The 72,089-nt window shown below is 37.5% G+C and overlaps 1 protein-coding gene and 1 pseudogene across 1 annotated transcript; one reads left to right on the top strand and one right to left on the bottom strand.

Moving 5' to 3' along the window:
- Positions 1–24,380: 24,380 nt before the first annotated feature.
- Positions 24,381–56,652, bottom strand: LOC127186954 (prolactin-2C5-like). Its single transcript, XM_051143226.1, has 6 exons — positions 56,544–56,652; positions 32,242–32,419; positions 29,815–29,990; positions 26,610–26,717; positions 25,405–25,584; positions 24,381–24,569 (listed from the first exon to the last, which is right to left on the bottom strand). Exons 2-6 carry the CDS (start codon positions 32,270–32,272, stop codon positions 24,381–24,383), a joined length of 684 nt encoding a protein of 227 aa, XP_050999183.1. The 5' UTR covers positions 32,273–32,419; positions 56,544–56,652.
- Positions 49,163–50,854, top strand: LOC127186953 (histone-lysine N-methyltransferase SETD5-like; annotated as a pseudogene).
- Positions 56,653–72,089: the final 15,437 nt, after the last annotated feature.

Below are 72,089 nucleotides of genomic sequence, written 5' to 3'. Positions count from 1 at the left end.
ACATATGGATATAATAAGCATTTAGAAGGCAGTTGGATAAGACAACAATTTAACAACAACATGCTAGCAGTGGATAAGGCACCAGTTTAACAACATGCTAGCAGTGGATAAGACACCAGTTTAACAACATGCTAGCAGTGGATAAGGCACCAATTTAACAACATGCTAGCAGTGGATAAGGCACCAGTTTAACAACATGCTAGCAGTGGATAAGACACCAGTTTAACAACATGCTAGCAGTGGATAAGGCACCAATTTAACAACATGCTAGCAGTGGATAAGACACCAGTTTAACAACATGCTAGCAGTGGATAAGGCACCAGTTTAACAACATGCTAGCAGTGGATAAGGCACCAGTTTAACAACATGCTAGCAGTGGATAAGGCACCAGTTTAACAACATGCTAGCAGTGGATAAGACACCAGTTTAACAACATGCTAGCAGTGGATAAGGCACCAGTTTAACAACATGCTAGCAGTGGATTCTCCTCACCATCCCTGGCTTCTTGTCTAGGCTTACAATACTAGGCAAGAGTTCTCTGCTATTAAGAGGTCTTATGTCTGTTCAGGCAGTTACTTGGCACTCCTAAGATATTAGAACCACTATTGTACAGTTGGTAATATTTTGCTAGCCTGGTCATTGTTTGGGAAAGAAATTTTGGTAACATTTTTCCTTTGCAATTATGCATAGGACCTTGTGATAGGATTAGAGCTATTCTGTAGAGTGGGGTTTCCAGTTTAGTACTAATTTGATTCTTCCAAGACTTACGATTAAATTATGTGAAATCTTCACAGGAAGATATTACCTGGAATTATGGCAGGTAACAAAGAGAAATTTAAAAAGATGTTTCGTTCTAGACAAGGGTCTGTCATTCCTCCTGACAAACCAACTGTATTTGAGCTTGGTAGAGTAATGGATATCTTCCACTGGAAAATATCATCTCCCAAATGCTTAGAGGTGACAACACCTCCAGAGCCTTTAACATTAAAAGCAATATTTGGAAATCTTTCATTATATTTTGTTAACATTTTCTATCTCACTGATGCAAACAATCAAAAGAGAAATGCAGAAGATGGGAATTTGAAGAACATTATCATATATGAGTGATGAAAGGTACACTCAATGCATGAAGCTTTTGAAAGTATCCTGTTTTTCAATGAGGTTACCTTTCTTCTAATACTAGACTCACAGGTGATAATAAGTGAAGAAGCACAGTCTATGCAGGACAGCAAGATGAATATGGCATGTGTGGTGAAACAATTTTTTTCAAAATATTGTTGTATAATAGACTAAGAAATGGAGTTTTCAATGTATGGTTATAAATAATAGAAAGACTACAAACCCATTCATTATCTTTTATAGAATAATTTTATAATGTAAGTATTTTATGTATTCTACATTTCTATTCTCTAGTAATAACAAGTTCCAAAGTAATTGACTTCCTTAACATTTCAAAGAAATAATAAAATTCTGGAATAGGAGAGTACTGCCCGACTCATTTATCTGAACTAATATTACACTGATACTAAAAATAGACACAATAAAAAAGAACATTGTAGAAAAATTACCCATGAATAATAGACTCTAATATTTTAAACCAAATACTGGCAAAGTCACTTTAACAACAGAGTTGAGAGATCATTTACGATGGTCAGCTCAGTATCATTCAAGTATCAAAAGTTTGTTTTATGTACTCAAATCAAGATATCTGTTCCTGTAAATGATGAGCAATGAATCATGTGATGGTATATCTGTAGATAAAGAAATGGTTTGATATAGCCTTCACGAATTTGCGTGTCATTCAGAGGAAGGATAGCAGGCTACCAAGAAGAGACTTGATGCCCTATGAGCATATACAGGGGGAGGAAATCCCCCTGAGGAACAGTCATAGGGGAGGGGAATTAGGGGAAAATGGGAGGGAGGGAAGAATGGGAGGATTCAAGGGATGGGATAACCATTGAGATGTAACAAGAATAAATTAATAAAAAATTAAAAAAAAGGAAATGGTTTGAAAAAGTTGAAGATTCTTTATGAAAATTATGGTGAAAAAACTAGGAGTATAAAGGAACCAAATCAACATTAATAGCTACAAGAAGCAACTCTATTATAATAGATATAAAACTAACACAAAACTTTCCTTTAAAATTGAAAATAGAAAAGCATTGACTCTAATTTTATTCTACTTATTCATTGGAATCTGAATTTGATTAATAAGGAGGAGGGAAAAAAAGAGACACAAATATGTAATGCAAAGTCAACTTATCCTAATTTCAGATGACATTATTCTATATTGAAAAGACATTATGGACTCAAAAACATACCCTCACAGCTGATAAACACATTCAGAAATGAGCAAAATGCAAAGTCTGCCCAGAAAATTGGTAGCTTTCCCACATACAAATATTGAACTTTCTGGTAAAGTAATCAGAAAAATTCCATGTATTATGTCTAGAAATAAGAATTAAAGAACTAAGAATGAGCATAAACAAATTGTGAAATGTGCCTCAGCTTGACTATAACAAAATAAAAATGAAATAGTTGAAAAAGATACTTGATGAAGGAAACTCCTTCATGCTCATAGAATGGCAGAATTGATATTTTGCAAATGGCTATACTACACAAATTTTCTACGAAATCTATGTAATCTTTAACATGAACATATCACTTTTTTTCAGAAGTAAAAAGAGCAAATGTGTCCTTCATTCCCCAATAAGATATAAACAGAAAAGACAGATGAAAATCAGAAAAGCCAGCTACAAAGATCTTTCAGACAAGTATCTTTGAAGAAGCAGAGACCAGACAATCAGCCTAATATAAGGAGAGGCCAGTTAAAATGCCTGAAAATATCACTGAATGAATGAATTAGAACAGGCAATGAGATCTTTACATGCTTCATTGGAACCTGCTAAAACTTGTTCTTTCTTCCATTGTTTCTTCTTCTTCTTCTTCTTCTTCTTCTTCTTCTTCTTCTTCTTCTTCTTCTTCTTCTTCTTCTTCTTTCTTCCCTTAGAGGCTGAAAAAAAAAAAAGACACAACATATACATGTTTTGAGGCAGCAACAGTAGGCTCTCCAAATTCTCAAGTACTCTGTTTAGAGTTCAGAGTTCACTTATGATGCTAACATTTACTGTCTTGCGTGCTTGGAAAAGCACATAAAGGAATTGTAATTATACCAGTTATAAACTTGAAAGTAGGTAGTTAGAACAGGCAACACTAAAACCTGCAAAATTACTGAAGAGTTCTTAGGGTAGGTTGATTAGATATTGGCACAAACTATAGGCCTATATCATTGCTGTTGATGTATTCTATATATAAAATGTAAGAGTTTCTTTAGAAAATATATCATGTTCATTTTGTATGATATGGAAAATTCATTCTGGAACTAATTGACGTTTTCTATGGTGATAACTAGTAAATGACATGAAGTATCAGCATAGACATTCTTAGCCAAATTCAATTCAATATTGAGACAGGCAAGGTGTAATCACTAATTCAATTGTGGCACAAATCTTATGGAGACAGAAAAGCACCATACTATTCTGTTGAAGCCTATTTCTATAAATAAACATCTATTTACTACTCTACATTAATCTGAGCATTTGTGGTGGGAGAATTTCATAGTTTCCAATAGGAAGTCCATCTATCTTTTTCAATGGATATAACACCATTAAAATTGCCTTATAAGCATGTGTTTTGCACCAATATATTCCTTCTCTTATCTGGCCACTGTGGACAAACCCTTTACAGTGTTCCATGGATATTTTCAAAGAATATTAGCATTACACTGCTAAGGATACGTTTCTGTTGCTGTGGAATGTTAGTTGAATATTCAAAAAAATGAAGTACACATATCAATCAATACACCAAGCTCTTAAAGAATATTGCAGAATAGTTTTGCTGATTACTTATATGTTAACTTGGCATAAGCTAAAGTCATCTGAGAGGAGACAAGTTAACTCATTGCTATACCCAGCCTACCTTAAAGAAGATGATGAGTGTCAAAGAACTTACTTATGGAGATGGCCTCAAATGTGGTCTACCAGCCACTGAGCAAAATGTCCTCATTTCTGCCACAGACAGAATTCTGCCTAAAAATGGGCAAGCTTAGATGCAAGCAGAGCCAACAGCAAAAATCTGTCAAGACAGGGTAAGCAAGTCTTCAGTAGTTCCTGCCTCACAAATATGTCTGTCAGATACATTTGCTAGAAGGCTGAACATGATGCTCCAATGTTATAGTGAGTGTTGGGTGACTGTTCAGGCAGTAAACTGTCTCAGCCATTTCTTGATTTTGGAAGCTGCTAACCTGCACTTCGAGTTCACTCAGGTAATTAAGTTTCATTCTTCCTCAGGTCTCTGAATTGGTTGAAGAACAGATAGTTTAGTCTTACAATTAAGCTTAGTTGGTTAGGGATTAAGATGTTTTTAGATCAAGATAGATGTTTTAAGTTAATAGAGATGAAATATGATAGATACTGATTTCATTCAGAAATTTTGACTCACTGAGATAGGAAAGATGTTCACTTCAAGTTTGCAAAATACAAATAGCCAAATCATAATAAATGTAACATTTATATAACTCCTGATTGTCCCATGGTTCTTTCTGATATGTGTAGTTTTATTGATTTGTAATAATATAAGTCTATATGGTAAAAACAAAACATAATACATAAAAAAACAAGTTGGAGAGATCTCATACTAACAACTTAACAGCACACCTGAAAGCTCTAGAACAAAAAGAAGGAGACACACCACACCAAAGAGGAGTAAACACTGGGAAATCACCAAACTCAGGACTGAAATCAATAATTTAGAAACAAAGAGAACAATTCAATGAATCAACAAAACCAAGAACTGGTTCTTTGAGAAAATCAACAAGGTAGACAAACCCTTAGCCAACCTAACTAAAAGCCAAAGGGAGAGTATTCAAATCAACAAAATCAGAAATAAAAAGGGAGACATAATTACAGACATTGAGGAAATCTAAAGAATCATTAGGTCATACTCAAAAGCCTATATGCCACACAATTTGAAAATCTATACGAAATGGACAATTTTCTTGATAGATACCAACTGTGTCCTACGGAATAGATACTACTCTGAGTCTTTAGAAGAAGTGTCTGAGTGTGTTATAAGTGTGTCTCACCACACCAGTCTTCAAAATACAGAAGAATTTGTAAGTACCCCATTGACTTCTGGTTTCTTTCCAAAATAGGCCTTCATGTGGTATTTGCTTATTGCAGAAAACATCATGATCCAAATTTCACATAAAATAACTTCAAAGGAAGAAGTAAGCAGCTATAGAACTATGGAACAAGAAAATGAGTCATCTTTTGAAATGGTAAATAGTAGATAGAAAGCTTTCATTAATTTTTTTATTTGTACACTTTACATTCCCATTGCAGCCCACTCCCTCCTCACTTCTCAGTCCCACTCTTCCTCCCTGATCTCCCTTCCTTCAGGAACTCTTCCCCATCTCTTAGTGCTCAGAAGGCTTGAGCCTTCCTCACCTATTGTTCGACTTCAGACTATCAAGTCTCATATGGACTACCTGCATCCTCTTCCTCTGTGATCTGACAAAGCCACCCCACAATGGGAAGTGATCAAAGAGTAAGCACTGAGCCCAGGTCAGATGTAGCTCCTACTTCTCATGTTATGGGGCCCACTCATGCCTATCTATATATCTATATCTGAGAGATATGATATATTGCCGTGCTGTTTCCTTTAACTATTTTCTCTCCAATTCATGCTTGATATAATAGTTTTATTCATGAAAAATTAAAAGTTTATTCTTGAGGAAAGTCTGAATTGGAACTGATCAAATTTATTTACTTATTTTTGTGGAAAATTTATGTATATAATTAGTATGTTCACAGTGAAATCTTTCTTAAGAAAGAGGGGTTAGGCACAGAATGAACACATTGCCTAGCTCATTTAAGAGAGAATATCAATGTGTGTCAAGTTTTTGGAGTCAAAAAATGACATTCCTTTGAATCAATTTGTGATGGTGTCAAAAGTTTGAAAGTCTCAGTATATATTATGAAGGGTAGCCTCTATTGATCATCCCACATTTGCAGTGTACTGACAGACAAATCAAATGCTGTGCAAATAAACATTCCCTAAGCACTGAAAAAGTTTTCAAATAGCACTATGTGTTCGGATACAAGTTTGAAATGATTCTGGGTAGCTCTACGAATCTCCTCAACTATGTTCTCATTTGAATCAACTGAGATTTATTCCATATTTTCTATTCATTTTGTATTAATAAGGTGTTCCCTTTTTTTCTGTTACTGTGATAAACATCCTGACCAAAAGTATCATTGGGAACAAAAGTTTAGTCATATTACATATTATAGTCTAAAACTGAGGGATGGTAAAGCATGGCTTTAAGTAGAAATTATGGAGAAACAATGTTAAATTGGTCTCTCTCCTTTGCTCAGCTACCTTTATTATACTGTTTAGACACTCTGCCTAAGGGTTGTACCACCCATAGTATCCTGAACACTTCTATATGTATTAGTGATTTATAAGATGTGGCTTCTAGAAATTCACATATTTTAGCTTGTTCAACTTAATAGTAACCACGTTTTTAAAGTACCATAAAATTCTTATTTTGTGTGCATTGTAGTGTTTCCTTATTCATGCATAATTATGTTCATATGACCTTTTATTTTTTCTTTTGGTTAATTGGACAGAGTCTAATGATCATTTTTATCTTCTCAATAAATAACAGTTCTTAAATTTATTGATTCTTTGCTTTTTTTTCTTTGCTTCTCTTACTTTGGGCTTTATATTTTAATTTTTTCTTTCAGTCTGTGCTTGGTTCTCATTTCTTCTTGTTTTTCCTCATTTTGAGTTGCATTATTAAATTATTAGTATGTGGATTTCTGATGCATTTCATAATGCACATAGAGTTGTAATTTTCCTCATAGGGCTGCTATAAATATGCCCTGGTGGTTTTGTTGTGTTTTCCTTTTCATTTAATCCTAGTAATTTTTCTTATTTATTTCTTTGTTTCTCTGTGAGCCATTTCTCATATTTTCAATGAGTTTGTGTACATACTAGTTTTTTTTTTAGCTGCTGACTTTAAGTGTTATTTCACTATGATCATGTGAGATACATGGAGTTGTTTCAGTATTTCTAAATTTGTTAAGATTTGTTTTGAGCCCCAGAATTTTTCTATTTTAGAGAACTTTCCCTGTGCTACTAAGTAAAATGTATATTCTTTGGTGTTTGGTGACATATCATGTAGATACCTGTTAAAACCATTCCATGTATGATGCCATTTAATTCTATATGTTTTTTCATATGACAGATGACCTGTATATTGCAATCACCTACTCTGTGTCATTAATTCAAGTAGTACACTTTGGTGAAATTAGGTGTAGCAGAATTTGGAGCATATAATTTTAGGATAGAAATGTCTTCTTGCTTAACAGTTTCCCTGACTCAAATGAAGTGCCCTTCTTTTTTTTTTTTTTTTTTTTTTTTTTTTTTTTTGATCATTTTTGTTTAAAGTCGATTTTGTCAGATATTAGGAGAGTGTCTATTGCTTGCTTCAATGTCCTGCTTGATTTTAGTGCTTTATTTTCACCCTTTTACTGTAAGCTGGTGCCTATCTTTACAGCTAAAATGTGCTTATTGTAGACAACAGATAGATGAATTTTGTATCTTGATTAACTCAGTCAGCCTGTATCTTTTGAATGGAGAGTTGTCTCTCTTTAATATTTAAAGATATTCTTGAAGGATATATGTTGATTACATTTATTGATGTTGTTTGTGTTCTAGGTGGTGTCTCATGCTTCAGTAATTATAGCTTCATATTTCTTTCACAGTCTCTTGACTATGCTTATTTGTGTCCTGATTCTGAAGTGTTTCCCATTTATTTTTCAACCTTGGACTGTAGGATACATATTTTTAGGTTATGTGTAGCTTGGTAATTTTTATTTCCTCCTCTCCCTCCTCCTCCTCCTCCTTCTTCCTTTTCTTCTTCCTTCTCTTCCTCCTCTTCCTCCTCCTCCTCTTTGTCATCTTCATCCTCCTCCTCCTTTAAATATCACAGATAGTTTTGCTGGGCACATTAGTCTAGGTTGGCCACCAGTGTGTTTTGATACTTGTGAAGTAGTTTCCAAGCTATTCTGCTTTCAAAATTTCCACTAAGAAGACGTTAACCTTAGCATGTGGCTTGTATTTTTTTCTCTTCAAGCATTTAATATTATTTGTTCTGTTTAACAGTGATACATCATACTTAATTTTTCTTGTTTTTGTCTATTTTCTGTACTCTGTGTTTCTTGTATATGTATGAGTATGTCTTTCATTAGTTGGGTTATTTTTCTTCTATTATCTTCCTGAAGATTTTGTCTATGCCCATGATGTGAGAATCTTTTCCCTCATCCATTCTTGTAATATGAAGGTTTCATATTCATGGTGTCCTATATTTTCTGTATGGTCATTTATTGTGTTGTTATACATTTTTCTATTATTTGCTTAATGATTCTATATAAAAATATGAAAATTTCCACACATTTATATGTCTTCTTTGAGCCAGGGCTATGCCAGTCTTCTCTGAATTGGTTCAGGCTCCAGTTTTAGTACATATGCTTCTAAAACAGTCACATTTTGGGTCTTCTTTAAACTCCTTGAAGTTTTTTTTTTATTAAGTTAATGGTTGTTCCTTTAAATTCTGTGTCCTAGGGTTCATCTAAGTAATTTTAAAATTGGTGAACACGTCTATAGGGCTGATGGATTTTGGAGTTGAGACATTACCTTGATATTTCATATTAATTGTATTTTTATGATGAGGTCTGGGTACTCGGATTTGTTTCAGTAGTTGTGTCTGATATGAGTACAGCAGGTTAGGACAGCACATAGGATGTGTGGGCCTGATTGGGCCTAAAGACAGCTTAAAACTAAAGTTGAATAAAGTAATAGGGGTACAGGGGATTGAGCTGGTATACAGGAAGGCTATCCCAATCTAAGTCTGGAGTTGGGTAAAAACTAGAGGGTGGAGAGAGTGCAAGAGGGTATAGTCAGATAAACTTTCCTAGTCAGAGTCTGGCAAAGGTTCCTCAAATATTTCTGGGCAGAGAAGTAGGCTGTGTCTTGGGAGGGGCTATAGGTTTTGGGCAAATAGCATTGACAAGCCCAGTCTGGGGACTGGATATGGGATCCAAGCTAGATCTGGAGATTTGTGTGTGCAGGGAAGTGGAGTAGACTGACCCTGCTAAATGTTGGTAAATGTTATCAGAATGGAAATTATTGAAGTCAGAAATCTACATTTTTTATTTTTCTCTCATAGAATACACCCCTACCTCAGGCACCTCTCACTCCACTCCTCTCAGTCTGCCTTCTATCTCTTTTCTCTCCCAGAGCCACTGTTCCTCTGCTTTCCTTCAGAAAAGAGGAAGACTCCCAGGGATATCAGTCAAACATGGCATAGCAACATGCCATGGAATTAGACACAAACCATCATATCAAGGCTGGATGAAGCAACTCAGTAGGAGAAAGGTCCCACGAATAGGCATGAGAGTTAGAGACACCACCACTTGACTGTTAGGAGTCCCATAAAATCCAAGATAATCAACTAAAACAAATATGAGAAGTACCTAATGTAGATCACCATATCAGTCTCTTTTGGCCCCTATGAGCCCTGATTGTTGTTTCTGTAGTCATGCTCTCCTGTTGTCCTTAACCACTCTGTCTCCTACAATATTTTCTCCCACTCTTCCTTGGAGTTCCCTGGCTCTGCCTAATGTTTGGCTGTGTGTCTCTATATCTGTTCCGATCAGCTTCTGGAGAAAACATCTGTGATGGTGATTGGGATAGGCACCAATATATGAGTATAGCAGATTATCACTCTGAAACATTTAATTGACTTTATTCATTAATTTATTTTTGCCAGTAGGCCTCTTGGCTATCCAGTTTCTGGCTCTTGGCCATCCAGGCAGTGTCAGACATAGACTCCCTTTCATGTCATGGGGCTCAGGTTAGACTAGTCATTGGGTTGCCCGCCCCACTAGTCATTGGGTTGCCCGCCCCACAAGCTCTTAGCCATCAATTCCCTAGCACACCTTGCAGGCAGGACAGGTTTTAAATTGAGGGTTTTGTGGCTGGGTTGATGTCCTAGTTCCATCACCGGAAGTCTTGCCTGCTTGCAGATGACATCTGGTCCAGGATCTGTATCCTCCATACCTAGGAACCCCTGCTAGAGTCACCATCATGTATTCCAGGAAGTTTCCATTACACTAGGCTTCCCCATCTCCTCCCCAAATGACCCCTCCCAATTCAAATGGTCTCTTCCTGTACTCCCTTTCCAGTCATGGCTCCCCCACACAATTCAACCTGTTTCCATGCCTACCTGCCCCTAGTCCATGAGCAAAATCTCCACTCTTCTGGAGAAATATATTCTATTTCTGCATCCAAGGAGATCCATGTGTTCTGCCTAAAGCTTTCCTTGTTACTTAGCTTCTCTGAGTCTGCAGAATATACTGTGATTATCCTTTACTTAACAGCTAATATCCACTTATAAGTGAGTAAATATGTTTCCTTTTGAGTCTTGGTTACCTTATTCAGTACTATTTTCTAGTTTTATTCATTTGCATGCAAATTCATTATGTTATTTTATTTAACATCTTAGTAATAATCTGTTGCATAAATGTACCACATTTTCTTTATCCATTTTTTTTTTTAAGTTTCTGGTTATTTTGAATAAAACCCACTATCAACATAGCTGAGCTAGGGGCTTTGTGATAGGATCTTTTGGTTACATGCCCAAGATATATAGATGGGTCTTGTGAAATTTCCAGTTTCTTGAGAAACCACCATATTGATTTCTATAGTGGCAGTACTAACTTCCACTCCTACCAGTAATGGAGGAGTCGTTACCTGACCAGCATGAGCTGTCATTTGTGTTTTTAATCTTAGTTATTCTGGCATGTGTAAATGAAATCTCAAAGTTGTTTTGATTTGCATTTCCTTGATGACTAAGGATGTTAAAGATTTATTTGAGTCTTTCCCAGCCATTTGAGAGGGTAGGAGTTAGCTATTCTACATAGGAGGTGTATGTAGGAGAGGAGTTCCAGGCTGTAAATGTGTGGGAGGAGAAACGCAGAGTTGTTGGTTTTTTACAGACCCAGAGAGACACACATTATATGTACTGATTTATAAGTGGATATTAGCCATAAAGTACAAGATAAAATGACTGCAATCTGGGCCTTCCAATGGAGGGAGAAGGACACCAACCCATCCACAAAAACTTTGACCCAAAATTTATCCTGTCTACAAGTGGTTCATGCATAAATATGGAACAGTGATCAAGGAAATGGCAAACCAATGATTGGCCGAACTTGAAACCCACCCTATGGAGAGCCCAACCTCTGATACTATTAATGATACTCTGCTATTCTTTGAGACAGGAGCCTAGCATAACTTTCTTCTGAGAAGGTTAAGCCCGAAGATGACTAAAACAGATAAAGAGAGGCACAGCCAAAAAAATATGCTGAGCTTGGGAAGTTTTGTGGAAGAGTGGTGGTGGGAAGGACTTGAGGAGCCAGAGTGACTAAAGACACCACAAGAAGACCTGCAAAGTAAATTATCCTGTGCCCATGGGGCTCACAAAGACTGAACCACCAACCAAAGAGCATGCATGGTCTGGACTTAGGTCTCATACATATATACATAGAAGATGTGCAGCTTGTTCTTCATTTGAGTCCCATAACAGTTAGAACAGGGCCTGCATCTGACTCTGTTGCCTGCCTTTGGATCCCTTTAAAAACATAGCTGGACTGCCTTGTCTCGTCGCAGTGGACAATGATGCTCCTAGGCCTGCTGTGACTTGATGTAACAAAGTGGGTAGGTACCCATGGGGGACTCTCCTTATCTGAGGAGAGGGACTATGGAAATGGGGGAGGGGGTAAAACAGTTGGATAGGGAAGTGAGGAGGTGGGGGAAGGCTGCAAAGTAGATAAAAAAAATTAAAAATTTAAAGTCTTTTTTAGAAGAAAAAGAAGAAGAACAAAAGGAAAAAGAAGAAGGAGGAGGAAGAGGAGGAGGAGAAGAAAAAGAAGGGGAAGTGTTTTTTAGGAATCTTCCTGGTGAGCCTACAAAACTTGGAAGATTTAAGATCATTAATGAGTGCTATAGAGCAACAGTAAGTAAAACAACATGGTACTGGCACAACAAAAGGATGGTTGGTCAATCAAATTGAATTGAAGACCCAGAAATAAATCCACACACATATGGACACTTGATTTTTGACAAAGAAGGCAAATCTACTCAATGGAAAAAGGATAGCATCTTCAACAAACGTTGGTAGGTAACTGGATATCTACATGTATAAAAATGCAAGTAGAACCAATTTATCACTATGCACAAAACTCAAGTCCAAGTACATTAAAGACCTCAACACAAAACCAGAGACACTAAATCAGTTAGAAGAATAAATAGGGAAGAGCTTAGGATTCATTGGCACAGGAGACAACTTCCTAAACAGAATTCTAACAGCCCAGGCCCTAAGGTCAACAATTACTAATGGGACTTCTAGTTTCTAAGATGGCAGCGCCTATCACACACTGTATCTGATCTACCTGATCAGGACCGGACTGGGATCCACAAACTATAAGAACTGGAGAACATTAGGTGAATGGGGTCCCGCACAATGCAGGCTACAGATGGCCAAGCCTGTAAAATTGGGCAGACAGCACCCAACCTGGCCAGTTCCCACAGCCCGACAGGGACTCTCATGCTCTTTAGTGAAGGTGGACAGCCCTGAGTGGTCCAGAAGGGGGTCTGAACAGAACCACAATGCAGTGGGATGGAACCACCAAAGGTGTGCTATCTAGATTGATCTGGGAAGGAACCTGACTACAGGCCACAGCAGTCTGGGCCTGTACAATTGGGCAGATAAAGCCCAGTCTGGCTAGTATCCATAGCCCAGCAGGCTCTCCCATATTCTTGGGAGAGGCTGGACAACCCTGAGTGGTCTGGATAGGGGTCTGAACAGCAGCCACAACTCAGTGGTACTGAAATGTCACAGTCATGCCGTCTCAACAGGTCCAAGAGGGAACCAATATACCCACCACTGTGGTCTGTGCCTACACAATTGGGCAAATAAAACCCAGCCTGGCCATGCTCATGGCCTGGCGGGGTCTCCCACGCTCATGGGAGAGACTGGACAGTCTTGAGGAAGCAGGGTAGAGGTCTGAACAGTGACCACAACTCAGATGGACTAAACTGCCAAACATGCACTATCTAGACTGGTCTTGGCAGGAACCTGACTGTAGGCCACAGCAGTCTGGGCCTGCACAATTGGGCAGATAATGCTCAGCCTGGACAGTTTACATGGCTCAACAGGGTCTTCCAAGTGCTTGGGAGAGACTGGACTGCTCTGAGGGGTCAGGAAAGAAAATTAAACAGAGGCCCCAACAAAACTGGTCTGAATCACCTTAGTAGCATGAACGGTAACAGGCAGAAGTCTACCTCTGTTGACCCAGTCAGGAGTCTAAGGTGTAAAGCAAAGTCTGGAATGAAAACAAGGTCACCTGCCTATTGCAGAGAAGAAATCCCTGATCAACACAGGCAAGGGCATGTGACCTATAATCACTCACCAACTATCCACTCTCGACCAGTGAAGGACAACAGAAACTACTACCCAACATCAGAGATTGCAGGATAATAAAGGACAGTGTAAGACTGAAAAGAACAACCCCCCCCCCAAAATTCAGCATCTCAAGATCCCAGCTAACCAAAAGAAAGCAACCCTGAGAACCCAAACACAACTGAAATACAAGAAAATTGCCTCAAATACTTAGTAGTGAAGATGATGATTGAAGAAACGAATAAAATCCATAAACAAATGCAGGAAGATGCAACCAAATAGGTTGCAGACATGAAAGAGGCATATAGAAAAGCATTGGAAGAAATTCAGGAAAATACAAACAACCAGATGAAGGAAATCAAGAAAAAAAGTTCAAGATCTGAAGATGAAAATGTAAACAATGATAAAGGCACAGACAGAAAAAAAATGTGAATGAGGGACCTTAAAGAAGAAAACAAGCTTCCACCAGAGAACTACTACAGTTCATAAACACTTCAGCAAATTGGCTGGATACAAAATTAACTCAAAAAAGTCAGTAGCCTTCCTTTATACAAATGACAATCATGCAGAGGAAGAAATTAGGAAAACTACATTCTTCATGTTAGCCTCAAGCAATATAAAATATCTAGGAGTTCCTCTAACCAAGCAAGCGAAGGACTTATTTGAAAATTTTTTCAAAACTCTGAAGAAAGAGATTTAAGATGTCATGAGAAGATGGAATGATCTTCCTTGCTCATTGATTAGGAGAATTAACATAATAAAAATGGAAATTTTACCAAAAGCAATTTACAGATTCAAGGCAATCCCTATCAAAAGACCTCCACAAAATTTAAAGACATAGAAAGTTCAGTTCCCAACTTCATATGGAAAAACAAAAAACCCAGAATAGCTAAAACAATCTTGTACAATAAAAGATCTTCCAAAGGAATCTCCATACCTGATATCAAGCTATACTATAAGGCAACAGTAATTAAACAGCATGGTACTGGCATAACAATAGGTTGGGGTGATCAGTCACTTGATTTTTGACAAAGAAGCCAAATCTGTCCAATGGAAAAACGATAACATCTTCAACAAATGGTGCTGGCCTAACTGGATGTCTATGTGTAAAAACATGCAATTGGAATGTTATTTGTCACCATGCACAAAACTCAAGTCCCAGTGGATCAAAGACTTCAACATAAAAGCAGAGACACTAAACCAGTTAGAAGAAAAAGTGGGGAAGAGCCTGGAACACATTGGCACAGGAGACAACTTCCTGAACAGAACACCAACAGCCCAGGCCTTAAGGTCAACCATTAATAAATGGGACCTCATGAGGCTGAGAAGCTTCTGTAAGGCAGGAGACACTGTCAGTAGAACTAAGCGACAGCCTACAGACTGGGAAAAGATCTTCACCAACCCTACATCAGACAAAGGTCTAATATCCAAAATATATAAAGAACTCAAGAAATTAAACACCACCAAACAAATTACCCAATTGAGAAATAGGGCTCAAAACTAAACAGAGAATTCTCAACAGAGGAATATGAAATGACTGAGAAACACTTAAAGAAATGCTCAACATTCTTAGTCATCAGGGAAATACAAGTGAAAACAATTCTGAGATTCCATCTTACACCCATCAGAATGGCTAAGATCAAAAATTCAAGTGACAACACATTCTGGGGAGGATGTGGAGAAAGAGGAACACTCCTTTATTTCTGGTGGGAATGTAAACTAATACAGCCACTTTGGAAATCTATCTGGCACTATCTCAGAAAACTGGGAATAAACCCTCCTCAAGACCCAGCTATTCCACTTCTTGGAATATACCCAGAAGATGCTCCAGCACAAAACAAGAATATTTGTTCAACCATGTTCATGGCAGTTTTATTCATAATAGCCAGAACATGAAAACAGCCTAAGTGTCCCTCAGTAGAAGAATGGATAAAGAAACTATGGTGCTTTTACACTATGGAATACTACTCAGCTATTAAAAACAAGGAATTCTTGAAATTTGTGGGCAATTGGATTGAACTAGAAAGGATCATGAGTGAGTTCACCTAGAAGCAGAAAGAGTCAAATGGTATATACTCACGTATATCTGCACAGTAGTCCAAGGGGCATGTCCCATGAAAGTCTTCACTTACCAGGAAAGTGGGTCAGAGGGGAAGACATCCTTTTGAGACTCTAGGTGAGAGAAGCATGGGCGAATAGGGAAATAGAAGGACCCAGAGGGTCCTAGTAACCTACAAGGAGAACACTATGATGGCCAGATCTGGCCCCAGGGGTCCTGCTCAAACTACGGCACCTGCCAAGGACAATATGGGCAGTAAACTTCAAACCCCTAACCAGATCTAGCCACTGGACAGGACATTCTGCACAGTTGAGTGGAGAGTGGAGAGTGGAAAGTGAACTCTGGTGCCCCATATTTGACCACGTTTCCTGGATGGGGAGGCCTGGTGGCACTCAGAGGAAGGATAGCAGGCTACCAAGAAGAGACTTGATATCCTATGATCATATACAGAAGAAAGAGGTCCCCCTCAGTCACAGTCATAGGGGAGGGGAGTAAGGAGAAATGGGAGGGAGGGAGGAATGGGAGGATACAAAGGATAGGATAACAATTGAGGTATAATATGAATAAATTAATAAAATATATTTTTTAAAAATAAGAAAGTGAACAACACAGAGGTGAGCTTCTCTATCCGAATTCAAGAGATGGAAGTATAAATCTCAGGACTAGAAGACACAATTGTAGAACTTGAAGGGATCATCAAAGAAAATGCTAAATCTGACAAATTCCTGACAGAAAACATCCAAGAAATCAAAGACACTATGAAAAGATAAAACCTAAGAATAATAGGCATCAAGGAAAGAGAAGAGGCCTGACTCCAATGCCCAGAAAATATCTTCAACAAAATCATAGAAAAAATTTCCTCAATTTAAAGAAGGAGATGCATATAAACATACAAGAAACCTACAGAACACCAAATAGAATAGACCATAAAAGAAAAACTTCCTGCCACATAATAATGAAAACCCAAAATATACAGAACAAAGAAAAATATTAAAAGTGGGAAGAGAAAAGGCCAAGTAACATATAATGGCAAACCTATCAGAATAATACTCTACTTCTCAGCAGAGACCATAAAAGACAGAAGGGCCTGGACAGAAGTTCTGCAAACTCTAAGAGACCACAGATGCCAGTCCAGACTACTATACTAACCATTGACGGAGAAAACAAGATATTCCATGACAAAACAAATTCAAATAGTACCTATCCACAAATCTGGCCTTACAGAAGTTACTAGAAGGAAACCTCCAAATCAAAGTGACATGCTACAACAAAAAGTACACAGGAAATAGATAACTACACCATCTCAAAAACATAACCACACAAACACTCTACTGCAATCAACATCAAAAACAATGGACTTACCAGTTACTGGTCATTAATATCTCTGAACACCAATGGTCTCAATTGTCCAATAGAAAGACAAAGACTAATTTGAATGGATGCATAAACAAGACCCAACATTCTTCTGCATTCAAGAAATGCATCTCAACCATAAAGATAGACATTATTTCAGGGTAAAAGGCTAGAAAAAGATATTCCAAGCAAATGGGCACAAGAAGCAAGCTGGTGTGGCCATTTTAATATATAATAAAATAGTCCTCCAACCAAAATTAATCAAAAGAGATGAAGATGGTCACTTCATACTTATCAAAGGTAAAGTCAACCAAGAAGACATCACAATTTTGAACATATATGCTCCTAATACAAAGACAACCACATTTGTAAAAGAACTATTAAAAAAGCTTAAACCACACATCGATCCCCACACATTAATAGTGGGAGACTTCAACACCTCACTTTGCCAGAGATAGGTCAGCAAAACAGAAACTAAACTGATCAAGAAGGACACTTCCCAATGTCATTAATCAAATGGATCTAACAGCTATCTACAGAATGTTTCACCCACACAAAAAGGAATATACCTTTTTCTCTGCATCCCATGGAACCTTCTCCAAAATTGATCATATAGTGTGTCACAAAGCAAGCCTCAACAGATTCAAGGAGATTTAAATAATGCCTTGTACCCTATCAGATCACCATGTCTAAAGCTGGACTTCAATAACAACAGAAATATCAAAAAGCCTACATACACATGGAAACTAAACAACTCTCTACTTATTGACACCTGGGTCGGGGAAGAAATAAACAAAGAAATTAAGGACTTCCTTAAATTCAACAAAAATGAAAGAACAACATACCCAAATCTGTGGGACACATTGAAAGTAGTGCTAAGAGGAAAATTCATAGCACTAAGTGCCTTTATAAAGAAATTGGAAATATCCCATATAAAGAATTTAATGACACATCTGGAAGCCCTAGAGAAAAAAGAAGACGCAGAAACACCCAAGAGGAGTTGACATCTGGAAATAATCAAACTCAGGTCTGAAATCCATAAATTAGAAACAAAGGGAACAATTCAAAGAATCAACAAAACCAGGAGCTGTTTTTTTTTTTTTTTTTTTTTTTTGAGAAAATCCACAAGATAGACAAACTGTTAGCCAAACTAACTAAAAGGCAGAGAGATGCTATCCAAATCAACAAAAATAGGAAATGAAAAGGGAGACAAAACAGCAGACATGAAGAAATACAAAGAATCAAAAGATCCTACTTTAAAGGCATATATGTCACAAAATTTGAAAATCTAAGGGAAAGGACTATTTTCTTAATCGATTCCACTTGCTAAAAGTGAATCAAGATCAGATAAACAAATTAAATAGTCCAATTTCTCTTATAGAAATAGAAGTAGTCATTAATAGTTTCCCAACCAAAAAAGCCCAGGGCCAGAGGGTTTCAGTGAAGAATTCTACCAGACCTTCAAAGAAGAGTTACTATCGACACTCTTCAAGCTACTCCAAAAGATAGAAATGGATGGAACATTACCAAATTCATTCTATGAGGCAGGCCACAGTTATGTTGATACCTAAACTTCACAAAGACCCAACAAAAATTGAGAATTTCAGACCAATTTCTCTTATGAACATTGATGCAAAAATACTCAATGAAATACTAGCAATTCACCATGACCAGGTAGGCTTCATTCCAGGCCTGCAGGGATGGTTTAATATACGGAAATCCATCACTGTAATCCACCATGTAAACAAACTGAAAGAAAAAAAAAACACATGATCATCTCATTAGACGCAGAAAAAGCATTTGACAAAATCCAATACTCATTCATGTTTAAAGTTTTGGAGAGATCAGGAATACAAGGCATGTACCTAAACATAATAAAGGCTATATACAACAAGGCAATAGCCAACATCAAATTAAATGGAGAGATATTCAAGGAAATTCTTCTAAAATCAGGGACCAGACAAGGCTGCCCAGTTTCTCCATATCTCTTCAATATAGTTCTGGAAGTTCTAGCCAGAGCAGTAAGACAACAAAACAGATCAAGGGGATCCAATGGGAAAGTAGGATGTCAAAATATCCCTATTTTCAGATGTTATGATAGTGTATGTAAGTGACCCTCAAAATTCTACCAGAGAACTCCTGCAGCTGATAAACACTTTCAGCAAGTTGGCTGGATACAAAATTAACTCAAAAAAGACAGTAGCCTTTCTTTATACAAGTAACAATCATGCAGAGGAAGAAATTAGGAAGACTACACCTTTCATGATAGCCACAAGCAATATAAAATATCTAAGAGTAACTCTAACCAAGCAAGTGAAGGACTTGTTTGAAGAAAAACAAACAAACAAACAAACAAACAAACAAAAAAAAAACGTTAAATCTCTGAAGAAAGAGATTGAAGATTACATCAGAAGATGGAAAATCTCCCTTGTTCATGGATCGAGATAATTAACATAGTAAAAATGGCAATTTAACCAAATGCAATTTACAGATTCAATGCAATCCCTCTCAAAATACCTACACATTTTTAAAAGCTATTCAAATGTCAATTATCAACTTCATATGGAAAAACAAAAAACTTAGAATAGCTAAACAATCTTGTACAATAAAAGATCTTCCAGAGGAATCTCCATACCTGATATCAAGCTATACTATAAAGAAACAGTAATTAAACAGCATGGTACTGGCATAGCAATAGGTTGGGGTGATCAGTGGAATCGAATCGAAGGCCCAGATGTGAATCCATACCCATATGGTCACTTGATTTTTGACAAAGAAGCCAAATCTGTCCAATGGAAAAACGATAACATCTTCAACAAATGGTGCTGGTCTAACTGGATGTCTATGTATAAAAACATGCAAATGGAATGTTATTTGTCACCATGCACAAAACTCAAGTCCCAGTGGATCAAAGACTTCAACATAAAAGCAGAGACACTAAACCAGTTAGAAGAAAAAGTGGGGAAGAGCCTGGAACACATTGGCACAGGAGACAACTTCCTGAACAGAACACCAACAGCCCAGCCCTTAAGGTCAACAATTAATAAATGGAACCTCATGAGGCTGAGAAGCTTCTGTAAGGCAGAACTCACTGTCAACGGAAGAAAGCAACAGCCTACAGGCTAGGAAAAGATCTTTACCAATGCTACATCTGACAAAAGTCTAATATAAAAAATAAATAAAGAACTCAAGAAATTAAAGACCACCAAACTAAATAACCCATTTGAGAAATGGGGCTCAGAACTAAACAGAGAGTTCTCAGCAGAGGAGCATCAAATGGCTAAGAAACACTTAAAGAAATGCTCAACATCCTTAGTCATCAGGGAAATGCAAATCAAAACAACTCTGAGAGTCCATCTTACTCCCATCAGAATGGCTAAGATCAAAAATTCAAGTGATACCACATGCTGTGGAGGATGTGGAGAGAGAGAAACACTCCTTCATTGCTGGTCGGAATGCAAACTCATTTAACTACTTTGGAAATCTATCCGATGCTTTCTCAGAAAACTGAGAATAGGGCTTCCTCAAGTCCCAGCTATATTCCTTGAAATATACCCAGAAGATGCTTCACCACACAACAAGGACATATGCTCAACCACGTTTATAACAGCCATATTCTTAATAGCCAGAACCTGGAAACAACCTAAATGTCCTTCAGCCAAAGGATGGATAAAGAAACTGTGGTAAATTTATACAATGGAATACTACTCAGCTATTAAAAACAAGAAAATCCTATTGAAGAAGTTAAACAAGGCTCAGAAAGAGTCACATGGTTTATACTCACTTATAATTGGACACTAGCCCAACAGAGATTTCATCTGAAAGTCTTCACTTACCAGGAGATTGGGATAAGTGTGGGGACCTCCTATTGGGACTCTAGGTGAGCGCAGTATGGGAGAATAGGGAAATAGAAGGATCCAGAGTGTCCTAGAAATCTACAAGAAGAATATAAGCATGGGAGGATCTGGACCCAGGGGTGTCTGCTCAAGCTACTGCACCAACCAAAGACAATACATACAGTAAATATTGAACCCCTACTCAGATATAGCAAAGGAACAGGGCATTATCCACAGTCATGTGGAGAGTGGGGACTGGCTCTCACATGAACTCTGGTGCCACATATTTGAACACTTCTCCTTGGGGAGTAGTCCTGGTGGCACTCAGAGAAAGAATAAGAAGGCTACCAAGATGAGACTTGATAGACTGTGACTATATGGTGGGGGAGGAGGTCTCCTTCTGTCACAGATCAAGGGAATAATGTGAAAGAGAGAGGGAGGAAGGGAGGAACAGGAGGAGCCAAGCAAGGGGATAAAAATTGAGATGTTATCTGAATAAATTAATAATAAAAAGAAAAAGTTTACAAAATATCATTAAGGAAATCCAGATACTCTTGATGACGTAATTTGTAGAGTTCTCAAAAGCAATGTGATTTTGATGGATGTACACCATCCCCAAGTAGTTCAAAATTTTCCAAAAGTTTAATATGTCACAGGATACAACTATTATGTGTCTTTTGCTGCCTCTGACATGAAGTTTGGTGCTCTCTAGTTCATCATTTCCTCTTGGCAGGACAACTTTGCAGGCACACAGTGGAAGGTGGTGCAGGCTATCCTGGTTCGCTGTGACCATATGTCAGCGGAAGAGGAATAAGTCAGAAGAGAGAGAGAGAGAGAGAGGTTGGGAACAGCTAGGTACAAACAAGGGAGTAACAATCGGTATGCAATGTGAATTGATTTCATTAAAATTTTCCTCAAACATGCTTCTCTGAATTATCTTCTTATCCAACATATTCATCACCATCTCTGATTTCAAGCTGTACTACAGAACAATAGTAATAAAAACCCTATGGCATTGGCATGAAAACAGAGAGTTAGATCAATAGAATTGAATTGAAGACCCAGAAACAAACCTACGCACCTATGGACATTTAATTTTTCACAAAGAAGCCAAAACCATGCAATGGAAAAAAAAAAAAAAAAAAAAAAAAAAAGACATCCTCAACTTCCTGAACAGAACACCAGTAACTCAGACACTAAGTTCAACAATTAATAAAATATACCTGATGAAACTGAAAAGCTTCTGTAAGGCAAAGGATATTATCAATAGGAATAAGTGGCAGCCTACAGAATGGGAGAAGATCTTCAACAACCCTATATCCAACAGAGGGCCAATATCCAAAATATATAAAGAACTCAAGAAATTAAACACCCACTAAACAAAACAACCCAATTAAAAATGGTGTATAGAGCTAACAGAGAATTCTCAACAGAGGAACTTCTAATGTCCAAGAAGCAATGTTCAGAGTCATTAGTCATCAGGGAAAAGCATCAAAATGACTCCGATATTTCATCTTACACCCATCAGAATGGCAAAGATCAAAAACTCAAGTGAAACAATAATATACATCTTAGGTGGTGCAGATAGATATGGTTGTACAGAAAGATAAAGTAGGAGAATTAGATAAAGTCTTCAGAAACCTCAGAGACATGCAAAATATGACTTATAAAATGTTTTCATTATTTTAAAGATTCACTGACATTGAGACAGGTTAACTCATGGCAACACCAAGCCTACTTCAAAAGAGGATGATGGACTTCAAAGAACGTCCTTATGGAGTTGGCTTCAAAGGTAGCACATTTCTTTATCCCAGCACATAGAAGCTGAGGCAGGTGGATCTCTAAGTTCAAAGGCAGCCTGGTCTGCAGAGTAAGTTTAAAGACATTTAGGACTACACAGAGAAACTCTGTCTCAATGCAAGCAAACAAAAACAAACAAGCAACAAACAAACAAACAAACAAACAAGATCTACTATATTAAGGTTTGTCACAGAAAGTCCTGTACTATGCCTGTAAGGTCTATTTTCTTTTCCATAAGATTCTGGATATCAAGATTTAAATTGAGATCTTGATGGATTTGTAGTTTAGTTTGTGTAAGTTGGAGGTATGGTTCTGTATTCATTCTTCTACATGAAGCTATCCACATTGAACAAGAATATTTTTTGAATTATAGTCTTTTCTTCTGTGTATATCTTTGGCTTCTTTATCCAAATCAGGCATCTGTAAGTGTACGGACTTATGTGTGAATCTTCCATTTTATTGATCTATCATCATATTTGTTTTTATGCCAATACCATGATTTTTATTTCTATAACTCTAAAGAGCAGCATAAAATCAGAAAGGATGATGCCTTGAGAAATTTTTCATTGTTCATTATAGTTTTAATTTTACTGTGTGGTACCATTATTGCTCCTTATATACTAAGCCTAAAAAAAAGGCCAGCTTGGATGCAAGCAGAGTTGGCAGCCAAACTCTGCCAAGATAGGATAAGCAAGTCCTCAATAGTTCCTGCCTCACAAATATGACTGTCAGATATATTGGGCAAGAAGGCTGAAGATGATGCTTCAACATTATAGAGAGTTTTGGGTGACTGTTCAGGTAGCAAACTGTCTCTATCATCTTCTCATTTGGAAAGCTACTAACCTGCACTCCTGGCATACTGAGGTAATCAAGTTGAAGACCGGGTAGCTTAGTTTTACAATGAAACTTAGTTGTTTAGGAGTTAAGATGTTTTTATGTCTAGATAGATGTTTTAAGTTGATAATGACAAGATGTGATAGAGATTGATTTACGTTCAGAATTTTAGACACACCAATATAGGAAAGATGTTTTCTTCAAGGTTGTCAAATACAAATAGCCCAAAACACTAAGAATGTAACATTTATATAATTCCTGATTGTGTCATGGTACTTGTTGTTTTAGGTAGTTTATTATATATATATATATGTGTAATAATATAAATGTATATGTGGAAAATAAAAAAATATTTAATTAAAAACTAATAATAAAAAAGAAGGAAAGAAATTGCAATGAAGTGTATTCACTTGTATATTTATATGTGAATAGGTGTACATATGAGTAAAAAACAAAACAAATAAACAAGCAAAAAAATCAAGTGACAGCACATGTTGGCAAAAATGTGGAACACAGAGAATACTCCTTCATTGCTGGTGGGAGTGCAAACTTGTACAACCAGTGTGGAAATCAATCTCACAGTTTCTCAGAGGGAAAAAAAAAAACACTTCTTGGTTTTGACAATTTGACATGCAATAGAATTTCTAAATTATTAAATTAGTTATAAAATGTGTTGGGTGCATGTCTAACTTCCATTATTTGTGAAATATTTGATTGAAACTTGTTGATTATAAAGATAGATGTTATATTAAACCAACAATAGAAATTTTGAGCAATTCACTATCGAGACGTTTACATTTATGGAGCTGCACTTTATTTTTTAATTAGACAATGGTAACAAGATTCAAAAGATAAAAATTTAAAGATGCGACATAAGATTTCAGAAGCAGATCAGAGAGGTGAAGGCTTAACAACTGTTTTGGATGTTCTTGCACTTCAGCACATTGAGATAAATGTCAACCTTCTTAAAGTCATTGTATAGGCAGCTGATCATGCCGTGAAAAGCCCGAATTCGAGTTTCTTCATCGTTTGACTGCAAGGATGCCTGTCCAGACCAGAGAGGGTACTTCTCATTTTGTTCCTCTCCATGCAGAATCTGATCACCAAAAGTAAATTCAACCATCAATTATATTATTTTTCATACATATTCTTTTTAAATGATGAATGAAGATTTAAAAGGTTAGAATTCTCAAAACTCCCTAAATATATGATTTTCATTGATGTTGGCCAGGGTAGCTAAAATACAGAGATTTGGTGCTTGCATATTTTGTCTGATTGTTTATTTTCTTACAGAAGCTGAGGAATGAACATAGATTTGAAAAAAGCACAATGAAAGAACAAATGCTCCTTAATTTCACTTAAAGTGTATTCCATAACCTCAACAATCCCTGACTTGTCTTTTTTCTTAAAAGGTCATGGTATTGAAATATTATCCTTTTTTCCCTTTTATTTAAAATAGATTTTTTTCACATACATCTTATTTTCCTCAAATCAATTCTTCATATAATGTATATATCCTTAGCCTGATATGCAATGATTTTTATACTTGATGATTTTTACATGCAAATAGTAAAAGAATGATGGTGCTAAAAATACCTGCTCAAGTAGTTAGGCATTTATGTTTTGGACTGGAAAATATTGTCCATGTTCAAATGAGCAGTGCCTAATTTTTTGAGAGCCCTGAGATGTAAGATTCTGAACAAAACCCTACTTAGAATGTTGTAACTGCCAGCATCTGCCAACTATTGTGGATTTTAGATATGTGGATTCCAAAGTTTGGTGGGTTTTTTGTTGTTGTTGTTTTTGTTGTTGTTTAATTTGGGGGGGTGTTTTTTTTCAAAGTGAAGAGATTCAAAGCTCAATTATTCTTGCTTGGTTACCTCATTTACTAGAAAAAAAAAAATGAAGAGAAACATACAGGGACTGCTCACCAGGTCAATGAGGCTGTTAACTCCTTCCTGTAGTCCAGAATTCATTTGTTTTATTCTGTTGGCTTTGGAGATGAGAGCAACAGAGATGTTCTTCAAAGTAGTTATTTTACTCACTATATGGTCCATTGGGTGTTCCCAAGCAGCCAAAAGAGTGTGCACTGAATTCAGCAAGACTGCATACTAAATAATCACATTTGAATGATTATATTAGAACAATCAAAATAAAATAGAGTTAAATACAAGCAGCTTTTCTTCAAAAGACAGAAATAAATTTCTCCTTTGCTATTCCAGAATGTACTTAAAATACTATTTTGTAGTCATTGGCATTGTGATATAGAATTTTGGAGTCGATTAAATTCAGAAATATCAAGATCATGAAGTTTCCAGAAAAGTGGTGACTATCATGAAATATAATTCCTTTCTTCCCTTTTATATTTTAACTTTCTTTCATTATTTCACTCAGATTTTTAATAAGAATTAAAGAGACACAGAATACTTTCACCATTAAGCAGAACATGAAGCATGCATTCTAATTGTGCAAATGAATAAGGATGTATGGTAATATTAATCTAAATAATACTGTGATGATTTATATAGTAAGAGAGAAGTTAGAGATGGTAATAATGAATTAGAGGGGCCATGATATGTAGACTTGTAATCACACAGTGGGGTGGCTGCACATTGCTGGACATCACACAATATATACTGTACTCCTTTCTTTAGTTGTGTTTTAGGCAGGAAAGAGGTGACAGTTAGGAATCATCACTTAGGATCACAAACAGAAATAAAACCAGAAGGTATTTAAAAGTCAAGAACTGGTCGGTAGTACAAAGGTCTGTCAACACATGGTCTATTAGTAATATATGATAAATACGACCACATTGTCATTCTCTAAGCACTACATCGATGTTTTTAGCCTTCGGTGTCAATGGCAGTTTAAAATCATCTACAGAATAAATAATATGAATAGTCCCATTAGTAGGTAGTGGAAAAGTAGAAAATTTCTAGATATATGAAAGTAATACTTGGAAGATTTCACTTACTATTCATCAAATAAACAGAGTGGTTTTCCTTTTGTTGCATATTTTATCTCTATTTTTCTACAGGTATGGTTACATCTGTTACAACATCTTTAATAACAGTATGGAAAATCCAGTGTACTGTTTAAAAAGTCTCTCTGAAAACTACATTGTGTGAGGACTCACGGGAGTGTGCATGGCTTTTTCCTTGCTCTCTGGATTAGAGAGGGAAGAAGTGTGGCAGCTGATGAGGCTTGTGTCATTGTGATTAGGGACTCCAGCATAGTGTTTTTCCTGGAATTGAAAAAAAAAATATTCAGTTGAGCGTATAAGTTGTGAAAGGAATAAATGAACAGATAACTAATGCATTTAAAGTAAGCACTAAAAAATGGAAACCAATATGTTAGATAAATGAGCTTTGAGAACTGTGCAATTTTCCCCTTCCCTTTCTTTTATCAAATCCCTCCCAGGTCCACTCTCTTTAATGCCACCTAACATCCCACTCTTACTCCATCTTAATTCTTAGCATCATTTTCTTTTTCTTCTTTGAGACAGAGTTTCTTTGTGTATTCTTGGCTGTTCTGAAACTAGCTCTGTAGACCAGGCTGGCCTCGAATTCATGGAGCTCTACCTGCTTCTGCTCCTTGAGTGCTCAGATTAAAGTCATGCCTCAGCACTGCCTGGCCTCTGTGTGTGTTACATCTACACACACACACACACACACACACACACACACACACACACACACACACAGACAAACACATGCACTCATGCACACAATGTGTTGAATCTGTTTAGTGTTACTTGTGTATATATTATTTCATGGATTGTCAGTTGGTATTGTATAGCCAATTAGAGGGTTCATGCATGGGGAAAACTTTTAAAGACATTTAAAACCTTATTGGTAGTGTCAGTTTATATTTGTCTAATTTTCAAAATTTCCAAAGCCCTCTTTAATATTTGAAGTCTTACTAGAAGTTGTTATTTGTGAAGCAGACACTAAAAATAGCAATGCTTTAAAATCAGTAATTCTTTTAAGTGTCATACTGTACATTTCTTACAAATATCTTGTGACCTCTATATGAACTTTCTTCCTAGTTCTTGAGGAATTCAAAATACTATTGTGTTGCTTATGACAAAATAAACCTTAAACTCAGCACAAAATATACCAGGATGCATAAGCCATGAAGCAACTAAGATGGAAAATTATTTTTAGCAATTGCATATTCAGCAACATTTAATTATTTGTTATATGCACTCCTATATCTTTAATGTTTGTAGTACCTATTATTTAAAAATATTATTAGTGAATTATTTCATAGTTTGAAAAGACCTTAGGATGATTTTGATGGGAAACCCACCAGGAAATGTAATAGAAATAATAGAGTGTAAAATGAATGATAGAAAAAAGTGGGCTTAATAGGCGCTGACCTGACTTCTCACAGCCCATGTATGTGCAAAAAGTCATTGGCTGTGACTTCATTGACTGGAGTAGAATATGTAACATACATCTCAAAGTGCCTTCATTATGAAAGCCTGAACAATTTCCTTGTACACTCCAGACTTTATTGTTATTAAAACAAATATTTTGGAATTCATTAAAAATAGTTCTTCACACTTGGGAGTCTGAAGAGCAATTATTAATTTTCTCACTTTTCACATCTTTGCCCCAGTGTCTTTAACTCTACTTAATTCTTTCAAGCCACACTGCAAGGCAATTTTCTTTTTTACAAATCTGCAGTGTCAAGTGAAAGGAGAGGGGTTGAAATGGTAGGATCTAGTGGGGAGTGGAAAGGGAAAAGGAGAAAGAAAGGGTATATGTATGAGAAAAGATAACTAAAATTAAGGGCTCTAAATAAAACTGCCAACTAACTGGGGAGACAGAGCCAGTTCTGGCCATGTCTTGTCACCAAATGAAGCATTCAGGAAGAGTATTGTGTTACCTCTAATTGAGTTAATGGCCAAAGGGGTTGGGAACCCCAAAGAACCCAGGCTCTAATGTTGCCAGGACTGTGGTCTGCTCTCTACAAACTGATGGCAAGGCCCCATAGCTGAAGACAACAACCCACACAATTCACTGAACATGAAAATATTGAGCTGCTGCTGTATAGAGCCTTCATCCTTGTGTGCTAGCATTTTGGCACAGAAAGGTAATCTGGACATTGTCGAAGGAGAATCATAAACACTAGCTCAGCCACAAACTCTTTGATCTACAATCATGTCCTGACTGTAAGATATGGTGTCAACACTGCAAGAGCAGCAGCGGTATAAAGCTTGAGGGAGTACACAACCAACTTTTGATTTAAATTGTGCCCCCTCCTGGAGAGATCAAAGTCATACCTAACATTGCTTGTGTGACTAAACACCTGAGACTGGATAGCCCAGGGACCTAAAGATAGAAATCAAATGCTACTGTTCTGAAAACAAAAACAAACAGACAAACAAAACATAACAAAAACCAAGAAAAATGGAAAAAATAAAATGACCCCTAATGACATTCTGCTATACTCATAGATTGCTTAGCCATCATTGGAGAAGCTTTTTCCAGTAGAAGGACACATCCAGATACCCACAGCCAGACATTATGCAGAATGAGAGACTGAAACATTCAGCCCTAAGTGGGATGTCTCCATCAAATTTCTCTACTCAAAGGCCAGAGAACCCTGAAGAAAAGCACACAGAATCTAATAGCAAGAGGGGCAGGAGGACACCAGTAAAACAAGGCTCTCTAAATCCACATGACTTACACACATACGAAACACACACAGCCTTAGGCAATACGCACAGGGCCTGCATGGGTCTGCACAGGATCTCTTGTGTATCTATTATGGCTTCAGTTTCATGAATTTTATGAGACTCCTGAGTATATGAAAGAGTGGATCTGTTTCTTGTTCTTTATTTTTAGCTCTTTTCTTTATATTTGTTTGTCTTATCCAATTCTTCTGCATTGATTTTTGTTTTGTCTTTTAAAACTATCCCTTAGAAGCCCTCTTTTTTTCTAATGAGAGACACAAAGGAAGTGAATCCGGAAAGAGTTCCAGGAGATATAGGTAGGATCAGAGAGAAATAGAGGGAGAGGAAATTGTGATTTGTATATATTATGTAGAAAATATCTATTTTCATTAAAAAGGCAAAACAAACAAACAAACAATTCAACTATTTTGTTATGGCTTGCATGCATTTATATTATAAAAGATTAAAATAAAAATTAAATCAAAGAAAAACAATAAAATAATTGTGCTTCAGCTAACATTTTACATTTCATGTAACTGCTTTATTTCTGGCTTGAGATTTAGATCATGGTGCTTTCTGCTTTAGGCTATACTGTATCTCAACCATTGTGATGGAGGCTTGCTCTGTTAAGAAGCCAGAAGTCAGTAGGGGTACTTACAAATCGAGCAAGCAGTTTTGAAATTTGTTCACTGATGTCATGAGACAAATCACCTGCTGTCTCAATCATGTCTCCCAAGGACATAAAGCAGCGGCCATTCCTCATTGCACACATGGGTACTGATACCACATTCTCCCAAAGGAGCAGGTTGTAGACCAGTAGTAGGAACGGTATCCCTGTTAAAGAGAAGAGAGGGACTCAGAGGTACATTCTTGTGAGGTTATTAAAAGTCATCTTGTCAATGGAGGCCTCGTTGTGGCCACAGTGGCCTCTTATGAAGAAACTGTCATTTTTAGCACTGTAGAAGTAATGGAATATCCAATGAGAAAGCTAATCATATTTTCTGAGATTCCCATTTTTAATCATGAATATACTTATTATACTTTTTAATATCACACCCAAGAATACTGTGCACTCTTCAAACATTTGGTGCCTGAATCAAGGCAGGGTGTTCGAGTCATTCTGTTCAGATTATTTAATGCCTTGTTGGGTGGCTGATGATTTTCATTAATCAAAGATAGATTATGAGTTTGCAGCATTTTTTAGAAACATATTTTTTATGTTTAGCAGCATTTTGCCTACACTTAAATAGGTGTACCATATCCACATATGTTGTTCATACTCGCTAGATGAAGGCATCTGAGCTCTTAGAATTAGAGTTACGTATAATTCTGAGTAGCCATAGGGTGCAGAAAACCAAACACAAGTGTTGGTCAATAGCAACAGTGGTTTTTAACACCTACCCAGGCCCCAAATTTGTCTGATATTAGTTTGGGGTACCAATGTGACAAGAACAGATCTGTGGATTAACTTTGTCTTTAAGCTAAATGAAAATAAACACAAAATTGTTTGTTTACTAATGCTGACAATGTAGAATTGTGTCAATAAATTTGCCACAGTCTGAAATAGATAATTCTGCACCATGGTGTCACACTTATTCTTTTGCCAATATCTCCTTACTTTGTATAATATCAATGTTAACATTTTTGATAGTGGTCAAGATTGGTATCATCATCAATTTACTTTTGAATTATGGATGTATTAATATGAATCAGCTTGTATTTATTACAAAGAAATTCTATTACTTTTCGTGATATTCTGATAAAACTTCTAATAAACAAAATTTTAGATAAATGGAATTGAAAAATCAGGGAATTATTAAAATTTAGTGGAAAAATCTAAATTCTAATACTCAAAATAAACATAGGTATCAAAATATTTATAGCATGCACCATAACAAGCCACCTTTTAAAGGAAAAGCAAATTATTACACACACACACACACACACACTCACACACACTTCCTTTTATCTGTAGAATTTTAAGAACCTGACAGAATTTTGTGTTGCCACCACATGAAATCTAATTTATTCTTGTTGAAATTCATTTTGCTTGCAAATAAGAGCAAATATAAGCAGTTGTACTTCCTCTTTATTCTGTTCTTTAAAAATGTGTATATATTTTGATATTCACTCTACCTTCCACAACTCTTCCAACAGTCACGTCTGCTCTCTCACCCCCACAACCTGAGTCTTAAAAACTGAACCAAACCAAACCAAACAAGAAACATTTAATATCAACATGTGCTACCCAAATATTCATAGATTTGCAGTCTTCTACTAAAGCATGATCAAATGACCAGGGACAACACATAAAAAGATCATCTTTTTCCTCCCATCATATTACAATTACCAATGGCTTCAGAGGTAGAGAATTGTATGTACACTCTCCCTTTCTGTTCTGGCATTTGGTCTTGTACAAACTTGCATAGGTTTTATGCATGCTGAAAGTGTATTTTCCTTGAATGAAAATTTTCATGCTGTATAAATGCACATATGTTATCCTCTTTGAACTTGTTGCCAGAATTAAATATGATTACATAATCAGAATCAAGAATAGCAGAGACACAGGAACCAGTGTATGTCACTATTTCCTTCTGCAGTAGTTATAAATTCTACCTATATGCTCTTATGGTTTCATTACAGTTAAAAGTTTCAATGTCTGGAATGAAAAAAATTTGTGAAAGTGATAATTCCATGTTCTATAACTTTCTTTGTCATTAAAAAAATTTAAATATACAACTTAACTTCCTACCACTAGACACCAATAATATTCCTCTTTTATATCTCAGTTCAACTAAGAAAATGCAGAATTTCTCTAAAAATTGCTATATAATCTCCTCAGAAGAATGTTCCCCTTCAAGAACCACTGGTCTAAGAGCTCCTATATAGTTGCTATCTAGAGAGATGTTTAGAAAGTACTTCTCAATGTTATCTTCTTTACTTCTATGGGTCAGGTATTAACAAATATCCATTCACATCATATATGGAGAAAACACAATCAAAGAAGTAAACTGCCCAAGCCAGCTCTGTACAGTCATGCAGCGATTCAGGTCAACTGGATGAAGTTTGGGGAAGAGCTACTTACCGGAACGTGGTTCAGTCAAAGACAGCTGCATCTCTGCGGAGTCCCACCACGGCTTGGCTGCTGATTCAGGAAAGCTGTTTCACCCACGTCCGGACTCGTGTTAACTTTCCACCTCCTATATAGCGCAGCACATCATCCCCAAGGCCACACACTGCTAGGGGGCAGGAAGAAGCAATGTCTGGAATCCAAGTTGAGGATACCATTACTCTCACCCATCATTAGATAATAGTTTCATTACAGCAATGATCAACCTAAGTCTATAGGCATTATTTGCCTAATTTTTAGGCCACGAAAATGACCCAATTTATGTTGTAAATCACCAGAGTCATTTGTGATCCAAGAAGATTGATGCAAATTTATTACATCCAAGGTCTCTCTGATAGTTCTTCTGGTTCTTATAAGTAACTAATATAGGCTCTGCCTATGGAACTGTGCTTAAGTCAAACCCAAATGTCTTTGTTTGTTTCTATAACAGTTTTATTACTCTTAGGTGAATCTATATATCTGGCTTAGGTAGGAAATGGCCTTCTGAATAGGTCCCTTAGTGACATTTAACAGCAGTAGTCACTGTAGTATCACAGGATACTGTAAAACCCATCTATCACTATGAGATCTTCTACCCTTGCCTCACCAAGATTTATATAGTTATGAAACCAGACAATATGGCATCTCATTACATAGTTTTTTAAAAAATATTCAGTACTGTTTACATTTGATTCACTGAAAATGTTCTTAAGTTACCTGGAAGTTCAATGGGGCTTCATGTTGTATAAGCCATTGAAACTAAGTAAATGAACCATAGGATATTTCAGTAACATTGTGGTTGTAGCTAATACTTCTTTCAACCATGCTAGATAACTGCTTTCAAATTGTTAACTGTCATCTTTGCTTGAAGATAGCTTTCCAAATCTCTATAATACTAGATGTTATCTTTATATAGTGGAACCTTACAGATAATTATCAAAATCACTGAAGGCCCAGTTTTGTCTGGAGCAAACAAATTCACATTGAATTAATTCAGTATTTTCCATGAAACATTAAACAGGAAAACAAGCAAAGCTCTTATTAGCATGTTATAATAAATAATGAAAACAGCCACTAGTCATTTCATTTTGGTCTCACAAAGAGCAGATTTGTAGAATACAAGGTACACCTACCTATTGCCTTAGTTAGCTAAAAACACTACATCATTATTAACTTTCTAATTCAACATCAAATTAACAGAATTTAGAATAACGGATGAAGCTGTGATGCAAAACTGCCCTACTTTTTGGTTGCACAGTTTGGTATCGTTCCATCTCCCTGTGCAGGTATACTGTTGCTTGAAATTTGCATATGCTGTATGCAGTTTGTTTTATACATATGTAATAAAATAAATTTATTAGAAAAGAAAATTGCATAGTGTGCTTTCTGCTTCAGCTTATCCTATATCCCCATGCTTAAAGTTGTGATGCTTAATATGGATTGGCAGCATATGATAAATAACTTAGGAAATCTCAGAAAAAAATTTATGTCTTGCTATTGTTGTGACGAAGAATCACCTTAAAGGTGGGTAGCAGCACCCCATGGACTATACCTCAACGGAGTGACAAGGACGAGGGAATTTCAGCAACAGAATTGTGTCCTGCAGCTTCGTGATCCTGGAAGCAGCATGACGAGCTGTGTCACCTGTCATGTCATATTCAAAAGAGTCCTCTTGCAATACGAACTACAATAAACTCTATGTCATCAAACACATAGAGTGTTTTACAGGATTCATCATAGAAAAGAAAAGTGGATTTCCCCCAATTTTACTGCTCATTATCATGTTAGTCTTTGTCTTTAGACACTTCTGTAAGACTACTGAGCAAACTTTTGTGTAGTAGGTTTTCATTGGTTGTCCCAGTCTTTGGTAAATTGGGGAGATGGCCTATTCTTTTACAGAGGAGTTTGTGACATCATTTGCCTTTTCATGTGTAGCTGGCTCTAGGCTGACCCTGTGGCTACATCTTACTTATCAGCCATGCATGTTTGCTGAAAGGTCCCAGATCTCAGAGAACAATGTTCATACCTAAAGGCTCTCATTTCCCAAAATGATTATAAGTTCAACTTGATTTAAACTCCTCAGATGATTTTCTTCCATATTGGCATACACTATGCATCCTAACAAGACTACTACCTCATTTCTACATCATTTATTACAAATTTTATACTTTATGATATTTTTGGTACCATTTGTAGCTTAATTTGAATCTGTCACTTTAATGCTGAAATTAACTATATACTACTGTTCACTATATACAATTCTACAAATTTCTTGAATTTATGCTCTCTTGGGTGAATATTCACCAAGACAATAGCAGCTAGTGTGTTAGTGGGGGCACAATATGTCTAAAATTTTATAGTGGGGCTGTTCAGTCAGCAGTGCTTTGTGCCCATGTATGCCAGAAACCCTAACCATGCTACAAATACAATGTCTGTATTGATTCCTACCGATAACATCCCCTTTGCCACAGCAGCAGGTTCACTTTTAACACCTGCACCTCTTCCTCTCTTTCATGGAACTGTGCTCTTGGCATTTCAGTCTTCAGAAACACATACGTGAGACAGTCAACTAAAATTATGTTTCTGGCTGTATTAAACCCCAACGCCTTCTGAAAATCCAAGTCCATACACTAATTCGTTATATCCCCCATTTTTTCAAAGTGTTTTGTAAACAAACTGATAAAAGAAAGTGTGATAGAAAAATTTATCTAATTTAAATACATCTCCAATTGCTGTTTCAAAAATTTATCCAAAATCATCGTATGGGATACACCATACATGGGTGGGAATGTTAGATATGCTCAACCGTGCATTCCCAGAGATGTTCCTGGGTTGTCTCTATTCTCTTGTATGCTATATACTGTGGAGTATAAAACCGTTTCCAGTCCCAGGTATGGAAAATGATGCAATTATATCATCAATTATTAGAAAGCTGAGAGTAAATGGCTTTTAAACATGCTTTTGTACTAGTCATGATCTCCCAATCCCTCTGTACCTGACAAAACTACAAATTCTGTAAGAGTTCAGGGAACATACTGAGACATAATTGGTGGAGTTCTAGAGTTTGTCTATGCACTACCTCCTTTCTAGACAGAGATTTAGCCTAGGATAGTGTCTACAGCAGGAGACACTTTGCTGGATCTCAGTGAAAGATAATGTCATGTAAATTGAGTTTTTTAAGTGCTAACACGGTCAAGGTGGATGTAAAAAAAAAAAAAGAAGAAGAAGAAGATTATTTTGATCTCAAAGCAGAGTTTTAGAACATAATGAGTGGCCATTTGAGAGGTTGTATGGAAACCTGTTACAGTAAAATCTTCCTAAAATGTATATATATATATGAAGGCTATATAAATGATGTTTCAAAATAACAGGGGAGACAGAACCTCAAATGGACACTCTTTTTCACAAAATAAACTTCCTAGTACAAGGAATGGGTTACACCTAACCAAGTTGTTGACCAAAATGGTCTCATGGGAGATCCCAAAAAGGCTTTTGGTGGCTCTCCACAAATTGATGGTTAGGCCCTGTTGCTGAATACAACAGAAGACAACACTTACACAACTTATTGAATGCAGAGAAGTTGATCTGGTGCTACCTAGAACCTTTAGTCATACGGGCTAATGTTAATGGTGCTGGGAGTTATACTATACCAGAGGAGAAAGGTAAACACCAAATTGGGTACAAACTCTTTCATCTACAGTGGTGACCTACCAGCAAGATATTCTGATACCATAAAGCCTGTGGGAACAGCCAACCAAAGTAAAGCCCACTTCAGGAGATAGAACCCAAAACCCACTGCTGCTTGGGTTGCCAGGAACTCAAGACTAAGTCCAGAAATTTAGGAAAAAACCAAGTACTAGTGTTCTGTTGAAGTGACATAGTAATAAAATGGCTCCTAATAACATTTTCCTCTACTCATAGATAAATGCCTTGCTCACCCATCATCAGAGATGCCTTTTGACACCGATGGGAGAAGATAGAGAGATTCCCAGCCAGAAGAGTGAGAGACCTTGGAACACTCAGCCCTAAAGGGATGTATCTATCAAATCCCTCCCCTCAGGGCTTAGAAACTCTGTGGAAGAGGAAATGAAAAGGTGTAAAATCCAGAGATGATGGAGAACATCAATGAATCAAGGCCTTCTAGACACAACAGGTCTGGTGTACATATGAACTCACAGTGTCTGTGGCGACATGTACAGGGCCTACACAATTCTGCATCCCATGAGGTTCTAGAACTAAAAGGAGAAGTAGATACATGTCTGCATCCATAACTCAAAAGCTATCTCCAATTGATAGCCACTTGCCAATGAAAAATTAGTTTTCTCCAAAAGAGTTTCACCTGGGAAACAACCCACTATTTAGTAAAGGATCTATTCCAAGCAGTAGATGACCAGCCAACATAACACAATCTCAACAGCGTCTTTGGAGGTTGTTGGTCCTATAATGCTGTTGGGGTATTGTTTTTACTGTACAGGTCTATTTGTATATATATTATGACTTCCAGTTTTGTGTTTTTTATGGAATTATAATGTGTGTGAATGTATAGAACACATATCTATATGTGTACATGTGATTCTTCTTTGAGGTTTGTTCTTGTATGCTTGTTTTGTCCTATTCCAATTTTCTATTATATTTTATTTTATCATTATTATTTCTTAGATGCCTCTTTGTTTTCTAAGGAGATATAGAAAGGGTGTGGAGCTGGAAGAAGGGAAGGTTGGGGGGAATTGGAAGGAGTATGAGATTAGAAATCAGAATCAGAATATATAATATAAAAAATATAATTTAAAAAAATTAAACATCAATAGAACACCAGAGTTTTTGGGAGGCTATTAAGTCTGAGCAAAGGGTTACTGATTAAAGAAAGTTATGCAAATGGTGTTTCAGTTTATACCACTGCTTTGGTGAAAAACAATGCATGCTAATCTCTAAATTTATGTTGAATGCTAAGTATCAATGAATGGATTTAGATACCAAGCCGTGAAGGTGAAAATGATTTAGTATTCTGTATGTTGGATAATGTCCTGTCTCAGATTTTAAATGAGGCACATTATCTTCCACACAGGAAAATAAGCTAGGTATAGGGTTGTCACTGGGACTTATTTAACAAACTCTGGCCCTGTCCAACACAGAAGTCTGACAATTGAAGAGGCAATAGTCATGGGGCAATGCAAGTGGAATGAAAACCAAGGAGTATTGTAATGGAGCATCTGCTGTGGCAGGTGAGAATGGTCCTGTTCTCCATTGAATCTGACTTGAATTCCTCCTTAATGATTCGTTCCACTGTCCATCTGCATTCTTCCCATGGAAGGAAGCCAAATGGACCATGAGAATGACATTTATTACGGAAAGCTAATATGGTGATGCATCCCACAATTTCAGGTCTTTGGAGGAAATAACTGATATAGCAATGGGGCCTCTTTTCTCTTAACTGTAGCTTTGCTTTTGTTGATGTTTTGGGTTACTTTTATCTCCTTACATTCTGAATATGAATATCAATATACTTGTTTGGAGGACTTTTTTCGCATATTTGATGATTTGACGTCCTCTGAAAATTTCCATTATGTAATCCTAAGAGCTACTGCCTTACAGACATAGAGTACCAAAATCGCATACAAAAACAAAACAAAACAAAAAAAAGTAGCAGATAAGAACTTACAGGAAGATGCCAGGCATGAGCAGAGAAAGCACACCAAAACCATGAAATGATTGAAGAAATATGTTCAAGAGAGGTTACCTTTGTGTTAAATTAATTTTTTTGGTCATGCAAACTGAAAAATAAGATTGATTATAGGGTAAGCTTGCTGCACTGGGCAAATGATAAAGGGTTTCATCCCTGGGCAAGGTTAATTCTTATTCTCCCAGCCATCAGTGGTTACCTATGTATAATTTTCTGTCTAGTGGTGTGATGCTGTGAAATCCCCTCCTCTTACATACTAACATGGCAATTGACACTGCTATTGTCTGGGCTTGTTTATGTATCCATTACTTTTTTTTCTTTTTTCTTTTTTTTTTTTTTTACACTTTTAAAATTAATTTATTCATATTACATCTCGATTGTTAGCCCTTCCCCTGTTTCCTCCCATTCTTCCCTCCCTCTCACTTCCCCCCTTCTCCCCTCCCCTATGTCTGTGACTGAGGGAGACCTCCTCCCCCTATATATGCTCTTAGAATATCGAGTCTCTTCTTGGTAACTTGCTATCCTTCCTCTGAGTGCCGCCAGGCCTCCCCATCCAGGGGACATGGTCAGAAAAGGGGCACCAGAGTTCATGTGAGAGTCAGATCTCACTCTCCACTCAATGGTGGAGAATATCATGTTCGTCGGCTAGGTGTTGGTAGGGGTTCAAAGCTTACTGCCTATATTCTCCTTGGCTGGTGCCTTAGTGTGAGGAGGACCCCAGGACCCAGATCTGCCTGCCATAAAGTTCTTCTTGTAGGTTTCCAGGACCCTGTGGGTCCTACTATTTCCCCTTTCTTTCATGCTACTCTCACCTAAAGTCTCAATAGGATGTCCTCTCTTCTGACCCACTTTCTTGGTAAGTAAAGTTTTCCATGGTACGTATCCCTTGGACTAGTGTTTTGATATAAGTAAGTATATACCGTTTGTCTCTTTTTGCTTCTGGGTGAACTCACTCATTATGATAATTTCTAGATCAATCCATTTGTCCACAAATTTCCGGAATTCCTCGTTTTTAATAGCCAAGTAGTATTTCATAGTGTAAATGTACCACAGTTTCTTAGTCCATTCTTCTACTGAGGGACACTTAGGCTGTTTCCATGTTCTGGCTATTATGTATAAAGCAGCTATGAACATAGTTGAGCATATGTCCCTGTATCCATTTCTAAGAGAGACTGAATCACAGCCGACTTCCAGGTATTCTGACTCTTAGAATATTTTCACTCCTCTTCTGTAATATTCCCTGCATTATAGATGCAGGATACACACAACCTATAAAAACAGACTCAGAAGGTTGTGAGTGAGTGTGTGTGTGTGTGTGTGTGTGTGTGTGTGTATGTGTGTGTACATGTGCATGTATTAGTGCAGACCCAGACAAAAATAATTTAAAAAATGAGGCTTTCATCTTCTAGGTGAAGGCACATGTGAAGGTCTTGAAGGAGTAAAGTTGAAGAGAAGAAAGAAGGGAGAATGACATAATTCAATTTTAATTTAAAACATTAAAAAGTGATTATAGGACAGAAAAAACAATACCTACTATCAAGATGAAAGAGTTTTTTACACTCTACCCCAATTCTACTAAGTTTGAAATGCTTAATGGACTAACTAGAATAGAATAGCAAGACAATATGCGTACTATTTCTTTTCATTATCATGTTTATTTATTGCATGAGATTTAATGTATTGATATAATGTGTTTTGATCAGACCCATTCCATACTTTCTGCTGTCTAATTACTCCCATATAACTTTATCACTTTCTCTCCCAACACCATGTACTCTTCTATAACCTGCTAGGTTCCCACAGCAACCATTTATTTACAAAGTTTATCAGCTAGAGATGGGTCTTGGTGAGCCCTTCACTTCTCCCACAGGATATGTTGTCTCACTTGATTGTGTGTGTGGTAAACAAAATGTGTGTTTAGCCACAGGTGTTGTGAATTCCTGCTTGCAAAGGCATTGCACTGTACAGAAAATATTTTCTCAGGAATTCCATACTACCTTTTTAGAAATTTCTCTTCTCTGATGAGTGTTGAATGTTTCACTTCTCCTTAAGTATAAATATATGTATTTAGGGAACAGTTTAATTACTCTATTATTTATGAGAATTTAATTAGTAGCTACCCATGACCTATACAGTCACACTTTCTTGACCTGATTGACAATGCCAAGAATGAGTTCTGTGTTTTGAAGATGGCCTTTATCAAAGTCCAATCAAAATGCACCTGGCTACTACCATAACACTGGCTCCATTATTGCAGTGACTAGTGTTTATTGCTAAGGAAGTGTTCACTCTAACTAGCATGGTTCATAGCAGAAAAAATTGCTAATTAACTCTCTACCTAGAAGAGTGTATAGTACCTTCCAGCACTATGGCAACTGTTCAGTAGGAATGAAACTTGTGGGTCAGTATAGGCTTGATTTCTCCATGACTCAAATCCATGATATCTTTAGCAATGTGATCTTACTGCCATTTTCCAGAGGATAACCAAGAGTGATAGCAATGGCTTGTACTGTTTTAAGGGTCTGTGTTAGCCCATTTGTCAGTACCTCAAACAGGAGTAGACCACATCTGACCAGGCTTTTTGTTTGATAGCAAGTGTAGGATGTAGGAGAGGCATTGTTTAACGGCATAGGGCAACTGTATTTGTACTCTTAATACCATGTATTTTTAATGAAGATTCTACAATTTTGGCTTTGCATATAGCTTTTTCAAAAAACATTGCATTGTTCTTCTCCATTCCCCCTTTCTGCTGCTCTACCCCATCACTCCAAAGAACACTTGTTGTTATACCATTCCCTTTTGTCCCTTAGTTTACTGACTTCCTCGGATAGTGTTTAAACCCAATATCTAAACATTTAAAGCCAGGATCCATATATGAAGGAGAAAATGAAACATTTGCCTATCTGAGTCTAGAATACCTCTCTCATAATGATTCATTTTTACAGTTCCATTTATTCATCCAAGAACTTTATTTTTATTTACAATGGAATAATATCCTATTGTGTATATATGTCACATCTCCACTGTCCATTTGTTAGTTGATGGACAGTCAGTCTTTTTCCATTTCATGGCTATGGTTAATAGAGCTGCAGTGAAAGTGAATGAGTAGGTATCTCTCTGGTAAGATACACAGTTCACTGGACAGAAGCCTATGAATATGATAGCTGGGTTATATAGTCTATCTGTTTCTAGCTCCTTGAGGAAACCCCATACTGATTTTCATAGCCACGGCACCAATCTACTCTTCTAAACTCAAGCCATCTTACCAGTGAATAACAAACTTATTGTGAATAGGACCATTTCATGGGCTGCTTCTCTAACTGAAGGAAAATGATAAAGTAAAATTGACAACACTATTCACAGTACTCTCCTTTCTACTAGTGGAAGCAGTGTCACCAGCCACCTCACCTACCATGCTATGATGAACTGTGTCTCACTGAAGTATAAGCCATGATGAGCTCTTCCTCACAAAAGTCGCTTTTGGGGTATACTTGATTACAGCAGTCAAATCCAGAGATTGTATAAATGTCATTACCTATAAGTCTTTATCATCTTGGGGCACATCCTCAGAACCACTGAGCTGTCTTGGTATAGAGAGCACCTATTGCCTTCACTGGGCAGGAGAAGAGAGACCATTTTCACCTGCAGAACTTTGGTTATGCCACCTACTTCCTTGTGTCTGACTAACTCCTGACTGACCCTATCGTCATATCCTGTTTACCATTTCCATGTGTCGGCTTAAAGGGCCCAAGGCTTGATGAACAATGTGCTCATGCAAAGGTTCTCATTTCCTGTTTACCATATAAGTTCAATTTCACACCTTTAGTGATCTTCTACAATTCTAGTACACACCATATGTCCCTGTAAGACATCTACCATAACCCAAATGCCTTTCATTATAAAATTTTGACTATATAATGTTTGGACATAATCAGCCCTAGCTTAAGCTAAATCTACTTACCTTTAATATATCTACTTTAATTTATATACCCAACTACTTACTGTCTCCGAAGAATTTGAAGATTGCCAAGATTGCTTTGGAGCAACATAAATATTCAACATATTAGTAGGGATTCAATACTTGCATAATTTATAGCGAGAGTCTGGTTACCAGTGCTTTGGGCCCATTTATGAAAACAATGTTGACTATTCCACTAAAGAACTGTTAGAAACAACTCATATCCCCAGTAATATCTCTTTTATCGTGTTACCAATACCTGTACCTCTTCCCTTGATGAATTATTCTCTTGACATTAAAGTCTCTCTACAACACATTAATGTCACATCTTGCCTTCTCTCAAATTTTCTCTAGAAATTTTGCTTTTGCTTTCATATACTATATTTTGATGTTTTTCACTCCCCTCCTCTAACATTTTCGTGTTTCATCCTCTTCATCCCTTTCTCCCTTCCCTCCCTCTGCGGTCACTGTCTCTGTTTCTTTCTCTCAGCAAACAAACAAAAATCAAGGAAAAAAAAATCAGAAAGAATGTCAAAACCACTCACCCACCCAACCAACAAACAAGACAAAAAAAAAAAAAATGACCAAACCAAACAACGTGAAAAAAAACCATAAACAATTAAGAGAAAAAACATTTTGTGTTGGCCAGTTACTCCTGTGCATGCAATCTGCCCTGGATTGTGGATGGCATACTCATTTCATTGGAGAAGACTAATTTTTGTTTGGCGAGCAAATATCAATTGTAAATAACTTTTGGGTTGGGGTGTGACGCCAAGTCCACTGCCCCATCTCAGTGCTCAGACTTTTGGCTTGAACCATTACAGATCCTATGTGTGCTGCCATACAGGCTCTGAGAATCCAGATGTCCATCAGTCCTGTTGTGTCTGTTTCCTTGGAGACCTCTATCACCTGTCTCTTACAGCATTTCCTCTTTCTCTTTTACATAGATCCCTGAGCCTTGAGGGAGGAGTTTGATGAGGACATCTCATAGCACTGAGCTATTCGAAGTCTGCTACTCTAAGGACACTGTCCACTTGTGGATCTCTGTGTTAAGTCCCATCTACTATAAGAGGAATCTTCTCTGATGCAGGCTGATCAAGGCACTGATATATAAACATAGTACAATGTTATCAAGAGTCATTTTATTATCATATGTCTTTATTAGAATAGCAGTAGTATATTTTCCCTTAAGGTGATGACTTATGTAGTCTCAGGTTCTTGGTTACCTTAGTAATGACAGGTATGGGTTTCATATTATGGCATGGGTTTTAAATCCAATTTTTGAGAAGTGGTTGGTGACTTCTGTAATATTTGTGATGCTGTTGCACTAGCATATCTTTTTATCAGCAACAACACAAGTTTTTTTTTTAAATCCAAGTGCATGCCGTGTTATTTCTAACTGCCAGAAAGACAAAAGTGGAAAAAGAAAAAGACTCAAAAGTATTCTTTCTTACCTCTGCAAGCACATATTCAAATTCCATCTACCTCATCTCAGGCCCAGCTCTCAGATCACTTTCTTGCTGTTTGATCCACTGACAATTTTGGTCTAGTCTTTCATATTTTTTTTTTTTTACAGGTAAAGCACCCCAATCACCAACACACCTAGGTCCTTCAAAGTTCTGACTTACATGGCCAGAATATTTCATTCCAAAATTTGGACAAGTTTTGTTCCCTTAGTCGGTTTGTGCTTAATCTCAACTTTTATCCTTTTGAGAAGCCATCTTTGACCTTCCCTTAATTAGTCACATTTGAAACAATCCCTTTGTCTTACTTCACTCACAGCACATGTCATGTCCTGAGCGTTATTTTATTTCTTTGTGATGATCTAAGTTTTTTGAACAATATGATAGATGTTCATTTACATTCAGAATTTTAGACTCATTAAGATAGGAAAGATGATTTCTTCAAGGTTGCCAAATACAAATAGTCCAGAAACTATGAATGTAACATTAATATAATTCCTGATTGTTTTGTTGTTCTTCTGGCTGTATGTAGCTTATTTTATATATGTGTAATAATATAAATATAACTATAAATATATATTATATATTATATAAATATATTATAATATAAATATAAAACATTTTAAAATAATTAACTAAAAATTAAATAGGCTAAGAACCCTGGAACAACCAGTCGAGACAAAAAACAAAACAAAACAAAACACAAAACCACATCTATGCCTCATGTCTTCATATTTAAGTTAAGAACATTATTGTATGGAATCAACACTATGTGGGCATATTTCAAATATCAGGGAGTTGTTTCCATATCTTAACATCTGCTCTTAAGCAATTAAAATACAATAAAGAAAACACAGTAGTATATCTAAAAGGCAGGCCTCCGTTTTATGTTATAGAATTTATAATTGGGTGATGTTCATGGTTACCATTCTGATCTGTTTGTATGAAGAATGCCTTTTAGCACCATAAATACTTGTCAGTACGGTTGATGGTTATAGATGGACACAAGCTCAACTTTTCCATATTAGATATACAAATGTTTTCCCCAATAACAAGACCTCCTCTTCAGTTTATGGATAGCAAACAATAGTCTTGACAATAGCTTGCGATATTTTGAGGTCAAAATTATCCCTTTGGTCAATTATGAAACAAAATGTAACTGTCACTGGCATTGGATATTTTACTTGGTGGCATAAAATGTCTAACTGGGGCACTGTTTCCTTATTACATATTTGATGACTTCTTTTAAATTTCTTTCACATATGAATATATTTTAGGAAGCTTCTATTGAAGTAAGTTTCCATATGATTTAAAAAAAAATGTTTCAAAAGCCTACTTTAAAGCCACAAAATATTTTGAAGATATTGAAAGATCAATTCTCAAATTCCTATGGAGAAATAAAAAACCCAGAATAGCAAAAACAATCCTATGCAATAAAAGATCCTTCGGAGGAATCTCCATACCTAATCTCAAGCTGTACTACAGAGCAACAGTAATTAAAACAGCATGGTACTGGCAAAGCAATAGGCCAGTGGATCAATGGAATCGAACTGAAGACCCAGAGATGAATCCACACACATTTGATCACTTGATTTTTGACAAAGAAGCCAAATCTATTCAATGGAAAAATGATAGCATCTTCAACAAATGGTGCTGGTCTAACTGGATGTCTACATGTAGAAAAATGCAATTAGACCCATATTTGTCACCATGCACAAAACTCAAGTCCAAGTGGATTAAAGACCTCAACCTAAAACCAGAGACATCAATCCAGTTAGAGGAAAAAGCGGGGAAGAGTCTGGAACACATAGGCACAGGAGACAACTTCCTGGACAGTACACCAACAGCCCAGGCCTTAATGTCAACAATTAATAAATGGGACCTCATGAGGCTGAGAAGCTTCTGTAAAGCAGGAGACACTGTCAGTAGAACTAAGCGATAGCCTAAAGACTGGGAAAAGATCTTCACCAACCCTTCATCTGACAAAGGTTTAATATCCAAAATATATAAAGAACTCAAGAAATTAAACACCACAAAGCCAAACAACCCAATTGCGAAATGGGGCTTGGAACTTAACAGAGAATTCTCAACAGAGGAATATCAAATGGCTGAGAAACACTTAAAGAAATGCTCATCCTTGTTAGTCATCAGAGAAATGCAAATCAAAACGACACTGAGATTCCATCTTACACCCATCAGAATGGCTAAGATCAAAAACTCAAATGACACCACATGCTGGCGAGGATGTGGAGAAAGAGGAACACTCCTTCATTGCTGGTGGGAATGCAAACTAGTACAACCACTTTGGAAAGCTATCTGGCACTTTCTCAGAAAAATGGGAATAGGGCTTCCTCAAGACCCAGCTATCCCACTCCTTGGAATATACCCAGAAAATACCCTACCACACAACAGGGACATATGCTCAACCATGTTCATAGCTGCTTTATACATAATAGCCAGAACATGGAAACAGCCTAAGTATCCCTCAGTAGAAGAATGGACTAAGAAACTGTGGTATATTTACACTATGGAATACTACTCAGCTATTAAAAACAAGGAATTCCCGAACTTTGTGGAAAAATGGATTGATCTAGAAATGATCATAATGAGTGAGTTCACACATAAGCAAAAAGAGACAAACGGTATATACTCACTTATATCAAAACACTATTAGAAGGGATACCTTCCATGAAAAACTTTACTTACCACGAAAGTGGGTCAGAGGAGAGGACATCCTATTGAGACTTTAGGCGAGAGTAGCATGGAAGAATAGGGAAATAGTAGGACCCACAGGGTCCTGGAAACCTACAAGAAGAACTTTGTGACAGGCAGATCTGGATCCTGGCGTCCTCCTCAAACTAAGGCACCAGCCAAGGAGAATATAGGCATTAAACTTCGAACCCCTACCAAGACCTAGCCGACGAACATGATATTCTCCACCGTTGAGTGGAGAGTGAGATTTGACTCTCACATGAACTCTGGTGCCTCTTTTCTGACCACGTCCCCTGGATGGGGAGGCCTGACGGCACTCAGAGGAAGCATAGCAAGTTACCAAGAAGAGACTCGATATTCTAAGAGCATATATAGGGGGAGGAGGTCTCCCTCAATCACAGACATAGGGGAGGGGAGAGGGGGGAAGTCGGAGGGAGGGAAGAGTGGGAGGAAACATGGGAAGGGCTAACAATCGAGATGTAATATGAATAAAATAATAAAATGAATACAAAAATTAAAATATAAAAAAATAAAGCCATACCAAATGTCTCCAAATATTTTTTCTATGAACAATGTCCATAATCCTACTTTAATTATACCATTTCAATTACCTCAGCACTATACAAGCCCAATTGACATTCCTGTCACTGTTCATCAAATCCTCCTCTACTATCTTGTTCTATGTCATATTCCAAGCAAGATACATGGTATTCTAAGTAGAAACACAGGAGTACTTCTTTCTTCTTTTGTGCTATTACTATGTTTGTATTAACAGAGTTAGTTTGTTACCTGCATACTACCTTTAAGATATTATGTTTACCTTTGAAATATAGTAGTTTTCTTATCTCAGTTCAATAATAAATGAATTTAGAAAACAATTCTTCCATGAATAGCTACAATTCTGGTTAGGATGGAAACATAGCAGAAATTAATTGTTTCTCAGATCAGTAAAAATTACAGTAAACATCTCTAATAGTTATACAAATATTTATCTCACAGTAAAATTATACAGAACATGATCCAGCATTCAAGTCTCAGACTGATTTGATGGTTTATTTACTCTTATCACATATTAAAAGACTACTACAAAGGAATCTAAATGTTTGTTGTTCATGAAATGTCGAGAGGAAAGTTAAAACAGAATCTGAACAAGTGAATGCAAAATAGTCTAAATAGAGCAGCGAACGAATTGGATCCTATGGCAAAAATCTGAATGCACATCACACACAATCAGGCAACATTCAATAAATATACCGTCTTCAAAAACGGGCACCAAGAGCACAAACCAATCTTGTCTCGGTTACAAAAGTTCATCGGGGACTCTAAAAGTTATGTATATGAATAACTAAACTATTATTAAGAAGAAAGAAAATAAATAATTAAAGTTCTGTTTCCAAACTCAAAAGTGAATTTTCTCTTCTGTTTATTTAATATATAATTAGAGATAATCAATACCAAAGGATAATTAAACTGGCAGAAAATTCCCCGATAAACAAATCCCTCCACGTCTATCACTTCAAACAATTAACCAAAGCTGTCTTCCTGGATACATAGATCTCAGATTGTTCCTGGGCATGTAGGTCCATCCATAAACAAATTGCTTCAGTTTTTTTTTTATTTTTATTTAAGTTTGGGGATATAAATTGCTAAAGAATTTGAATCTATTCCTCGTATCCTGTTAAAACATGATGGCATATAGAGAAATTTATCTAATTGATTTCCTTCTCCAATATATGTTACCATCTTATAATTCATCAAAAGTTATTGATAGTGGATATACTACTTATAGAGGTGAATGTTAGCATGTAGCTTGCATTCCTGGGGCAAAATTATCAGTCACACAGGTTGCTTCCATTCTCATTTACAAGTACAAATTTTGTGAGATATACTTTGCTCACCACTGGAAGACTTATCAGATGTTGCTATGGCTGGGTATACAGGCCTACTACAAAAGACCACAAAATTAACTTCCCACAGTATAGCAAAGATAAAACACTAAGTATACAGAACAAGAAAAAGGCACTGAAGGCTCCAAGAGAAAAAACAAACAGAGGTCACATATATTAACATGATCCATTGGAATAATATCTGATTTCTTAATGGAATCTCTGAAAGCCAGCAGAGTCTAAAGCAATACACTCAGAGTACTAAAAGACTACAAATGCCAACCTACATGACAGTGTACATAAAAAAATATCTGCAATACTTGAAAGAGAAAGAAAAAGTTTTAGCAATACAGAAAAAAAAAATCTTGCCCACCAAACCACTCCTGTATAGAACAATGGAAGCAAAACTTTGGATTAAAGAGAGGAATAAACATTGTCATTAAATGACTCTATTTTAGTAGTAATTTAAAAATTAAACAAGTGAAACTATAAATAATGAAAAACAAAACTGAAGGGCCAATGAAAATTACTATAATCAACACATACCTTCAATATTAACTTTACATATTAGTAGCCTCAACTTTCAAATCAAAAGACACAAGTGGATCAATTGATTAAGAAACAAAATCCATCTTGTTGTCTATGACAAATGTATCTGAGCTTTGGAGATAGGAACAACCTTAAAGTGACAGGATAAAAAAAAGTAATTCAAACAAATGTGATCAGAAAACAAGCAGGTGCTCTTATCCTAAAATCAGAAAAAATTGAATAAAACCAAAACTAATCAGAATATATAAGTAGAACAATTAAGAAATAAGATATTAAAATCCTAAACATATATACACCAAAATATGGCCCATCCAGTTTCATAAAAACAAGTGTACTACTAAAATTAAAGACACATATTAACATTAACCCTTAAGAGTAAGTGATTTCATGCCTCAGTTTCTCCTATAAACTTGTAAAGAGTTCTCTGAGGAGAGAGAGAGGTATAGGTGTCAACAGCAAACCTGTTGCTCTAGTGAAGGAGATGCCTTGGCAGCAAGCAGTCATTTCATTTGCAGAATAGCCAGTGTTGCTACCAAATATAGTCACTGATTACTAGACTCTCTTGTAAAATTATAGTTGTGTCAAGTCCCTAATAACACATTGAATGTTGTTATTTTTGGTTAACTTTTACTTAATTGAAAATAAATTCATGAACACTCCTCTGCAGTTTGAGTTTTGTCACGGAAAAGACCTCGATCTGACAAAAGCGGGATACCCAGACTCCAGCACTCACAGCGGCGCTGATAGGCCTTCCCTGCTCAACAGTAGTCATCCTGACCTGGTTTCTCATCCCTCCATTGCTCCCACCTCCGAGGCTGGCTTCCCAAGCAGGAGTGGAGATAGCCCTCAGAGCTCATTGAGAAACTCAGATCAGGCGTTTAGGAGAGGGTTCAATTTGACGTACGCCTACTCCCCTTAGAACTTGGTGGGGGACAGGAAGCCTTTGCATTTAGATGGAGGATATTGTTCCCCTGCAGAAGCCTTTTCCAGCGCAGATATGAACATGGTTTTATAAAAGACTTCTCTGCGCGGGGATCCATGTCACCTAGTGATGAAAGGCCCGCGAAGGAGTCCCATCTGCTCCTCAGAACCCACCACAAAGGAAAAAAGTATCCTTGCTAGAGTACTGCAAATGGAAAGAAAAAGCCAAGGAGAATTCTGGTGGGGAAAGTGACTCTTGACAGAGCAAAAGCAAGTCTGCAGAAACTGGGCAAGGCAGCAGTAACTCTGTTTCTGACACTGGTGCCCATGGTGTGCAGGGATCCTCAACCCGAACCCCCTCCTCCCCTCACAAAAAGTTCTCCCCATCTTATTCCTCCGCGTCGCATGTGGAGGCCATCAGATTCCCGGGGCACCTTCTTCTCACTGCAGACCTCGAGAAAACATCAGCAGTAGGTGGATGGTTCCTGCATCAGCTGAACGACTCCCTCCGAGAAGGAGGAAGCGTCCCTAAAGTTCTTCGAAGCAGTGTGAGAGTCGCCCAAAAGGGAGAGCCTTCTCCCACATGGGAGAGTAACAGCACAGAGAAAGTCAGACCCTGCAGATGGAGAAGGCCCAGAGCCGTTGAGCTCAGCACTATCTAAAGGAGCAACTGTTTACCGCCCCCCCCCCCCAGATATAGTTATCAGCTCCTGCAGTGTGACAGTCCACGGACAGAATCACAAAACCTCCTTCAGCAGAGTTCGTCCCCCTTTAGAGGACATCCCACCCAATCTCCAGGATACAGTTATCGAACTATTGCACTGAGACCTGGAAACCCTCCTTCTCATGGCTCTTCAGAATCGTCCCTTTCTTCCACGTCCTACCCCAGCCCTGCCCACCCTGTGTCCACAGACTCCTTGGCCCCATTTACAGGGACTCCAGGGTATTACAGCAGCCAGCCGCATTCTGGAAACAGCACTAGCAGCAATCTTCCAAGGAGGAGCTGTTCTTCGAGTGCTGCTAGCCCTACCGCACAGGGCCCCTCAAACTCACCAACCTCAGACTCGGTTTCTCAGTCCAGCGTTGGAACTCTGAGTTCCACGTCGCCATTTCCATCAGATTTAAGGATTATCATCAGCCCCGTGCTGGGCAGTCAGCTGCCTACCAGGCCTCCAGGGTGTCTGCGGTTTCCAATTCACAGCACTACCCACATCGTGGGAGTGGGGTTGCACTAGAGTACCGACTCCAGCCGCTGCAAGGGTCAGCAGTCAAGACCCAGACAGGACTTTCCTAGGGCTTCTGGATGTGGGCAAACTGAACTTAATGAGCCCATAGCTGCTTCCTTCCAGCTGCCTCTGGAACCAAGGCCGAGCATATTGCTGGGGAAGAGGGGTACAAGGTGCCAGAGGAACGGGTCTGGTTGGGAAGAAATGAGACTTGCGGTCATGACTGGCCTCTGGCCTTAGAGAAAGATGTAAATCTTGTCTGAAGCAGAGACTACAAAGAAGTTTCTCCCTGCTGTTAAGGGTACACTGTTAACAAGCAAATGGTGTTTTGGTTAGTAACAGTTCTAAGTGCATTGACTTGTGCTGAAGCCTGTCTCCCATCCTCGCCTGTAGCCTGTAGTCACTTGTGCAGTAAGGACATCTTTGTCAATAAAAAAAAAACTTTTTTTCTTAAAAAAAAAAAATTCATGATAATTGTGGAAATCTATAGGAAGAGTTTGCAGCAGTGTATATATAGAGGTAGATGGAAACATTAAAGTGAAACACTCTTAGCTTACACTAAGAGTTGGTGTTTATGTCTACCAAATATATCACATGGTATAAAATTTATAATAAAAGATGTTGAACTTGGGGTAGGTATCCTGTTTGTGTGTATATAGTGTGTACTAGTGTTGAAGAGAAACTGAGGAGATCACACCAAGTTGAACTTAGATGACCAAATGAAACAAGAATCTTTGGGTTTGAACATTGTTCTTCAGATCTGGGAATTTCCAGCGGATATGAGTGGTTGATAAACAGGATATAGCCACAGGGCCAGCCTGGAGCTGGTCAGATGTAAGAAGGCAGGTGATGTCGTGAAGTTCTGCGTAAGAGCATGGGCGCTACCCCTCATGTATCCTGGTCTACGACAACCATTGAGAGCCCACTACATTAAGGTGGCTCAGTGGCCTTATAGAAGTGCTTTAAGATGGTGAAAACTAATGTCTAATGGTCGATGGCATTTGTGTAAATTTCGTTTGTCATTGCTATGATGAATCTGACCAAATAACATTGATGCCATAGAGTTTATTGTACTTCATATTGCAAGGGGACACTTTTGAATATGACAGGATAGGTGAGACAGCTGGTCATACTGCTTCCAGGAACAGGAAGCTACAGAATATCATCACATTGCTGGAATTTCCTCATCCATGTCTTTCCATCTAATGTACAGTTCATGGAATGCTGCTACCCACATTTAAGACGATTCTTTTTGTTAAAGTGGCCACATAGAGATTCTCTTTGAGAGCAATGCTCAGAGGTTTGTCTCCTAAGTCATTCTATATTATATTGTACCATGCCACCAATCTATATTAGTCACCAGAACTTTAACCCCTGAGATGTGGTATAAATTGAATAAGAAATCATCAATATCCAAATCTCAAACAATGTGCCTTCACAGGGAGAAGAAGTAAGTACCAACCTGTATGACAAAAACCTCAGACAGTTTCATAAACTGTCAAATGTACTAAGATGGAAATTATATTATATACATATGCATCTATATTACATCCACTCGTTTAACTTATTTTAATTTGTTATTATGAAATAAATGTCATTTAGAAATAGCCAAGCAGCCGGGTATGATGGCGCACGCCTTTAATCCCAGCACTCGAGAGGCAGAGGCTGGTTGATCACTGTGAGTTTGAGGCCAGCCTGGTCTACGAAGTGAATCCAGGATAGTCACAGCTACACAGAGAAACCCTGTCTCAAAAACAAAAACAAACAAACAAAAAATAAATAGTCAAGGAATGGTTTGTTGAAATTTCTTTTTCTGTTCCTTTATCAAGAAGGGTAATCTTGAATTCCATTTTTCATCTTGGCCATTGTTATTTAATAAAAAAGGACTATATTAAATGGACTAGAAAACACTAAAGAGGGCTAAGGACACTCCTATTTTTTCTATCATTTATGTTTTTAAATCAGTAACCTTGCTTGTTTAAAATCATCCTAAAAGTCCATCCAACTGTTAAGTATTTCTTCAATAGTAGATTTAAATAATAAATATTATAAATAGTAAGAACAAATGGCATACATTCAATAAGAAGTTAAATATTAAAATGTAAGTGCATGGAATTTTCTTTTTAATTGGATAATTTTAATAGTTATTAACATTTCAAATACATTATGCACAGAGATTAAAACCTTTTCTGTCATTTTCTTAGTTACTTTTCTGTTACCATGACAAAACACAATGACTAAGGTAACTACAACTAAAAGAATGCAGGTAATTTGAGGTTTCATAGTGCCAGAGTGTTAGATTTCATGATGATCATAATGAAAGCATGGCAGACAGGAAGCACACTATCCCAAAATCTGCTTATACCACTTCTGGGAATATATCCAAAGGATGTGTCCTCCTACCACAGACAGAGTTGTTCAACCATGATTATTGTTGCTTTATTCGTAATAGTCAGAATTTGGAAACAACTTAGACATAACTCAAAACATAAGGAAAAAAATCACACTTACAGAATGTAGTGTTAGTCATTAAAAAGACTGACATCATGAAGTTATCAAGTTAATGAATGGAACAAGAAAATATCATCCCAAAGTGATGTGACCCAGATTCAGAAAGACTTCCATGGTGTGCATTTACTTATATATGAATATTAGTGGCTAAGCCAATGATAACAAAGCTACAATTCATATAATCATGGAGGTTAAGCATAGAGTAAGGGACTAGGGAGCATAGATAGATCTCCCTAGGAAAAGAAACAAGAATAGATAGTTTTGGAGGGATGGAGGCAGGAATAGGACTATCAAGTTGTAAAGGGAAGAGAAGAGTGGCATGAGGAAGGGTATACCACTAGAGATAGATTAAATTAAGGGCCATTTGTGGGGCACTAATCTATGTGATAGATTAGAAGTTTTTGAAAATATACACTATATCATAATCATAATTTTGTTACATCTAATTGAGTTATTGGCCAAAAGAGTGCCATGGAAACCATCAAAGAACACAATCTATTGCCAAGTGTATGGGTTGCTCTCACTGAACTGATGGCAAAACCCCATTGCTGAAGATGACACCTGCACAACCCATTCAAGATGGGGATGTCAAGCTGGTGTCTCCATAACACCTTCACCTTCTTTTGTACAGGAAATACTCTACATAATTTCAAAGGAGAAATGTAAACACCAAGCCAGACTAAATCCTTTGATCTACAATCATGTCCTACAGGTAAAATATGCTACATCATGGTGCCACAAAGCTTGTGAGAGTAAACAGTCACTATATTACTTGATTTCAGGTGTACTTCCTAAGATGGAACCCATACCCAACATTACTTAGGTGATCAAGAACCCACAATTAGATAACCCAGGAAACTAGAGCAAAACTGAATTCTAGTGTTCTGAAAGCAACGTAACAATAAAATGACTCCTAATGACACTTAGCCACACTCTACAAATTTGCTCAGGAATCCAAGCAATCCACTGAGCCAAAATGTTTTCTCTGTGTCTTTGTCATCAATCTCGTGTTTCAGCATGATTCCTGTCTTTGTTTCAATGCTCTTAAGCATAGTGCAACACCAGGATATCTAAAACCATTTGTTTGCCTTCAGAAAGGTATCAAGGTTTGTCATTACCTGTCTAATCAAAATATTTTCCTGTTCATACTAGCTCTGTATTTTCTAAGATGGACATGAAAGCCTAGTGGTTCAGTTACAGTTTATCAGCTTCTAGAATTTTCCCTCTTAACCTTGGATTATTTTTCCCAGATCTTGTGTCATATACTTACTAATATCACATATGAGTGGTCTATATTTATGTGTCTAGGTAATAGATTCTATGGAAGACTCATTTTTTTTTTTGCATAGCAATTTTTCCTAGGGAGCAACCTTTAGTTTTATTCATACTAACACCAGCTTTCTTGAGAATTATTACATTATCTCAGCTCTAGCTTTTGGTGAGAGGCTTTTAACAGTAAGAAATATAAATACAATCGAAAGTTGTGCAGCAAATTTCTTCCAAGGGCAGTGAAGGTCAGTCCTGGTCATTTGAGCACTGGAACTTTGTCAAACAGTGCCTGCAGGACACTTGGCATTGCCATCTCCCCCTTTTCCTTTTAAGTTTTGAAGCATGGAATTCAGCTGTCAAGGCCTGCAGACCTTTGGCTAGGTGTCAGATGATGACTGTGAATTAGAAAATGAAGAGCAATATTATAAAAATCCTGATGCCCAAATTTATTAAATGGGGCCAGGAATTGGTGCGTTCAATATCGGAACATACAGAAAGCAAAAGAGAGTCAGTGATCTCCTCCAAAGAGGAGAAAACAAAGGGAGTCTGAGCTACGTCAGAGATTTTTTTGATGAGGGGAGGCCATATTCATAGACAAAGCAGAAACATTTCAGATACCTTGTAAATGTGCTCAAACTCAACCCCAACCATGTGTCATTATATGAGTGAGGAGTCACACAAATCCATCTAAAAGCAGAATGGCTTTGTACACTAAGTCTAACCTTAATATTGCTTAACTGATTTCCTATAAAGAGAACATCTTCCTCCAAGGCATTGATACCATCCTGAAGGCCTCTATCACTTTGTTCTTTTTTTTTTTTTTAAATCACTTTGTTCTTGTAGCCTAAGTAGCACAGAAACAGTTTTTGAAAGCTTAGCAACATGAGTTGCAGTATGAATGTGCTGAACAAAAGCAGTTGTAGCTATGGTAAAACTGGCCAAGATAACTATGAGGGTTGTAAGAGAGCAGTAGAGGTATGATCTAGGGATTGTAGTCCAGGATTATCATACCAAAGAGTAGAACTATTAACAGGCAAGTGGTAGCTGTCTAACAAAACATAAACTTCACAAGGAGAAGAAGCAATAGTGCAGTTAGTAATTATACAGCCAAAACAGGAAACCCTAAAGGAACCATGTCGGCTATGAATAGTAAAAAGGAGCACTTGAGATTCTCAACAAAGGATAGCAAAAGGAGCTCTAATACAAGCACAAATAGATTTAGTAAAGAATTCAAATTTGGAGGAAGGGCCACATAATGAGGCATTAAAAGTAGCAGCAAAGAGAAGAAATAACTCATTTTATAAAGCACATTTATGGATATGGGAATACAATTTGGAGCGGTCCAGCCAGGGTTGTACCAAGCATGAAAAGTTTCAGAGGATAGAGATTAAGTGTCATAAATAAAAAATTTTTGTTTGTTAGGTTCAATGTAGGTTTTATAATCAAAACTAGGTTTATTAACTGACCAGTCAGTAATGATAAAGGAAGCATTAAAGGAAGGATAATCTGCAGATTTGTTAGTAAAGCCAGAAGAAAACCACTTAGGAAAATTTTCTTCACAGTTAATGGGTCCAAACATCATCCGTTGTTGAAGGGTCAGGACAAGCAAAGGCAGGGGAAGAGGCAAGGGCAGAGATATAATCTCATACTTATTATTTTTGAGGGCAGGAAGCATAAGTTGTAGAGCCCAGGGATCTTTACTATATATACACATTATATATATGTGTATATATATAATATGTGTATATATGCATATATACATAACACACATATATTTTAACTGTTATGGATAACACTCCACCAGGGAGGCAGCAATTAAAGTATGTTGGGTAAGTGAAAAACAGCCAGTAATTGGGGAAGCAGAAGTAGCATAAAAACAGATAGGCAATGAATCAGAAATGCCTTCATATATAATATTCTTACGTTCCTGATGTAACAAATATTCATTAATCTCTTCTCTCATAAGATCCACAGCATCAACTGTGACTTAAACAGAAACAAAGTCCCTAGCTGCAAGATGAAACATAGGAGGCCCAGTATATGGGTGCATCACAGCCAGAGCTGAGAGTAACAGGACATTGAGCATGATTAGAGATACAATACCGTAGCAGAAGCAGATTCTCTGGTGTACGTAACAGTGCCCGAGTATTGATCAGACTTCCTCCTGATTACTGAGAGACTTCCGTTGGTCCCAACTTGGTATTTGCTGCTGTCAAGTGGATCTGGAAGCAAGAAGCTTGGCACCAGGGTGAGAGTGCAGATGAAGTCTCTTAAGAGCTAGAGCCAGAGAATCAAACTTTTAAGGAGGAGGAGGGGGGAGAAGGAGGAGGAGGAGAATCAGGAAGAGGAGGAGGAGGAAGAGAAGGAGGAGGAGGAGCATCTGTTTGAGCAGAAGCAGAGGGGGAATCAAGAGTCTCTGCAGGGGAGGTTGTCATCTGTTGTTTTATAATGTTTTATAAAGTGCTTGGGGGAGGATCAGGGGCATCTTAGTTGTAGGGCCACATGAGTCCGTCTGGGATCCAGTGTCTGCATTCTGTGAGAGCACACACGCATATCCTTGTCTCAAGGTTAGCAATGCGCCAGGACCTCGCCAGATTCCCATGAGAAAATTAGGTCATTTGACCAAAGGTTTTGGGGAAGTGGAAGACTGGCTCCCAACCTCTTAGCATAGGGGAAGTCTCTTCCTCTTCTCTTTTGAGATTATTCAAAACAAAAAGTGCACATTGTAATATATGATGTGGAGAGTGGTATCTAAATTCACCTTCTTGTAACCTACAAATACATGCTTTAGGGATCTGAGAGCTCTTTCCACAATAACCTGACCCTGTGGGCTATAAGAAATAACTGTGGTATGGTTTATATTAAATGTAAAACAGAAAATTGCAAAGGCCTTACTAGTATAAGCAGGAAAATTGTTTTTTAGCACTCGTGGCCTATGCAAATATGATAAACAAACAAAGGAAAAAATGTTGAACCTCATCCTTAACAGCACCCCCTATTTTGTGCAAAGACAACAATGACGTGGGAGAAGGTGTCTACATGCACATGAACAAGAGAAAGTTTCCCAAAAGAAGAAAAAAATGGGTAACTTCTATTTGCCAAAGATTAGTTAGACCTGAGTCCTTGGGAATTTACTACAATAGGCGGAGAATGATGGGCTTCTGGGCAGAGAGCACAAGAAGGAACAATCTGCCTGGCAGCCTCCTTTGTTAGAACAAACTGGTAGTGTAAAGGTAGACCGAATTGATAGTGTAAAGCAAGAGAATTTTGATGATGAATTTTATGACTAGCAACTGCTTGCGCATAGGTTAAGCAAACATAGGGCCATGTAGCAAGACAGGCCAGCCAATTACCCCCTGTCAGGTGCCCAGTCAGTTTTGTGTCAGCAGATGGCTTAAGAGTATGGCGAGGTTCCATTTTGCAACAAGGTTTGTAATTTAGATAAAAGTGAAGATATAGTGGATTTTCTTAATGCCAGAGTAGTGGTTTCAACAGGTAGGAAAAGTTTGATCACAAACTGTAAATTAGAGTGAACAGTCTTGTAATTTAGTGAAAGCAAAAATCACAGCAATTAGTTCTGTCCTTTGTGCAGAAGTCTCCTGAGAAAAAGTTTCACCATTAGTAATAGTCAGAGCCTTACTTTTTGCTGATCCATCAAGAAAACTAGAGCTGCATTGGGCGAAGGTTCAGCAGAATAGTGTAAAGGAAAAATAATCTGCTGCATTTTCAAAAACTGTAACAAAGGGTGACTAGACAAGTGATACAAAATCAGGCCCCTAAAGTTAATAAAATCTTCCAATCTTCTGAATGTAAAAGAGGCTCAGCCAGTTTTTCATTATTACAAGGCACTATGATGTAAGAGAGAGCGCTATGCATTACTTCCTTACTGTGCCTGTGTCCTTTGGCAATCATGAGTACCACCAGAGTAACATAGGAAGTAACTAGTGTTTAGGAGTGACAGGCAGATTGATACATTCCACCGCACTGTTTTGCTGTAACACACTTGTGGATGTGTGGGCAGTAGATAGTACTATTGAATCCCGTGGTTCATCAGGAATTATCCTCTGTAATTGTTGTTTCTTAATAGCCTGTTCCACAATTGTCAGTGCATTTTTTTTTCTTCTTCAGTTAAGGAACCTGGAGACTTAAGGTTGGAATCCCCTACAAGGATGTCCAACAGAGGCTTAAGCTTCTCAGTGGATAATTTAAGAAAAGGACAAATACAATTAATTTCCCCTAAATTTTTCCAAAAGTCATTTAATGTTGTTAATTTGCTTAAACTGAGCTTTAAACATTGATGGGCCACAGTATCTGAATAAATAATTCTTCCTAACTTGGAGACAGGAGGCTCCCCCTGTATTTTCTCAGGAGCAACTGCCAAGCCAAAACTGCCAAGCTGAATGACAGTGGTTCATTACACCAGAAGCACCTCAGAAAGGTATCTCCAGAAGTTGGGGGTTTAGCTCAGTGGTAGAGAAAGCTCTTGCCTATCCCTGGGTTTGGTCTTCAGCTCCAGAAAAAAAAAAAAAAAAGACAAAATGACAAAAAGAGGATCTCCAGATAAAACTGCTTCAAGAGCAGTACCAGGAATTCCTAAACTTTCTGAACGATAATTTTTATGTTTCTCTTTTCCGTTCTTAAGAAAAGGGGCGGATGACCTATTATAAAGGGAAGGCCATTCCTCATTATGATACTTTAAAGCTTCTTTCTCTAACTCACAGGCACCCTGGGGATCTATAGGTTCCTTACGACTATCCTCAGGATCCGACTCTGGCAAACCATCATCTAATAGGTTAATTATATTCCCATGCTTTACAGATTCTTCTGTAAAGGCTTAAAGGATATTTAACAGGAACAGGTGTATTAATAACTTCATATCCTTTGACAAGAGAAAGTCTCTTTGAAATAATGTCGGGGAGATCTGCCCCATCTTCTTCAGACAGGGTTTGTATAATAAGTCTCTACAAAGAGAATACTTGGATAGGCATCTCTTCAGCTCCATGCTTAGTGTACCAACATCTTATATCTTTTCCAAACTTTTAAGTCTAAAGTTACATGGTCTGGAAAACAAGGGTTCGTCTTTTGTACAAAGTGTAAAAATTCTGACAAACTGCTGTCCTAGACTTCTCCTTCTTTCTTTCTTTCTTTCTTTCTTTCCTTCTCTCTCACTTCCTTCCATCTTTCCTTCCTTTCTTTCTACATTTAAATTTAATTAATTAACTAACTTTACCTCCTAATCATCGCCCTTCCCTTCCCATTTGCACCTGCCACCCTTTCCACTATCCCTCCTCCCCTATTCCTCAGACAAGGGGAGCACCTCCTAGTCAGCCCAGCTTATCGAGTTACATCAAGACTGAGCTCTCCTTCCCCTGTCCTCTATCATGCCAGCCCCTCCAGAGGGGAGTGATCAGAAAGCAGGCATCAGAGTCCATGTCCGAGAAAGCCCCTGTTCCACATTCCTAGGGTATCCACATGAAGCCTGGCTCCTCATCTACATCTGTGTAGGGGGTCTAGGTCCAGTCTATGTATGGTCCTTTGGTCCTTCGTTGGTGCTTCAGTCTCCACAAGGCCCTCTGGCCCTGGCTAGTAGGCTCTGGTGATCTTCTTGTGGAGCTCTTAGCACCTCCAGGCCCTTCTATTCTTATTCCCATTTTCCCACAAGACTTCCTGTGCTTTGCCCAATGTCTGGCTGTGAGTCTCATCATCTGTTTCTATCTGCTGCTGGGTGGAGCCTCTTAGAAGATGGCTGTGCTAGGCTCCTGTAGTGTTCCCACTCTTCATTCCTCCTCATTCACTTTTGCTGGCTATTCTAGTACACCTCCCGAGTGAGATTTAAGCATCCTCCCTTGTGTCCCCCTTGTTACTTATCTTCTTTGGGGCTGTGAATTGTAGTATGTCTACCCTATAGTAAACGGTTAAAAGCTCCTTTCCATTTTAGGGGACTTTAAAGGATATCAATATACATTTGTCTCTCAGAGGAATTAGTCTGTCGCAGTCTTGCTTTTTGCTCTCTTACCCAACCTTTTCTTATACAGGGGGATCTGCAGCACCCTAGTGAGGTCCTTCTTGCACCAAAACAACCAGAGGAACCCTAGCCAATTTCAGGTCGCTGTTCGGGTGCTAAGATTCAGGGATACAGCCCAAGGTGAGGACAGGGTCTGAAGCAGGTGAATGCAACATCATCGAGGAAGAACCAGATGTCGAACACCTTTTAGTTTTGTTTTATGAGAAGTAGACGGAGAGGAAGTACATCTCAGCATGGTTTGACCTACTCTGACAACTAGTGTCTTTCATAGGCTTTACTTATACACAAAATCATTTCCCCATAGACTTTAATCCTTCATTACATAACCTTTTAGAATACATTTTTCCCTAAAGTCTTCGCTGATTACATAAGCATATTAAAGTAAAAGAAACAAAGTCGGCAAACAGCAAATCTCATGAGAACTAAAAATTAATATTTATGATAAAACGAGTTTTAACTCAAAGTCTTTTTTTCCCTTAAGATCAGTGTCATAAAGCCTTATGGTTACAGAGATGCCAGAGAGGATGGCTCTATTTGAGTTTGACTCTGTCCGAGTTTGGCATAGAGTTAATAGATCATAAGTTATTTCATGACTACTTGTCATGTCAAGCTTATCTTTCTGTGGAAGCCCAATCTCTCAGCCCCTTGTTTAATTCTTCCTTTTTCCCTTTCATTTATTAATTTTTTATGTTTAACATAGGACCACCATCCTTTCCTTTGATTCTTAATATACTGTTCAGTCTTCCTAGCAGGACACAAACACTGCTTAAGCAAAAACAGTCTGTTCCTTGTTATTCTACAATATCAGAGAAGTCCTGATCTGACAAGCTTGCTCAAGAATCCAAGCGGTTCGCTGAGTCAATTTTTTTTCCTTTGTGTTTTGTCATAAATCCTTGTTTCAGTATGACCCCTATCTTTATTACAATCCTGAAAAGTGTAGAAGAACATTAGGATTTCTAAGACTGTTTGTATCGTCTTCAGGAAGATATCAAGGTTTGTCATTAATTGTATAATCAAAGTATTTTCCTGTCCGTACTAGTTCCATGTTTCTGAAGCTGGGTTTTCCCTCCTCGTTGCATGGTGAGGATTAATATCTTGTATATGGCTGAGCACTCACAATTCTTGTTCTCAGCGCTTTGAAAAGTAATGTGTCTCTGTACTACTCACTACATTCTGCAATAGGGTCTTCTGGCTGAGGTTGGCACAACGTAAATCCACGGAAGTAAGCAAGACAGTTTAGAAGCATGACCACTTAGAAAAACAAACTTACTTGTAATGTCCCTGGAAAGTATGAGTTCCCTAATAACCAACACTTTTATTTATAAATCTGTGGCATACAAGTTTATTTTAGATACTACAATTAATATTTAGATTGGGTAAATGTCACATTTTAAATCATTATTTTTTTTTGCTTCTGAATTTCATCCTTGCATATAATAGACTTCGATCCAAGCCACCTCCATTCACTCCCTTTAACAGTCTTTTCTACTTCCTCCACTATGTTTCCCCCTATCTCTATATGCTCATCTTTTTATACCCTGATTATAGGCATGCCTGAAGAACCAGGTACTGGAGATTGGATATCCTTTCATGAACCTCATCCTTGAAGAAAACTAACTTTCCATTCCAGCATCCATTGATTTCCAGCAAATACTCAGCTAAGTGGGAAAGTTTGTGAAGAGCTGAGTTTAGATCTGAAAATGCCATAATCTCTTACTCTTTGAGCTCTGTTCAGTTCTATTCTTTTTTGTAATAGCCATGTATTTCAAAAATATCTTCTTTGACAAGTGCATAGAGATACACTAATGGGGGGTATAAAAGTATCAACATATGGGACAGTTCAATATATGTCCAAGAAGCAGAATAATAATATTCTGGCAAGAAGGGGAAATATTTCTCCAAACACCAAGAGATTCAGAATATTTTAAGAGAAAACTTTATACGCCTTTGCTGCACTAAGTTGGGAAACATGAAAACATTTTCTGGTCACATCTGAACCATCATTTAGACCAAGAACAGACCAACCACTTGACAATCCCATGGCAAGTGTATCATACCATTAGTTATTTCACAGGATGGAATCTACTCCTGAAGCTATAAACATGGTCAAAACCCAATGACTGAGCAAGTAGCACTGTAGAACAATATACAGTACCTCTCATACTGTATAAAATCTGTCCCAGAAGTTTTCTTTTTTTATTGATAATATTGATATTACATCTCAATTGTTATCCCATCCCTTTTGTCCTCCCATGCCTCCCTCCCTTCTGCTTTCACACTATTCCTCTCCCCTATGGCTGTGACTGAGCGGGACCTCCTCCCTCTCTGTATGATCCTAGGGTATCAAGTCTCTTCTTGGTAGACTCTTATCCTTCTTCTGAGTGCCACCAGGCCTCCCCATGAAGGGGACATGGTCAAATATGGGGCACCAGAGTTCATGTGAAAGTCAGTTCCCATTTTCTACTTAATTGTAGAGAATGTCCTGTCCATTGGCTGGATCTGGGTAGGAGTTTGATGTTTACTGCACATATTGTCCTTGGTTGGTGCCACAGCTTTTGTAGAACCCCTGGGTCCAGATCTGCTCATCATAGTGTTCTTCTTGTAGGTTTCTAGGACCCTCTGGATCCTTCTATTTCCCCAATCTCCCATACTTCTCTTATCAGAGTCCCAATGGGATGTCCTCACCTCTATCCCACTTTCCTGGTAGGTGAAGACTTTCATGGGAATTGCCCCTTGTGCTACTCACAGCATAAGTGAGCATTTGAGTCTTTCTGCTTCTGGGTTAACTCACTTATTATGATCATTTATAGTTCAATGCATCTGTCCACAAATTTCGGAAATTCCTTGTTTTTAATAGCTGAGTAGTATTCTATAGTGTAAATGTACCACAGTTTTTTTTAATCCATCTCAGAAGATTTTTTATATTATGTTTTATTTTCATGACGTTTTTGGTTCCTACTTTGACTCATGTCATTTTAATCTTCCTGAGTTTGTGTAAATATTAAATATTGCTTTGTATTTGATTTCAACCTTTTAATTTTTTGAATAATGGTCGGATAAGACAGATACATAGGGCTATTTAATTATATTTTCTTTGGGAACTTCATTTTCTGTGTCAATGTGTTATCTTTTTTAGGGATGGATACCTGGGATGCTGACTAGAATGTATGGGTAGATTGTTGCATAGACACTTACTAGGCCCATTTGGTTTAGACATATGATTCTCTGTGTATTTTTGTCCAGATCATGTCTGTGAGACAAAATGAGGAACTTAAATAACCCCCTATTGCTCAGTTCTGATTAAGATGTATCTTGAATTCTACTAGTATGCTTTTCATGGTGTTGAGTGCTTTAGAGTTTGATGCACATTTGTTTGGAATTATAATTTCTTTTTAGTTAACTGCCCCCTCCCACCACAATCACAATGAAATGTCCTTTATGTATTCTTGAATTAGTTTTGATTTGAAGCCTTCTTCATGGAAATTTTTTTCTCCTTCAATTATACCAAATAGTTTTTCCAAGTGAAGTGGCTGGACTTGTTTATGTGATCCTTTAGAACCAGAAGTGCATTGTCTCAAGCTCTTCTGGCTTCAAAAATTTTCATTCAGAACTCAGCTGTTACTCTAAGAGATTTTTCTTTTACACGTGCCTTGTAATATTCTCTTACAATTTTATTTATCATTTCTTTATCTTATATTTAGTATTTTAATGTAATATGCAGCTTCTCTTCTTGACCTTACTATTTGGTATCCTCTATGCTTCTTATAATTTTACATTTATGTATTTCCTTACTTAAGAGAAGGTTATTTTGTGATCTTATTAAAGAGCTGGCCTATGCATTGATTTTGAATTATTCTTCTTATTCTACTCCAATTCTAAGACCAAAATTTATTATTTTCCTTGATTTTCCTATGTTTCTTCATGTTCCTTTTGGGCTTTTTGGAAAATCTACCACTATCATTCCTCTGAATCTAAATAGCAGTAAATCAGTTCCTAACAATAAATTGTTATACCTATAAGTAAGGGCCTTGTTCAACCTTCTTGTAGATAGTAACTAACACAAGGAATCCAAACTGGACAATATGCAGACAGTGAGAGACTTTGGAAAACTCAGGCCTACATGGGATGTCTTGATCAAGCCCTGCACATCCTTTAAGACTCAGGGATCTATGTAGAAGAGGAGATGGAAAGATTGTATGAACCAGATGTGTTTGATGACTCCAAGGAAGCAGTGGTACAGCAGTGAGAGAAGCCAGTTCAGGAGCTCAAGCGAGACCTGTGAAGCAGCATAAAATAAAGCAGAGTTCATGAAGGACTGTTGCTTATTGTCTTGATTCTTATGGCTTCTACTCAGGCTGCTTTCTTATACAACCCAGGACCAATGGCCCAGTGTGGCGCTACCTGCAGTATGCTTGGACCTTTCACATTAATAATTAGTTAAGAAAAACTCCACAGACTTTTCTATAGGTCTTTGGGATTAAAATATTTTTCAAAGTGAGGTTCTATATTTTCAGATGGCTCTAGTGTGTGGCAAGTCGACAAGAACTAGCCAGGACATTCTGATAGTCTATCCTTTCCTCGATCCACTCTATTTGTGAAACTTCCTTCTGAGTTGTTCAATTTGGTAATTAAGATTTCCAATTACTTACACATGTCAGGTAGTGAGGTCAAAGGTTCTATGGAAGACTCACTGATAGAGGCTGTGAATGCAGCATCTAGCTTGGCTTGGTCTTGACAGGTAGCATAAGAGAACGTACTTGTTCTGTGTCTGTGGATTTTTGGATACTGAACTGAGTGATGCACTTGGTTAGCTGATGATGTGGTCCTACCTTTTACTCCTGCTTGGTGTTTCTAAGAGTCTGAAAAATGCATCTAATTAGGACTTGAATATGATTCTGGAGAGCCTACCACATGTGACCAACACAGGGAGGGGGTTTGAGTAAGTTAGCTGATTCTCATGCACTTAAAAGTCAATGCCATTGGGCCAGAGTATGTATAGGTGACAAACAGCAGTGGTCTGAGAGAACATGGGATGCTGACATGCATTCTTGTGACACTTTGGATGGCCTGAATATGTAATAGGAGTATAGGCTGGGGCCTGTAGGACTCATCCAGCTGGAAACTTGTTTGCAACTCCAGGTGTGTGAGTGGCATTCTCAGAGTCACATGTTAAGCTTCACTTTCATGGTTTATGGATAGGCATGTGTGGCTATCTGGGCTTCATTATTAAAGGGCAATTTTCCCTAGACGTGCATTTCATAGCATAAAAACATTAAAGTTCTATCTTGAGAAGGACTCTGATTCCTTATCTTGTTTGCAGGAGGTCAGTTTCCATTGGAATCTTGAAAATTCACTGTAGATATCCAATAAACCCGATTGCTCTGTAGTAGGCTATATTGGAATGGGTAGAAACAATATAAACTACAACAATGCTGAGATGACCGTCAATAGTAGCTTCTCTAAATGAATTTAAGATTGGCTCATCAAGGAGAAAATCATTCTTTACACTTAAAACTTAGCTAAGACCTAGGGAATAATGAAGTCATAGATTTTGGGGACCTTACAACTGCCACTTTATTAAACCGTGATAACCCCTAAGTGCATTCTAAATATTTTTCCTCATACCTGTAGATAAATGTAGACTTCATCCCTCATAAAGAAACTGAAAACTACAACCAATTGAAATGCAAAGCCATGAAGCCCAGTCCCAGTTTTATATGAATGACACAATTCTAACACATAAGGTTCAGGAATCACTGAAGAGGGAAAAGAAAAATTATAAGAGCCAGAGCATCGTGGAGTTTACTATGAGATTGTGTCCCCTATGAATGTCAGAAGGTATATTCATAAAATATCACCAACATGACTGCCTAAAAATGAGCTGAACAAGGAAATAACAATAGACATGCTAAGATAAATGGGGGCGTGCTAAGGAACCTCAACCCTACCAAGATCCATGAAAACTAAAGATTGCTAAGAGCAAGAGAAAATGTATTTCCTAGGAAGAGAACACAATTGATTACCTAATACCAAATGATCAGCTCCCACAACAAATAAATGCAAATAACACTATATAGACTGAGGAGGTAGTATTTATACATATCTAGAAATGGACGTATGTGTGTATGTGTGCATGCATTTATGTAAGTAACAATATTTAATGAAAAAGACTGCTAATTTGAAAGAGATCAAGGTATATTTGAGATTTTAGAGGGAGGAAAGGAAAGAGGAAAATAGTTTGATTTGATTATAAAACAAATAAAATAAAAATGCCCAAACCAAACAAAAGAAATATATCACATAATTAGAATCACAAAATATCTAAAGTATCTTTCAAATTTCCTGTTTTTCTCAAATATCTATAAAACACTTATAGTCTTTCTAAAGAAGCTAAAATACCTCTAAGACTCCAAAGTTGTAACTGTAGGCTCCTGTATCATCATCATCATCATCATCATCATCACTAACCCTAACCGTAACCCTAACCCTAATACTTTCCTACCCTCAGAAGTAAGAACCAAGTCCTAGTACCAACTTGAACAAAGTAAACCCAAAATCCAGTACGAGTCCAATGTGTGGGAGTCACTTATAATTTTTAGAGCTTGGGCTATAGTGCTTCTGTATTCTGCTGTTCACAGTAGAAACAGCTTGCCTTCGAAGCCCAGGTTGGCTCCACTGTATAGCTAATCCTGTCCTTGGCAGTCATCCCATGCTACTAACATCTCCAAAATTCTTGGGTCTCCACTGTTAAGGCATTGCACCTTCACCAGTATTGTATTATGGGCTCTGTTCAGATACTCTAATCCTTTCCACGTGGTACAAGCGTCAACTCCTCCTCATGACTCCTGCAGTTCTAGAAATTCTATTGTAATTGAGGCTTCTTCTTCAACAGGAATCTGTCCAGGCCTTTCTTAGGGGATTCTATTCCTGCTCTATCGTGCCAAGCCTCAGCTGCTCCATGATCCCTTCATGCCTTCGGATACTGTACCATTCGAATGACTTATATATTACAGAGTTTGGCTGCGAACCTGAGATACAGCTTTTGCTCATCTGGACCACAGCTTCAGTGTACAGACCGTGAGGACACATTCCCAGACTTAAAATCCTCAGTGATGCTGCTCTCCAGAATCACCATTAACTTCTTAGGTCTAGCTAACCATCAACTGTTTCAATAAGGCAAAGGTTTTGCTTTAGTGATTTCAAATTCAAAATGGCACAAGAATAGCCCTGAAAGAATGAGGGACTCTCAAGCTTCCATCCAAAACTTCCCAAGACAAGCTTCCATTGTCTGCATTACTGCAAACAATATGGTTTAAGCACCCACAATAGTTCATTAAGTTCTAAGTACTCAATGTCTTATCTAGACTAGTTTCAAAGCCCTTTCACAATCATATCCCAAGTTGTGGTCACGTCTGTCTCAGAAATACATCATGGCCTGGTAAAAAAATTTCTGTCTTAGGGTTCCATTTCTGTAATTGAACACCATGGCCAAAAGAAATTTGAGGAGAAATGTATTTTGATTACACCTCCATGTCAGAATCTGACATCTAAGTTGGCAGGGCAGAATGGAAGAAAGCACTGATGTACAGACAGAAGAAGGATTGCTGCTCTTTGGCATGCATCTCACAGATTGCTCAGCCGTCCTTCTTATAGTCCGTACCACTACCACACCAGGGCTGGCAGCACTGACACTACACTGAGACTTCCCATACCAACATCAAAAAAAAAAAAAAAAAAAAAAAAAAAAAAAAAAAAAGAAAACGCACCCCAGACTTGTCCACAGAACAATCCAGTCGGGGCATTTTGTTAAAAGAAGCTCTTCATTCTAACATGAGCTGGTTTGTATCAAGTTGGCATAAAACTAGCCGGTACAGATAACTGAATCTCTCAATACTCATCAGAGAAGTTTTTTTTTTATTATAGTAGATGGTGATGAATACAACTGCTCATGTTGTGAGAATAAGAGACTGGTATGCTCAGGCCGAAACAGGACATTATATAATACTCCTCTCTCCAAGTTGCAAGAGTCATTACAGAAGAGGGATGAAAAGACTATAAAAGCCAGTAATGGTTGATAACCACAAGAAAACAGTATTTTCTAGACACAGAAGGAAGTTGCACATATGAACCCACAGTGGTTGTGACAGCATGTATAAAGCCTACACTATACAAAACCAGACAGAGAAGTTGGGCAAGAAGTTCCATTTTGAGCTAAGAAACTTTTGCCAGCTTCTGAGGCAGAAAGATTCAGTGTTAAACGTGTGGCCAGCCCATTATAGTATTCTGTGCTATACAACAGTGGAAAAACATGCATTTAAGGCTATACAGGCAACATAAACTATAGTCAATGAGCTTTACAAAATATAGGGCATGGGTAAAATGGAGATGAAATGCCATGGACCACCCCAGCCAGGTGTGGGGGTTCCTGGGACGATGGGCCTGAAGTGAGGGGGGGGGGGTAAAGATTAGGCAATAACAAACAGAAAGCAAACACAGAGGCAGTTTGAATTCTGAGTGTACCTTGCAGCTCTCAGACAAGGACGTTTATACAGAATGATACAAGTATTTCAACTCTTAGAAGATGTGTTTAGTGATGTGTCATGGATAGAACACAGAAGATGTGTGTAGAAGCAATCATAGGTAGAACTTACCTGCTTCAGGCTCCACTTTTGAGCGCCAGTTCCATGGACTATCCCAGCCAGGTGTGGGGGTCCCTGCAACGATGGGCCTGAAGGGGGGGGCATAAAGATTAGGCAATAACAAACAGAAAGCAAACTCAGAGGCAGTTTGAATTCTGAGTGTATCTTGCAGCTCTCAGACAAGGACTTTTATACAGAATGATACAACTATTGCAACTCTTGGATGTGTTTAGTGAGGCGTCATGAATAGAACACAGAAAATGTGTGTAGTGAGGCAATCATAGGTAGAACAAGGAACATCATTATTATTTGGCACAGGAAAGTACAAAATCATCAAGGCAAATGGCAGAATTCCAAGATCAGGGTACAAATTCTTATGGTCAGTAATATCTAACCTATATTACTATAAATCTTCAAAGTGTGATTTTAAACTATTTAATTCTTTTTAAAGGTTCCCTTAACCATATACCAAGCCCACTTTCGATTACACACATATAGCCATATGAAATTTATTGTTGGGAAGATTTTCTTTCTTTTTTTTTTCTTTATTAATTTATTCTTGTTACATCTCAATGTTTTTCCCATCCCTTGTATCCTCCCATTCTTCCCCCTCCCCCATTTTCCCATTATTCCCCTCCCCTATGACTGTTCCTGAGGGGGATTTCCTCCCCCTGTATATGCTCATAGGGTATCAAGTCTCTTCTTGGCAACCTGCTGTCCTTCCTCTGAGTACCACCAGGTCTCCCCCTCCAGGGGACATGGTCAAATGTGAGGCACCAGAGTATGTGAAGATTTTCAATCGTAACTCTATTTTGTAAATGATTTGTAAAGTAAAGCACTGGTTCTCACAGAAATAAGGTCATGGCTAATGACTCCATCTCAAGGAATGGTCTCTTATTTGAGTTTCTCACTAAAAATCTCAGCCTATGCTATCAGGAACATCTTGTAAATAAGATGAGGAACAGAATTAATGAATTGCCATGAGAATTACAGCTCAACATTTTTTTCTCCAGTCAAGAGTTCCACAACCTTTTCCAGGAGACGTCCTTCCTTGGAAGTTAATGCCTCAGTCTGTGGAACTTGTCACACAGAATCTACTGGAGGTGATGTGACAATGAAATATAGGCTAGAAGTGGAAATGACAGAGAGAAAGGAGTGAATTCATTGAAGATTCAATGTACAAAATTCCCAATGAACTAAAAATTTAGGGAGGTAAAGACTTTGTGTACTGAGGACATATAAATTTCTTTGAGCATAGAAATGAAAAAAGTTCCTTCATAGTTCCTTTGCCAAATCTCTGTCATAAACAAGGTAGCAACTGGTTGTTTGCCCATCTATCAAATGCAGAAAGTGCAGAGTTTATTAGGGAATACATGAGTGTCAGACATCTCATTTTCTATTCACTGAACCCATTTGAATCCACTTATATTTTACAATCGTAGTTTTTCACTAATCTGCATTAAACAGTTACAATGAAATATCACTGAAATTATTAAATCATAATTAAAATATGACTGACTATTTTTGGATGATTAAAATAAGAATGGGCATTCTTGCAGTCAGCCAATAGAGACACTTGTCTTTTTGTATTTTATAGTCTATCTGCTGCCTGAACAGATGTTATAATAAGGTTGATGCCTACCTCAAGGTACTGAAGTACCAAAGGGTCCTTTCAAGCAACAGCTGACCTTCTGCTATGGCTGTAGTTGATACAGCCCTCCAACTTCTGAGATTCTCCTTCATAACGGATTGCTGTCAAATTTCCTTTAAATATTTTCCTCTTGAATGTCTGCTTGGGGGAGTGTGTCTCTTTTTTGAAAAAACAAAAAAATTTACTCTAAAGCAAGATTTTAAGCAAAAGCTCAAAATTCTTTTTCTTCACTTTATTTCATATTTTTACTGCTCTTCATTTAATTAGAATTTAAGTATTTCATTCATCACCACCCCCTTCAATTTCCATCTCCTCTTTGCAGCACTCTCATATCTCCTATGCCATCTCAAATTCATGGCCTCTTTTTATTATTGGTATAGTAACATATATATATATATATATATATATATATTTATAATTAAATATTCAAATTAATATATAAATGCCACCTGCTTACTTTGTTTTGTATTCCTTATATGTATATATTTAAGGCAAACCACATGGCATTGGATAAACGTTTACAGGGCAAATACCTAGGAAATACTAATTCTATCTCTCAGTCATGAATTGCTTACATCTCTCCATCTGTGTGTAGGACTATATTGGTATGTCAACTGTGTTGTTACTGTTCACAGATAGTATAAACAGCTGTAGTGATGAGATTTCATGAGTGTAGCTTACTTGTCATATCCAGAATACACAAATTTGCTGGCACTCCAGCTCTTTCATCTTTCCTCTTCTTCCATGATGTTTAAATTCTAGGGGTAAATTGTAGATGTATCATTTGAGGCAAGGCATGTCAGTTAAAGGACATTCATATTTCTATTTCCTAGTGATTGTGAATAAATCAACAACAAACACAGTTAAGCCTGTATCTGTAGAATTGAATGCCCAAGCCTTTGGCTATATTCCAAGGAGGAGTATAACTGATTCATATATGAAAGTGATTTTTAATTATATGAGAATTCTCCATGCTGAAATCCACAGTGGCCACATCAGTTGGCAATGCCATCAATAGTAAATGAGAGTTCCTGTTTTTCCATATTTTTGTTGTTGGGCTTTTAAATATTGCTAGTATTAGCCATTGTTTTCAAGGCAAATTTAAAGTCTCAAATTTGTTTTAATTTGCATTTCCCTATTTGCTAAGAATTATGAACATTTAAAAACCATTTCTCTGTTCAGGAAGTTGTCTCTTGTGCCAATGTGTTCCAGGCTCTTCCCCACTTTTTCTTTTAACTGACTTAGTGTCCTGCAAAAACTATGGCACCAGCCAAAGACAATATGAGCAGTAAACTTCAAACCCCTATCCAGATCTAGCCAATGGACAGGACATT

Source organism: Acomys russatus, chromosome 3 (assembly GCF_903995435.1).
Source record: "Acomys russatus chromosome 3, mAcoRus1.1, whole genome shotgun sequence".
Taxonomy (NCBI): domain Eukaryota; kingdom Metazoa; phylum Chordata; class Mammalia; order Rodentia; family Muridae; genus Acomys; species Acomys russatus.
The sequence above is the reverse complement of the archived record's forward strand: the minus strand, read 5'-3'. Positions and strand labels throughout refer to the sequence as shown.

Coding starts and splice junctions, on each gene's coding strand:
- LOC127186954 (XM_051143226.1), bottom strand. CDS start 32,272: ATGCAGCTGTCTTTGACTGAACCACGTTCCG. Junction 29,991..32,241: donor TTTGACTGAACCACGTTCCG/GTAAGTAGCTCT, acceptor TCTCTTTAACAG/GGATACCGTTCCTACTACTG. Junction 24,570..25,404: donor TTAACAGCCTCATTGACCTG/GTGAGCAGTCCC, acceptor TTTGGTGATCAG/ATTCTGCATGGAGAGGAACA.